The following is a 72,089-nucleotide window of genomic DNA, read 5'->3' as shown; positions in this document are numbered from 1 at the left end:
GAGGGTCCTGGACCCAAGGTAGAAGCGACAGAGGGAGGGGGGCAGGAGGAGTTAACCAGAGCAGCGCACTGCTCTAAATCAGCTCTTCTGTTACAAAGCGAACGTGATGAGGTGTCAGTTTGCAAAGAAAGAAAATGAAAAATTGCTTTCAAAGGCCTCAAATGGTCCCTGCTTTGAGGCATTGGGAAAAATTGATTTCAGTAATTGAAAGAGAGCTTTGCTGTGCATGAACAAGCAGCTTCGCTGGAGATTCTCCAGCATGGCCCACTGACTTCCACGATATCTGAATTAAGATTGTTCTGTGTCCATGAACAAGCCAGGTAGGTTAAAATCTGTGGTTTTTTTTTTTTTTTTTTTTTTTTTTTTCCCAGATGCTCTTAAACATAAGTTTGAAAGTTAGCTATTATAAGTGCCAATTTTGTTGAATGCTAATTAAAGGGGTTGGGGATGTGAGTCAGTGGTAAGTTCTTATACAAAGCCTGGGTTCCATTCCTGGCACCAAAAATAAATGAATTTAAAAAAAAAAAAAAAAAAACAATAAATGCCAATTAAGGTTTTCTGGAAATAATATCAAATTGCTTCCCTGATATTATGGCCAATGTTACCAAATCTTAATTGAATGAAAGATTAGCCCGATCCAAATTGAATTCCTTTTTTGTTGTTGGTTTGGTTTTTTGCTTGGTTTTGCTTTGTACTGATAAAGGAAAGATTATCACAGACATAATTCTCAACCACAACCACAGCATAGGTAGACCAATTTTTTTTGTTGTTTGAAAATCTAGTTTTCAAATTCCAGATAATGGATTAATTTCTCTCTCTCTCTTTGCTTGTTTTTTTGAGACAGGGCTTTGCCCATGTATTCATTTATTCTCTTTCTCTCCCCCCGCCCACTGCCTAACTCAAAACAAACAAAACAAAGCAAAATACTAAGCTTGATTTCAAATTGCTAAAGATAGGAAGTAATTTGGGGGTGTTTTTCTTGTTAAACCCTTGCTTCTAAACAAGACCACCTCAAAAATACTCCAAAACAGCCAGAATAATCCAAACCATTTTTCCAAAGACCTTGAGAGAAGATCACTATACTCTACTGTGTTAAACAGCTTTCCATTATTGTGACAAAATACCCGAGATCAGAAGCTTGTAAGGAGGGATGGTTTATTTTGGCTCCCAGTTTCAGAGGTCTCAGTCTTTGGTTGGTTGGCCTATTGCTTTGGGCCTGCGGTAGGGCAGTATATCGTGGGGGGACTACGGGGAGAAGTTGTACTTCATGGTGACTATGCAGTAAAAAGAAGGAGATGAAAGGCCAGAGTCCCAGTGACCCCTTGGAAAACATGCCCTCAGTGACCTGACTTCTCCCAAGGCCCCACTTCTGATTCCTTCACCCCCCCCCCCCCAATAATGCCAGGGGCTGCAGGTCAAGCCTTTAACACGTGGGCCTTTGGTGGTCATTCAGAATCGAAACCATAATATTTATCTCAGCTGTTCAATCTAGAATTATAGGATCTTTTTGTTTGTTTAATTTAATTTTTTTGTTTATTTTAATGGACAAGTAAAAGTATGTATTTCTGTATGTGCCACTTGTATGTATGTCTGGTGTACAACTTGATGTTTTGATTTATGTATTCGTTCTAGAATTGCTACCTCAAGGTAAATTTCACACATGTGTTACTTTACATCTTTCAAGTGTGTATGTGGTGTGGAAGATTTAGCCCAGGGGCACTCTACCACTGAAATACATCCTCAGTTCTCTTTTTGAGACAGGGCTTTGTGAAGTTGTTGAGGCTGGCCTCAAACTTGTGATCCACCTGCCTCATCTCCCAAGTCACTGGGATCACGAGTGCGTAGCACCAGGCCTAATATATCTTGTGTGTGTGTGTGTGTGTGTGTCTGTGTGCGCGCGCGTGCGCACGCGTAATGTGAAAACACTTCAAAATCTACTCTCGGCAATTTTTACACGTACACTCTATTTCTGTATTATTAACTACAGCCACCATGATGTACAATGAAGTTCTTGAACTTATTCCCCACAATGAAATCCTTTGCCCAACATCTCCACAAATCCACCACCCCTAGCCTCTGTTAATCATCATCTTACTCTCCATTTCTATAAAGTCAACTTTTTTAGATTCCACCTATAAATGAGATTGTGTGATATCTTTCTGTACCTAACTTATTTCACTTAGCTTTATATTATTCACGTTGTCACGAATGACAGAATTTTTTTTTTTTCTTAAAGACTGAATTGCATCCCACTGTGTATTTGCTGCACTCACTTTATCAATGTATCTGGGACAAACATGTACATTGATTGCTTATGTTGGCTATTATGAATGGTGCTGAAACATGGGAGTATGACTATCTCTTGAGCATCCTGATTCCTTACCCTTTGGCTTTATACCCAGTAGTAGGATTGCTGGATCAAATGGTCATTCTATTTTTAACTTTGTAGAAACCTCCCTACTGTTTTTCACAAAGCTTCTGCTAATTTACATTCCCACCCACTGTGCACAACAATTTCTCTTTCTGCAGCCCTTATCTTGTATCTTGTCTATAATAGCCATTCTAACACGTGAGAGGTAATATCTCACAGGGGTTTTAATTTTATGTTTCTTTGATGGTTAATAAGATTGAGTAATTTTTCATATACTTGTTGGCCAGCTGCTGTCTTCTTTTGAGAAATTTCTACACAGATCCTCTGTAATCTAATTGGGTTGTTTTCTTGCTATTGAGTTGAATTCCCTTATGTTTTGAATATTAACCATTTGTTAAGATGTATGATTTGAAAATATTTTCTCCCATTAGGCAAATCATCTCTTCACTCTTGATTGTTTCCTTAACTGTGCAGAGACTTTTTAGTTTGATGTAATCCCACTTGTCTATTTTTGCTTTTATTTCCTGTGCTTTGGGGAGTCATATCCGTAAATCATTGTCCAAATCAATGTCATTGAGCTTTTCCTGTTTTCTTTGGGTAGTTTCAGAGTTTTGGATCTCACATTTAAATCTTTTATCTATTTTTAGTGATTTTTTTAGATGATATGAAATTTACATTTTACTATTTTGAATGTGAATATCCAGTTTTCCCAACACCATTTATGGAAGACTTTCCCTTCCCTATTGGAATTTTCATCATCTTTTTTAAGAATTAATTGATGGTAAGTGTGTAGACTTATTTCTGAACTCTCTGTGCTGTTCCATTGGCCTATGTATCTATGGTTATGCCAATATCATACTGTTTTGATTACTGTAGTTTCATCATGTAATTTGAAGTCAGATACTGTGATATCTCTAGATCCATTCCTTTTGCTCACGATCACCTTGGCTAATTTTTTTCCTGCAGAAAAGTGAATAACATGTACAGATGATGGAAATTGCATGTTCCCCTTTCTCTCTCTCTCTCTCTCTCTCTCCCTCTTTCATTTCCTAGCAAGTGCTTCTCTCTATTTTGTTCAGTTCTCTGACTCAGATAATTAAATCCACTCCTAATATTTGCATGACTAGGTCCCTCCTTTCTCTTCCCACTCATGACTTCACTCTGCACCAGGAGTAGCCTCGCTTCAATTCAAGGTCCAGACAGACAGACACACACACACACACACACACACACACACACACACACACCACAATTGCTAACAGCTGGTCACTGGCCATCACTGGAACCTAAGTCTGCAGAGTTAGTAATTTCATTCCATGGGGAAAGGTATGTAAAAGTGGAGACTGGCCCAAGTTCTGAGAGCAGAGAATGCCAGAGTCCCAGTAATGGGCAGTGTGGTCTACAGGATGTGCTCAAGGGGGAGGGTGGTGCACGCAGAAGAGGGACAGAGCCATCTTGAACAGGAGCCCAGGAAAAGTCCCCATTGCCAGGGTCTGAAGGAAGCACTGCTGCTGATCATCCTCCACTGGTCTGCATAACTGGCACCAATGGGCAGCAGAGCCCAGCTTCACTTAAAAAGGGCGAAGCCTTGATCCCAAAGTCATTAACTCTGTGATGATTTCCATCACATCCTGTCAAACATCCAGTGATGTGCGTAGCCTAAGGAACTAACCATTTTAACCATCTTCAAGTGAGATTCACACAAATCATCTTCATCTTGATATAAGGCATTTCCTCCTGAATCCTCTCTTCCTTTTCTCCTTTCTCAAAAAGAATGTCATTCTTCAATGTGGGAGCAGCACCAGGCCACTGATGATATGAAAAATGGTTTTAGTTGGTACACTGAATGGACTTTTCTGGAAGTTATATAGAGGATTTCAAATATCTTATAAAAATTTAAGTAGCATAGCAAACCTGTGATATTGTTACATAGAGTGATTCTAAGTGGAAACTGAGTTGTGTATGAGTGTGTGTGTGTGTGTGTGTGTGTGTGTGTGTGTGTGTGTGTGTGGTCATGTGGTACTTAATACATATTGAGAGCTGTGTTATTCAGTGACCTCATCTTTGGGCAAACACCCTTTGGGTATACTTACCCAGCCTAGATGGTGTAGAACAATCTCTAGACATGGACTTTGTTTTTTTTTTTTTTTTTGTACTAGAGATTGAGCCCAGGGGTGCTTAACCAGTGAGCCACAACCCCAGACCCCCTTTTTATATTTTATTTAGAGATAGGGTCTCACTGAGTTACTTAGACCCTTGCTAAATTGCTAAGGCTGGCTTTGAACTCATGATCTTCCTGCCTTGGCCTCCCCAGACACTGGGATTACAGGCATGTGCCACCACACCCCGCTTTTCTCCTTTTTCTTCTTTTCTTTTCTTTTCTTTCTTTCTTTCTTTTTTTTTTTTTTTTTTTTTTTTTCGGTGCTGGGGATTGAACCCAGGGCCTTGTGCTTGTGAGGCAAGCACTCTATCAACTGAACTATATCCCTAGCCCCCACTTGACTCTTGATGGAGCCAAGAGACACAGTAAACAAAAGAAGCATGAAGCTTCTGCAGACATAACTTGGCAAATTGACGATGAACTTTTTTTTTTTTTTTTTTTTAGTAAGTAGAAGTAGTACACTTTAAAATAACAAAAAAAAAAGAAGTACAATATTAGAAAATACGGAAACCAGTAACATAGTCATTTATCATCATTACCAATTTTTTGGCACTGTACATCACTGTATACGCTATGCTTCTACATGGCTGGCAGCACAGGTTCGTTTACACCAGGATCACCACAAACATGTGAATAACATATTGCAGGACAGTGTTATGACAACTGTGAGGTTGCTGGGAAATGGGAATTCTTCAGCTCCATTATAATCTTATGGGGCCATTGTTATACCTGTGGCCCACCGTTGAGCAAAACATCATTGCATAGAGCAAGGTTATATATGATCTATGAGCATGATATATATGATGGGTATATAATGGTAAGGACTTGACAACTTAGATATGGCAAAAATGATGGAGATGGCAGAGAAATGATATGTTTGGGAAATGCTATCCATCAAATTGGGGGGAAACCACCATTCCTTGTCCTAGCTCTTCTACTTTCCATCTGTAGACACCTGACCCCTAGAAAATCAATCTTCCTCATCTCCATGTCTCACAGAGGCAGTAAGAAGACTGAGTGGAGAAATGCATGTGTCAACTACACTGTGGTTCTCTCCAAACTGACCTTCCTTCTGTAACCCCAGCCTTGCATTTTTCAAAATCTGCCAACTTCCATGGGGCCTTTCTATTCAGTAATTATTTTCCCTATTCATTGCTATTGGCTCATTCTCTGTCTCTGACTTGCTTAAAATCCAGAGCCCTAAAAATGAGTCCTCCATTTTTATTTTAGTCAGTTCAGGCTACCATAACAAGCTATCGCAGACTAGGTAATGTAAACAAGAGACATGCATTTCTCACAGCTCTGGAGACCAGAAGTCCAAGGTCAAAGTATCAGCAGGGCTGGTCTCTGATGAAGCTTCTCCTTCAGGCTTGTAGACAGCACCTTCTCCCTGTCCCCACATGAACCTTCCTCTGTGCTAGTGCAGAGGAACGTGAGGGACTCCAGTATCTCTTCTTCTTATGAGGAAACCAGCCCTTTTGGATTAGGGACTCATCCTTATGATGTCATTTAACCTTAATTATCCCTGTAAGGGCCTGACTCCCATCAGTCACCTTGGTGGCAAGGGTCTGTACATATAAGCTTTGGGGGTACACTATTACACCCAAACACTTAGTGTACTCTTATTTTCTTCAAATAATGAAATGATGGATATACATCAAGGATTTTCAAACCAAGGTTGAATCACTTGTAATGCTTTTTTAAGTTACGGAATTCCAGGACCCATTCCAGATCTACTGAATTACAAAATTTGGAGGATGGTGCCCCGGGAGCTGTGGCTGTGATACCTGTGCAGGTGCATCCAGTGCCCCACCCTGGCAAGAACCTCTGACCTGCACCTCATGTCTTCACCCCCCACCTCCACTCCTGCCTACCCACCTTCTCCCCATTCTCTGATCTTCCTTCTTACTATTCAACTGCAGCAGTTCTTTTAAAAACCACCTGATGATTTCACAATTGCAAAATTACAGGACATTTCTTCAGTCTGTGTTCCCTTTAATATGTCTGCAATGGTTGTGCCCTAGAATACCCGGATTTCATGAAATTCTCTTTTTGTTCTCCATGGCATTGTGCCCACGTGAATTACATCTCTAACTCAAGGATTTGAGCGTTCTTTATCTGCCACGATTTACCCCAGTCCCAGAAAGCACTCTCCTGGGCATTTGTTTCCTTCTTTCTCCCAGGGCATCTAATTCATTCCAACAACCTCAAACATGGCTTTAGGGAAAATAATCCTGAAATCTTTAGATCACGCTATGAGCACCTTTTTCCACTGATCTCCTCCAGATACATGTCTCCTCAGGGGTATCCCATTTGTTCCTCAAACTCAGCATATTCATTTATTCATCAAATATTAAGAGACAACCATGTGCCAGGCCCTGTACTAGATTCTGGGAATGCAAGGCAAGAGCCAGACATAGTCTCACCCTCCCAGAGTGTGCAGTTTAATAAAGAAATGTAATCCATTTAGATTAAGGGGAGGTACCCAGAGAGGCATGTCTTAAAGGGATCCACAGTGGGAAAGAGGAGCAAGGTGTCAAGGTGGGGTATGTATGGTTAAGATCTTTGGGACAGTACAGTGAAACATACATTATTACCTCATGTACATATGCCACTGCATGACTGATGTGATCCTACAACACGTACAATTAGAAAAAATGAGAAACTATACTCCATTAATGTATGATTTATTAAAATGCATAAATGCATCTACTGCCATGTGTAACTAAATAGAACAAATAATTTTTAAAAATCTTTGGTTCTCGGGTGAGAAACGTGACTCTGAGACTTTGCACTTCTAGTGAACTGCATGACCTTGGGCAATTTTCTTGGTTTCCCAAATTATGAGATAGAATAACCATCACAGCCCTACCTTGGGTTATGTCAAGGATTACTGTCCCAGGTATGCTCAGCACAGTGCCTGGCATAGATGATGATGGACCACACAGCTGGCAGGACGGGGTAATGCAAAAGTCAAAGATGGCAATAATGGAGTGTGTCATCTGGAGTCACATAACAGAGAAGACCCTGGAAGCTGAAGAGTGCAGTTTACAGAAAGAAAGAGGGATGGGAACTATAATTCAATGGGTGGGAAATGATGGCAAAAACAGAGATGATAAGTGGAGATGAGTATTTAAGAACCCTTGACTGGTGGAGGGAAGTAGATTTAATGATCTCTGGTGAGTAACGCAGAGGAACCCATGAAGTACTCCCCATCTCCAAGGTGGGAGACACAGAGCAAGCTTCAAAGCTCATGGAAAGAGACAACATTAAGGGGAAAATTAAGACACAGAAAATGGGATAATCAATTGTATTGTGAATCTGAAAGTGTAGTCTGCACATTCCTAGAGGTCCCTGAGATCAAATCTATTTTCACAATCATAATAAAATATTATTTGCCCTTTTCTGCTGTATGACATTTTTGTTGTCAGTGCAAAAACAGCCATGGGTAAAACCGCTGGCACTTTGGCATGAATCAAGGTGGAGACTATAAACTGACCCCCGCATCATCTCTTGCCATGAAATCAATGCCAGTTCCACTTAAGAATGGCCTTGATGAAGCACATAAAAGTACGAATTCTATTAAATCTCCACCCATAAACCCACATCTTTTTAATACTCTATGTGGTCAAATGGGAAATTCACATAAAGTACTTCTGCAGACCAAATGTGGCGGTTTTGTTCACACCACACTGTGAGCTGAGTCAACCCCTTCTTTCGTGGAATACAATTTTTACTTTAAAGAATAGCTGACGAACTATGGCTAATAAAATTGAATATCTGAAGAACATTTTCTTGGAAATGAACGAACTAAGGCTGTCATTACAAAAAACTGGCAGTATTTATTTCCAATAATCATATTCAAGCTGGGCACAGTGGCACATGCCTGTAATCCCACAATTTAGAAGAAATGCAAACTGGAGAGAACTTGGTAAGACTTAGTGAAATCCTGTCTCAAAATAAAAAATACAATGGGTTGGGGAATGTAGCTGAGTGGTAAAGAGGCCCCGGGTTCAATCCCCAGTACCAATAATAATAATGGTAATAATAACAATAAAAATAGTAATAATAAAACTTTCAAGCAAAAAATATGTCTGGAAACTGTATGTGCTTCCATGAGTTTGACAGCTCTCTTCAATGTTTAAATGCCTTTTTGATGTGATTAGTGCTGATATCAATGAATGTATCTTTTTGATATTGTAAAATAAAATGTACCAAAATTCAGAAGATCTGCACAACTCAGTGAACCAACATTTTCAAATGACTGTGTATAATGTTAAAAATCACATCTTAGTAAAGCATCAAAATGCAAAACAAATTATGAATTTTAAAGTAACAAGGTATGAAATAGTCATCAGTGCATCTTCAGATCCAACATTATAGCTAGCATTTAAGAAACTATTGTTGAGTTTTAGTGTAATATCAAAGGAAATATTTATGATTATCTGAAGAGATTATTAAAATAATCCTCCCTAAAAATGTCAGTGAGGCAGGATTCTCTTCCCATACTTCAACCAAATAACATTTCCCAGTAGATTCTATATACATGTAGATATGAAAATCCAGTTATCTTCTTTTAAACCAGACTTGAAGAGATTTGCAAAATTATAAAACAATGCTTTCTTCTCACTAGTTTTTTTAATTAGGAAAATGTATTTATTTTAATTTTAAATTTCAAGTTAATTACTACATGTTGGATTTATTATTGTCATTTTAATATTGTTATTGAATTCTTCTTATTCTGTTTCAGCTCTTACGATGCTAAGTGTCAACACATGCAGCTCATATTAACAAATGTGCCCATTCATTGGGGTGCCCATTTTCAACTCTGTAGGGTTCCTGAAATCAGAAAGTTTGAGGATAACTGGATTAAAAAATGGTATTTGAGGAGCAGGAAAGGGTAGACCCAGAACAGAAGTGAAGGAATTCCCCTACAGGAAGCAGAAGGAGAAGAGGATTTGGCAAATGCCCAGACATTTTTAGGTTGATGGTAAGAATTTGAGAAATCTCCATTGGAAGTCTTACTTTATTGCAAAGTAGAAGTGAGCAAAATGGAAAGTGAAGAGATGTCAGGAGTTCAAGGAACCCATGGAGCAGCTCTGGAGGACGAGAGAACCACCTGGCCAGAGTCCTATAGAGAGAAGACAGCAGCACCTGGGGCCCCAGGATGGGTGAGTTCAGTAGTCCCCCCTCACCCAACAGGCTAATGCATTTCCTCTTTTGCCATAGGCGACACAGACAGAATGATTGATTAAGCTGGTTTATTTCTAGATGCTATAAAATGCCTAAAATACTGTATTAGTTTCTTGGTTCACTCTTCCTATTCTGATTTTATGCATACGCAATTTTTAAATTCAGCTTCTGATACTGATTTTGAAATCTAACTCTAGAAGTCTGGACAACTGTCAACCTTACCATCTTATATCAGTTTCACAAGGCAAACAACAACTTTCCCAAGGGAAATGGTTAAATGGGTTTCTCAGGTTTTCTTTCTGAAAGGTACACTATGGCTTGTTTTCTCAGTGGATTACACAGTGAGGGCAACCAAAAAATTGAAGTTCAGCTTCCTTGTCTGAAGTGAGAAAATGCAGTGATTAAGGCTAAATCTTCAGCAACCAAACCCTAGGATTGGCTCTTGTCTGCTACTATGTAAGGTTCATAGGTAGCTAAAGGTTAGAACCCTGGCTAGGCGACCACAAGAGCACTTTTCTCACTCACCAAAATGAAAGGCTCCAAGGGTTGCCCATCACTTTGAAGTGTCTAAGGAGCTCTGTTGCCATGTTGGATCGTGTTGGAACTAATGGTCTCAGCTGAGGCTGAGATCTCACCAGTCACTGGGGGCAGCAGTTTCTTGTCCCAAAACATTAGACAAAATGAGAAGGGCAATATGAGGTGTGCAAACTTCTTCTGAGAAATCAGCAATGTAATATGCTGTGTGTGACATTGGTACTATGGAAATACTGTAGAGTTCTCTCCTTCATTTTGCAAAGCAATCCCTCATTAAAAGTAGAGTTATTAGTAATAAAAATAAATAAGAATCACACTGTTGTTTTTTTTCACTAGCCACAAAACCTTATTGTAGGAATCAATACATATATCCTCTGAGAAATATTCTGAGGCATTCTCTCGATGGTCAAAAGCACATCAGAATCCGTTTTACTGATGTAAATTTGGTTTGCATGGCAAGAGAAAATAAAGATTATTGCAAAATCACGAACTGTCACACTGCTCTTAAGAGTTTACGAAGTGGCTTTCATTTACCTCTTCGGATGATGTTAAAGATTTGTGCACAGAAATGTATTTCAACAAAAATAAAAAGTATACTAAGTAAATTTATAAACTGTTTAGATATTGTTACAATGTTATAATGTACTAACAACTCTCAGATATCACCATGAACAAATGATTCTGATGTTGTCAATTGCTGGTGATAAAATTCTTTGATTCTTATAACTCTTTACTGGCATATCACCCATCTTTTTAAGAGGAACATGAAGAGCACTTAATATTTACATGCTCAGAAATTAGGAAGGTAATTAATCTTTAGAAGTGTGCTATGGGAGAAAAGAGAAATGGCACCTAAATAAAATGGAAAAAGAATATTTTATAGAGAAATGAAACATTGAATTTGAAAGGACAAGGGGAGAATGTTCAGGAGCCCCAGAACCACTGTTGGAAAGATCTGTCATGCACTAAATTGTGTCCCCACACCACCCTTCAAAAATTCCATATGTTAAGAAGATAACATTAGGATATATACCAAGAGATATGGGAAATGAGGGCACAGAGAGAAAAGGTCATGCAAGAAGATACACCTACAAGCCAAGGAGAAAGGTATCAAGAAAACCAAACTTACATCTTTATCTTGGACTTCTAACCACCAGAGCTAGGAAAAAATTGTTTTGTTGTTTCTCAGTCTATGGCATTTTGTTATAGAAACTAGAGAAGACCAATGCAATTCCAGGTGAATAAGAGAAAAGTTGGGGTCAGGGAAGGTGGAGGAGAGGAGCGTAGAGAGATGCCTGCAGCCAATCATGAGGGCTCTGTGCAGATCCACAGCTAGAACTCCACCTGGGAAACAAGGATGTAAAGAGGGCCAGTCAGAGGATGGGTTTCAGGTTTATAAGGCAGAAGCTCCCTTCTGCAGCAACATGGGCTGGAGGGAGACACAGCTGTGGGAAGGAGACCCTCTAGGAAGCCACTAATACAGGTGTCAGTCACTGAGGTTCTGAACTGAGAAGGCGGGATGGATACTGGATGTGATTATGAGGTTAGTGATAGAATTGAATGATTGGGAGTGTGAGTTGTCAGGAGAAGTTGGAGATGACTCCCAGTTTCTAACTTGGGTAGCCGGGTGAATGGAGATGGCATTCGATATGAAAGGGAAACTATAAAAAATTCCATGGTGGATATAATCATTTTACAGACCGTGTTTGTAGGTAGAAGGGGAAGCAGTAGTAAGCCTGCCCAAAGGAAGATCTCTTTTTTTCACAGTGGAGGAAGAAGCATTGCCTGGGGGTGGAGCTCTGCGGTGGAAAGCTTCCCTGGTACTGGTACCCGTGAGGCTGGGTTCCATCTCCCGCACAGGAAAGCAAACCCCAGGCTCGGGTAGGAGGCAGAAAGTGGAAGAATGGGATATGAAAGATACAAAGGGACACCTCAGTTGCCTGCATCAGGCCTCTCTCTGAGCAGCCCCCCAGAATCCCTTAAGAAAGGCAGTTTGCATAAGCGATGGAAAGCAAGGACTCTGGAGTCTGACTCCCACTGTTTGACTCCGCTTTTCCCCAGACTTAGTGTGCCCTCAAACAGAGCAAGTCAGCTCTCTCTGCCTCTGCCTCCTGGTCTATAAAAATGCGGTACCATCTCCTTGAGAGGCTTGATTGTCTAAGAGTTAGCTGCCACTCTTGGACCTGCCAGTCTCCCTGCAGTGTGGCCTCAGGAATAATTCCTGTGACTCTCCTCTTCAGTGTAAGCCACCTCTCTCCCTGAATCTCACTCCTGGGATTTTACACCTTGAAGCAGTGAAGCCAGAACAGGAGTGGTGCACCTCAGCGCCAAGGGGCTGCTTCCAGCTTCCGGAGCTGCCTGGGTCGCTTGTTCCCCAGCCTACCCTCCATTCTTTGAGTCTCACTCTTCTTTCCATAAGTTCTCCTTTGCTTTGGGAAGCTAGAATCATTTCTGTTCCAGCTAGGGCCCTCTCTGCTGGAGAAAGAGGGGGACAGATGATTCCGGACCCTTATTGGATTGCTAAGTAACAATGAAGAGCAAGTCCACTTTAGAAATGACAAATCTGTAAAGTGATCAGTCCTCCATGGCGTTATTCTTCCCAGAAGTACTCAGGGGCTTCAGTGAAAATGAGTCATGCAAATGTCATTTATTACCATCCCCAAATCAATCCTGAGCCAGCGAAGAGGTGACATAGTAATCATTTTTTTTTTTCATAAAAAATTTGCAAGACATTTTTCACTAGTCCGCAAAACAAAGGTTTTTTTGTTTTTGGTTTTTTTTTTTTATTTTCTTCAACATTGCTTCTACTTTAAAAGTCTAAAATGACACCTTGGAATTATCAGTATCCACTTGAAGCTTACAAAATGTTATCATTAATGTTAATACTTTGCATCTGCCTAACTCTTTTGTTCAAAGCACTATATATTCATTGACAACTTTTAAGTGTTTACCTGAGCTAGGAAAGATTTATCGTGTCATTCTATAAGTGGGGATAATGAGCTTTTTTTCAAGATTTGACATGGGTACAGTTAACTTATAATTGAAGGCCCTTTTATATCATGAGCATCAGCACCATCATTACTTATATTATTAATTCTGTTTGCTAAGTCCTTCTGCTAATATTGCCTTATTTGAGCCACATTCACTTTTTTTTTTTTTAACTGCACATATTTTCTAGTCTTTGCAATGTGTCTTGGATCTATGATAGAGGCTGGGAATATAGCTATTAATTGCTAAGACTAATTAACTACTAAAATTAGTAAGGGGGCATTCCCTGCTCTCATTGTCCTTATAAGCTAGCAATGGAGTTAGTAAACTAGTGAGTTCAGCACACTGGGAATAATTCTCTGCTGGGGTTTGGGAACCACAGTAATAAGGAAGCACACAGGTGATCCAAAACCAATAGGGTAAGGAGGGAATCACAAATTTTCCATAGGTTTGAAAAAACACAGTACAGAGATCATTACCTGTTTCATTTCACAGAATGAAAACAGGGCTCAGAGAGGACCAGGGTTTCCCAGTCAAAAATAGTTCAGTAATGGATCAAGATGACCATGTCCTACCTTTCTTCCACCGTACAATGATCATGTCACAAGTAGCATTACTGACATTTTAACAATGTTGACATCACCACTGTATAAAATTTAATAGGGTAGAACCATTATGTACAACTATGATGCACCAATCAAAAATATGGAAAAAGAGATTTAATAGAATACATACGCCACATGACTTCACTTCAGACTTGACCCCTCCCAGGCCCTGCGAATTTCTTCAGATATACTTTTCTGATGGTGTGAATGTGAGGAAATGTGGGGGAGAAAAGGAAGCACAGAGGCTAAAGAGAAGGATGGGTAAACATTTAGGAAAGAAGGAAGAGAAAATTCTGTCTGTATTGTTAGGAGTCATCAGATCTGCAACTCAACTGTTGCAGATCAGTTCTATTTGGGGGGGTACATAGATAATGACCACTTCCACTCTTCATAAAATGTTCTGTTTCTAGAATTTTTCCAAAAGTATTTCTTAAGCCATCTGGTTTTTTTTGGTCTAATTTCTTGTGCTCTGTCCTTGAAATCGGGAATACCTTTGTTAGTTCGTTAAGGCATGAGGATTCTGAACCTTTTGGCAGTGATCACTCTGGGTGATAATGAACACCAAGATGATGGTTTAGCTCTTAACATGTCCAAACCTAACTTATATTTGGAACAATTCCTACTACATTTCAATTATTGCCCATTTCAAACATTTTGGTCTAGCTCAAGAATTCCCAAATTTCTTTGCTTCCTAAAGAACTGATTTTCTACTTGGGATGTCTAAGCAGCCTTTAAAACACCCCACCAAACTCCAAATGGTCATATTAGCTGGGTAAAAGATAAGAGTTAAGAAAAGTATCCAGTCATCCAACCAGATTACTGCTGTTTTGTACAAGCTTCAAATGAAATACAGTCCCTCAATAAAGTCCTTCTGTTTCCCGTTCCCTCCCTCCCTTTTCCTCTCCCTATTTGCTGGCGAGGGGAACTCTAAACCCTATGGAACCTTGCCAGCAACACCAAAAGAATCTCTTGACTATTTTCCCAGGGAATTCCTGCCTTAAATGTCAGCAGAGTACAACTCCCCAGCCAAAGCAGAGTCTGCCTGAATCTGAATCAAGGAAAATGTGCCTGTTATGCCAAATGAGAAAACCTAGCTCCATCCACAGGACATGGGGCCACGGAGAGAAACTGATTTTTTGAAAGTTTCAACATCCATTAGAAGGACAGGTTTTCTCAGATTCACCACATTGAGGAAGAAGAGGCTCAATCAAGCATTCTCATCCCTTGCTGTTGTTCAGTTCCTTTTGCATCTTACTCTTTTGGTGGTGAATATATCTGGAAACCACCCCGAATTATAAACATAAGGTAATGCATCTTTGAAAAGGGAACGAAGCTTCATTAAGCCCTTTGTTGTGGAGGTTTGGGCTGCTACTGCTGTTGTTGTTCTGTTTATTTGTTTGTTTTTAATGAACATACTGATATATCATTGCTCTGGGGGGAATTCATGATGCTGAGATTCATGAAAAGCAAAATAAGATTTATGAGTTGGGATTGGATGTGCCCACCAGCCTGGAGACACTTCCCGTCTGGTACCGAGGCACTGTTGGCATTTTTAGTGCTTTTGTTTCGTCTTCAATCTCTGAACACATGAAGAAATATTAAAAGTTCTCAGGGCAAGGGTGGGAAAAGCAGTCCACAAATCTCAAAGATATACATCAGCACCAAAGCAAAACAGTATGGCGTAGAAGATTAAAAATTCACAGGCAGAACACATGGAATAGCTAGTTCTGGCTAGGTATTCTTGGCATTTTTAGTTACTCTTCGCTTAGTTTCCTTGTGGGTTATTGTCCTGCAACTTCATAAGGCTCTTCAACTAAAAATCCATAATGTCGTTTGGCATGGAAGACCAAATTCGAATCAATGTACCACAGAACTGTCACTCACCCGCACCCCCAGAGATCACAGCATTGTAACAGTGAGAAAGTCAAGTTTTAATTATAAATCATTATTTCACTTTTAAATGAATTGGGTCCCTTTTAAAGTTATCAAAGGGGGGAAATAAGTTGATTCTGACTCTCATTTGGGTGGAGACCCAGGTCCAGGCAGTTCCGCTTAGAAGCCGTTACTTACATTCACCAGGGCTCCCACCTCACACGGCCCCACCAGCAACACAAGCACCTTGCACCTGCTTTCTTCCATCATGGTATCTCCATATGCCCTCACACACAATTCTGTTGGAAAGTCCTGCCCCTCATCAGAAGGAAAGCCAGACAAGTAGCAGGTTATTGCACAGAGCAGATGGAATGTGAGCAAGAGCAGTGACTATCTCAAGTGTAAAAAGGTCAATCAGCAATACTGAGGCAAAGCACCTCTGGGAGATGAAGAGTTAATCTCGGGGCGATTGTACGCCACTCTGCTGAGAGTACTAATAAGTGTATGACTTGGTGCCAATTCGGGTGGCCCTTTCCTTGATGGGAACAGTCATCCGTTAGGAACTGGACTGTCAACATATCGGCCAGCCAGAAAAACAATGAAAAAGAGTCTGAGAAACTGTGGTAACCAAGTTTTGCTGGCACTTTGTGGGGGTGGGTGACTGGAACTGCCATGGCCATGTGGAGAATACCAATGAGCCCAGGGCGTCCTGCAAAGAGAGGGACTGAAGAACGTCCCTCCACGCAACAGCCCTGAGGAGCAGCACTCTTCATGGATTCCTGTAGACATGACCACGGGATTCACTCAAAAGAAGCACCTAAGCACTGCAGTGCGGTTCCTTGGGTTCCAAGACCCCACAAGCACTCCTGACTCCTTTTCTTAGGGTTAAGGCAATTACATTTAGTACAAGTGCCTGCAAAGTCAATATTTTAAGATTTGTAAAAAAAAAAAAAAGAAATCAAAATTTAAAAAATCGTGCACCTTTTTAAAATCTTGTTCTTAAATCAAAATGGTAAACAGTTTTAAGAATCAACGAGAACTGTTTCAAGCATTCTTTGTGGATTCACATAAATCCTTCCCACCCCTCTCTTCAGAATTTATTCTGACTTTCGGGGAGCACATTTTTTAAAGGCTGCAACAACTGATGAACAATAATCAGAGAATAATCAGAGAATAATCAGAACAATAATCCTTAAAAATGTAAACTCAGCCAGGTGCACGCCTATAATTCCACGCTGAAGTAGGAGGATCAAAAGTTCGAGGCCAGCCTCAACAATTTAGCAAGATCTTCTCTCAAAATAAATAAAAGGACTGGGTGTATGTCTCAATGGTAAAGCACTGCTGGATTTAAGATTCAATCCCCAGTACCAAAAAAAAAAAAAAAAAAAAAAGAGAGAGAGAGAGAGAGGGTAAACTCAATCTTTGTTATCTGAGAATGCTTGAAATAGGAATAAAGCAATCCTCTGAAATTCACACTCAAAATTTTAATTCCTCATTCTAATGAGAACTTTGTACCCATTGTCCTCGTCTCAAGTACACAAATGAGACAACAAATGGTTTTAAAGCATAATAGTCTTCCTTCTTCTGTCTTCTGTATTTCTTTCTTTTCACACTTCATTCTGAAAAAAAAAATCCAATTTGAAACAAGGTAGTAAGTGGAGAGACAGAAGAACGCATAGGTAGACTATTATTTCCATAGGTGTGTTATTAACACAGTTTTGGGTAAGACAGCCATATGTGCATTGGTGATGACAGCATATCATAAACTGGGCATTATGGTTAACCCAGTCTAATGCACCTGAGGTCAATTTAAAGACTAAAATAAGGGGCTGGGGCTATAGTTCAGTTGGTAGAGTGCTTGCTTGCCTTGCCAAGCACAAGGCCCTGGGTTCAATCCCCAGCATCACACACACACAAAAAAATAATAATAATAATTAAAAAATAAAATAAGAAGGTGATGCAGACTGCTAACTGTTGGACTTTCTGGAATTCAAACTCCTTAGGCAGGACCATCTTCAGGAGCATGTGACCCATGCACAGGGCCCACATTTAAAAGGGCCCCACACCTTGGTTAATGATCAGCTGTCATAATTTTGAAATCCTTAATAATTTTTGAGCAAAGAGTCCTGCAATTCATTTTGTACCAGGACCAGCAAACTATATAGACAGTCCTGTCCCTAGGTTTCCAGATACTGTTTACCTACAATTCCCCCATAATTTTGTCCCCACCAGTCTCTATATTTTTAAAATTTGCTACTTCTTACCCCAAAATTATTAAAATAGCATTCAGATGAGCCCCCTGAAGCAGTCTCATTATTTCTTAACGTGTCTTATTTTTTATTCTCCAAATCAGTGTTGCCTATGATATAAATGGAGTTACAATTATATAGTGTGCTTCTCAGATTAAAAACTTCAAATAGAACTCATTGGCTATTTGGCTCAAAATTAAATGCACAGAGACCTAGATCGCAATTTATCCCAACTGCAGGATAATTCAAACCCATTTTCTAATAGTTATTCAAATTCAACTGCAACATAACAACAAACAAAACAAACTTTCAGCATTTCTTTGTAGTAGGAAGATTTCAAATAAAGGTTTGGGGAAATTTTTGTTTGCAAAGATCACTGGCTCAAGAAACATGATGTAAGTAAATGTTTTGCATTCCTGAAACGTTCCTGTGTCTATAGTGATCAGGTACTGAGAAGTTATTTCAAGTTCAAATATAACTTAGCGATTGCCACATGGTGCAGAATCTTTCCACCCCTACACTCCAAAAACCCAATCAGACAAGTGGCCGTAATCTGACTCCTAGCACACTGGGAGCTGCGGGGCAGGCAATGAGAGCTGCACTCTGGCCAGGGAAGGCATGAGTGACAGACCCGCAGCAAGGCGGTGGGGGTAAGTCCTTTTTTGCCTTAAGCTACAATGCGCAGGGCCAGGAGATGAAACTCTTGTTGCAGATATTTGTGCCTTCTTAAGCAGAATCTAGAAGGCAACTGTAAGATAGATGTAGATAGATGGGTGGTTCTTTAAAGTCTGAGCACTGAGCAAAATCAGAAGAGAAGGATAAAGAAGGCAGGAGAAAAGGGATGCTTTTGAGCCATATTCTCCACATAAAGATTTGTGACAGCAAGGAGAAATTACCCTATGGAGGTAAATCTGTCTGTACTTTTTCATTAGAAAAATCACTTACCCAGAGACTCAGTTGTTCAGGAGCAGATGAGGCTGGGCATTCGACTAGAGAGTAATGTGTCCGGTTCACTACAACCCGGTCACATCAACAAGTCCCCTTTGTTCTGGGGCAAAAGGAGCAAAGCAAATTGTGTTGATCCATTTCCAGTGAGCGCCAACACGTAAGAGAAGATTAACAACAGTAAAGGGGATTTGAGTGACACTGGAGAGAGCACTCGCAAGACCACAGGTGCATACATGCCAGTGAACCTTGGGGTTCACAGCCAACTAGGCTGCTCACTCTGCCTGGAAGGCGATCAGATTTGGGGTGGGGGTATGTTTTTGTTTTTGTTTGTTGGTTGTTTTTAGCAAAAAGCTAAAAGCACTCTTAAAGAGTATATATTTTTGTTCTTTTGGTGGTTTGCTTTTTAATTTCTCCGGCTGATGAAAATTGGAACCTGGAAAAGCAATTGAGTTTTTAAAATTAAGTCTCTGGAGAGGTAGGCAGGTGTGTGAATGAGCAGGGACAGAACTCCCAGAGGGGCTGACAGAGGCAGGGGCGAAGGGGTGTTGCCAGAGGCTGGCCTTTTCCAGGACCGCCTCTCCTGGGTGCTGGCCTGAACTGTTGAAAAGGGACCGTTTCCTGCCCACCTGGCTCCCTTCACTTCCTGCTTTGTCCCCTTCTTTTCTCCCACTCAGTCGGGCCACACACGACAGACAGCACTGTGGTAGCACCTCTGCCCCTTTGCCATCCAGCTACTGGTGAGTTCCAAAGTGACTCTCATAACTGCCTTTTCAATTTGTGAGTTCTCTGAGCTTCTCCCCCTTGGGGACAGCTTTCATGCCTCTCCTAGAGTGCCCTCACTGGCCAGTCCCAAGTGCTGTTTTCGTCTCTTTATTCTCTTCCTCTAGGGAGTGTAATGTCAATGTCATCCCAGCTGGGTTTTTCATAATTACACGATTCACTTAAAGGAGTTCACTTGGGCAAGGGACGCTTGGGGTATGGCTGGCTCTTCCCCTTCTGAAGCCAGCCCTTCCTTTATCCTACCACCCCGAATTGGACAGAAAATGGGTGTCTTTTTCCAAGTTGGAAGCAAAGCCCAGTATCAAACTGGAGGCTGAGCAGAGGTGCTGAAGGTGAAGGGAAAGTCCCCCCGACCCCATCTGCTGCAGCATTGCCTCACCGTCCATGCAGAACACAGGCTCCTGGGGACAGTAAGGGATGTGGGGGGAATAAGGGTCCCACAATATGTCAGGGGAGAAGCTGCAACAGTTGTAATCTCTTCAAGTACTGGGCTTTTTCGCCTAACCCTCTGCTGTCCTCTGTGGTGGATTCTTTGCTAAATGCCTCCTACACTTCTTTGCTGTCATGATTATCACAGGTATGGATGGATAAGAGTAAAAGTGTCAGCTAATGGGGTAACTGGGGTGACTGCCCTCCCTCAAGGGAATCCTGGGCCTTTCTTGCCAGAAGGAGCAGTTGACCTTAAAATCCTCACACCCCATCCCTTCTCATCTCCAAAGACCCAAAGGCATTAAGAGGAACCCAGACTGAAGGAAGAAAGGGTCTTCCTTGGCAGTAGCTGCCTGCTGCCATTTCCCCCATCCCACACTCCTCCTCCCCGACCTCTGTCCTCCAGGGCCAAGCCCAAGTAAGGAAGAGAGGGCTCAACGTCACGAAGACCCCCGCAAAAATATCCTTTCCTTAGAGCCTTCGGCTCTGAGGACCAGCGTCCCCTGCCACGCCCCCTTTTCCTAGGCCCGCTGTGAGCGCTCCCCCCTGCGGGCGGGAAGGTGACCAGAGCGCTGTTACATCCCCAGCCACCAGGGGCGCCTTTGGATTATCTGAGGGGGACCTCAAGGGTTAAGAGAGGGGGGACCCCAGGAGGGGCTCCCATGCCTCCCCTAACTTTTAAAGCGTCCTCATCCCCCACATCCCCTCGCCCCCGGCGCCCCAGCTGACCCGAGGCTCGCGTGGGTTCGCTTGGCCGCGGCCCCGCCCGGCGAGAGGCGCTCCAGGCTCCCCTGGGGCCGAGGTTGTCACGTCCCGCGTGCGGTGTCCCTCGGCCGGCGGCTCGGCTCCGGGCTCCTCCCGCTGGCAGCCGGCTCCCTCCTGGCGCAGGGTAGAGGAGGGAGGGACTGTCCCTCTCCCAGCCAGGCCCTGCCTGTTCCCGTCACCTATGCCAGTCACCTCACCGAGAGCTTCCCCTGCCACTAACTTCCCTCTCAGGCAGTCCGGGCTTCCTAGCCGGCCTCTCCACCTGCTCGCAGGAAGCGGGATCGCTCTACAAACCCATTTCAAAAGGCCATTCTGAAGCTACAGAGTACAAAATTGAAAAAGACTTGCCCGTTTTCCTGCTTTATGTTCAAAATATAAATGACATAAGTTGCACAAATTTTAAAATTTGCCTAAGGGAGTTAACTATTTTAGTCTTAATATTTTAAGGAACTTGAGTTGAGCCAAGCAACTTGGGGAGGCTGAAGCAGGAGGATGGCAAGTCTAAGGCCAGTCTGGACAATTTAGTGAAACCCTGTTTCAAAATTAAAAACAAAAAACAAATTTTTAAGGCTGAGGGTGTAGCTCAGTGGTACATAGCCCCACTGGGTTCAATTTCCAGTACCAAAAACAAAAACAAATAAAAAACCTTTAAAGGGACTTAAGGAACTTTGAATTTAGACATTTTTCTTTTCTAGGAATAATGGGAATAATTGTTCAGAAAAAAAAAAAAAAACAGAATAGTATTTGAACATTAAATCAAAGGAGATTAAGGATCTCTTGACCAGGAGATTTTCTAGAAGCATTCTTTCTTGGTTTGCAAATAAAGCTTGTCTAAATAAAGCCCCTCCCCACGTCCTCAGCAAGACTACAGGCCCTGCCTCTTACCCCTAAATTTATAAACTCTTCCATGGGAAGGGCTGGTTTGGTGACTTCTGATGCCCATTTGCTTTTCTTTTCAGTAAGTGTGGACCTTTGTGTAGAAGAGAGAACATCATGGTGGCTTTCAAAGGGGTGTGGACTCAAGCTTTCTGGAAAGCAGTCACAGCGGAATTTCTGGCCATGCTTATTTTTGTCCTGCTCAGCCTGGGATCCACCATCAACTGGGGCGGAGCCGAAAAGCCCTTACCTGTGGACATGGTTCTCATCTCCCTTTGCTTTGGACTCAGCATTGCCACCATGGTGCAGTGCTTTGGCCACATCAGCGGTGGCCACATCAACCCTGCTGTGACTGTGGCCATGGTGTGCACCAGGAAGATCACTATCGCCAAGTCTGTCTTCTACATCGCAGCCCAGTGCCTGGGGGCCATCATTGGAGCAGGGATTCTCTACCTGGTCACACCTCCTAGTGTGGTAGGAGGCCTGGGAGTCACCACGGTAGTCTCTTAAGCTCTTATTTGCAGACTAGGACTACAAGTTGCTTGCAGATTCTGATGAATGACACCCTCGTGGCCAAGAGACATTCATAAAATTGATACTTTAGTCCCTGGGAATTTTTAAGTGATTCTTGATAGAGAGAAACCTGATTCTGGCAACAATATCCATAGGAAACTGCTTGTTCTTGAATGACTTGAAAATAGCTGAGTCTAGGTAGCACAATGATGTTGGTTTTTTCCTCTCTCTCTCCATCCCAGTAACTGTACTGACTATATATTTAAGGCATTTTCATTACAATTATTTGTTCACTAGCAGAAGAAACAATTTTCTTTCACATTCATGAGATTTAAAATGATCTCCTTGAAAGGTCATTCTTAAACAAATTGACATGTGATCCTAGTTCTGTTCTTCACTGATTAGAAATATCATTTGTTAGCTCAGAACAAAAGTTGATTTTAAACACACGCCCCCCCCAAATTTTAACTGAGATATATATTAATTCATCTAAACTTAATAAATGGATTTAATCTTTGCTAATAAAATTGTCTCTCAAGAAAGTCTTTAATAAGTGCAGCAGTGGCACATTTAGCTTCCTTTGTAGAAAACAACATTCAGCACAAACTCCTGCTTGACCATTGTAAAAGTAATTATCTTCAACAGCCAAAAATGAGTGTAAATTTATTCCTTCTTTTTGGAAGAGAGAAAGGTCAGAGGTCTCAACTGGGGATGGGGTAGAAGATTCAAATTAACCATTATTTTCTATACAGATAAAATATGCCTTTCCTAATGATTTGCTGTCACAGAAATGTACTCTTCAATTCCAATGAAATGTTTTTTTCTCTTCAGGTTCATGGAAATCTTACTGCTGGTCACGGTCTCCTGGTGGAGTTGATAATCACATTTCAGCTGGTGTTTACTATTTTTGCCAGCTGTGATTCCAAACGGACTGATGTCACTGGTTCAATAGCTCTAGCAATTGGATTTTCTGTTGCAATTGGACATTTATTTGCAGTAAGTTTCCAAGTCCATTTAAATAATTGATTCATCTCATTTATCCTCACCCTAGAGCTGGCCCGAAGAGGTTGTGTTGTACAGCTGTAGCTCTTTAGCATCCCGCCTTATCAGTTCATTTTAGGTGGTCATTTTTGCTGACTATGTGATGAGAATGTTGATATAGAAACTAACATCTTGAGGTTCTTCTGACTTGACAGATCATACAGCAGATTGCGGGGCACCGGCTCTTTCAGCAATGTCTGAAGTTGCTTTCTTTTTTTCCTATAGATCAATTACACTGGTGCCAGCATGAATCCAGCCCGATCCTTTGGACCTGCGGTTATCATGGGAAATTGGGAAAACCACTGGGTAACTATCATGTTGATAATTCCTGTCTTCTTAGAGTTGAGGATAATTATCGATGAGGCTTTCTTTTTTCATTATCTTACTTACTAGTTTTTGTTGCATTTCCCCCAACTTGGACTCTCACTTTATTGCATCTTTCATAAAGACTAAGGAAAGTCTAGCACGGATCGGCTGCAAAACATCTCATCCTATATCTGTTCTGGCCTGCAGTAATAATCTTTTTTCTAAATGCTAGTCTGAGCACTGTGTCTGACAGACTGTAGCAGAATACACTGCACAGGGAGGTCGCCTATGTGGAACAAATCAGAATGAGAATGGTGTGGTGAACATAGTGTTTAAATGATTGAAAGAAAAGCCTTCCCAGAAATTACAGAAAATAAATTTGTTAAAAAAAATTAAAATGAAAGAAATATGAAAAGCAGTCCTTATCAAAAATATTTACCTTTTTATTTGTTTACAAAAGCATAACCCAATTAATAGTATGTGAGTTGGAAGCATCTGAAGTACAGATGGTGCAGAATAAATGGTACAAATGTTTATGCTATTATCACCATAACCATAGCTGGAAAAATAAATGACTCTCAGAAAAGGCATGTTTTTCAATCTCAAGTCTAACCTACTTATTAATGAGGTGGCAATGGTTCCAGAGAATTGTGATCTCCATATTTAGATTCCATGATCAAGTTTGTTTCCATTGGTACTTACAGCAAAGGAATTCAAATCCTTTGAGTCATGAGGCAGTCATGAAGGTCATTCATACATTGACTTACAATGACCAATATAAATAGACATTTGTAAGCCAGTCTCAAGTGAGACTAACATTTATATGCTGCCAGTATAACTCTGCATTTTTTTAAATCCATGAATATGTTATCTGAGTTTTGACCTTATGCATATGGTGGTTACTGACCTAGTCATACCCACTCCACTATGGTGTAATATTGCAAAGGAGAAGATATTGCACTGTTGCTACGTGTATTCACTCTATAAAAAGCATACTGAGTCTTTAAAAGTAATTTGTAATATTAAATAACAGAGTTAGTGTTCACAAGCAGAATTTTGGACACAGCCATGCAAAGATTCAGTCAACAATGTCATTTATAAGATTGGTCATTTTGCCACTGATATTTCTATTTCTATCTCAAAAGATCTGCCATGATAGGACAGGTGCAATGGCACATGCCTGTAATCCCTGCTACTCAGGAGGCTGAGGTAGGAAGATTGCAAGTTCAAGGCCAACCTGGACAACTTAGACCCTGTCTCAAAATAAAAAAATTTAAAAGGCTTAGGATGTAACTCAGTGGTAAAGGGTTTCTGGGTTCAAACCCCAGTACAACAACAACAACAAAAAAAAAAAACTTTTCATTCCACTTATTAAATTCAAACTATTTTGTAAGAACTTTTAATTTAACTTACACAAATAAAAGTGTTTTTTAACTACTTGCTGATGTTGTAAACTGACAAGATTCAGAGAATAGGAAAATTCTTAGCCTGCTGCTTAAATCAAAGATTTCCCCCCTTGTTATTTTATGCCATTAATATTACTAAAAATGAATGTCCACTTATAGCAATGGTTGTGTGGAATTTAAAATCAATTTAAGCTATCTTTGTAGACTAGAAATAACATCAGATTACAAAACTGTGATTTTTATATGGTATAACAATTTTAGTTTTCTTTATACTTTACATATTTTCTTTATTTTTTGCTATAAAAACTGCAAGATTTAAAAAGTCACTGTAGAGTACATATTCCTTCATTTTGGAATAGTGACCTGGCACTGAGATTTGTTTACTTTTGAAAACATGCAGCTAGTAGCTAGCTGATGTCCTTCATAAGTGTTGTGGGGAACTGCAGCAATTATTCAGCAGTGCCTGTTCTCCAGTGGGATTCGGAGCCTGTGAAACTGTACTGATCTAATGAGATCTTGCCGAAGGAACAAAGAGCAAAGACATTTAGAGGCGGTCTCTCATTTCTCCTTCAGAGGGTATATAGACGATAAAGTCACCTATGGGCTTTTTCATGTTCAGGATAAGGAGCTTGGTTCTTCCAGTCAACCTACCCAACAGTTTCCCTATTAAGACCATGTGTTCAGTCTCAGCTTAAAGCTTGAATTTTCTTTAGCTTTACAATAAGTCTGCTAAGTGTGATTAATTTCCAGAGGTTGTTTTAAGCAAGAAGCATCACATTTTTGTTCAAGTGGAAGAAGTATTGTATAGTAGAAAACTTTATAATGGTTCAAAAGAGAGGTTTGAAGCTAGACCCGAAATCCTAGCTCAACCACTTGCTAAGCATGAAATCTTAAGCAAGTTTCTTACCCTCTCAGACTGTCTTTTGTCTGATCTATAAAATGCAGATATTAATAATAAAATCTATCTCAAAGTTTATTGTTAGAATTAAGTGAGATGATACAAGAAAAGTGCCCAATACAACAGCTCAGGAAAAGTATTCAACCAACAGGATTTGTTTTCTAAGTGAACCTGTTGGAAGTGTGTCTAACATCCTGCAACATATATGTGCTCTAAAACAATTGTGGTTCATTCAAACTCAAAACTCAGTTTATTCTAGGCAAATAATATGCTAAAAGCTTCATTTATTGCATTTCTGTGAAATTGGTACACCTCGACTAGCTAGCATCCATAAATACAGGCTCTGCATTCATGTGTCAACAATACAGACTGTTCACCAAGTCACTATGGAGAGGAGAACTCCCTGCGATAACAGAAATGAATAAATCATGGAGTCTTCAATTAAATCAAATCACTGGATTTTAAAGAGAAAAAATAAGCAATATGAGGAATAATAACATAGCCAGTGGAGTCACCTACATCTTTAAATTGTCTAAGAAGCATGGGATGGAGCTGGTTATTATGAGCTGGGAACTATTAAGTACTTTATTGGGATTATTCCATTTAATCTTCACATTATGTGCACATTATTATAATCCCAGCTTTGCAGATGAGGAAATTAAGGCATAAGAAATTAAGTCACAGATGTAAGCACTTATGAAATTACAAAGTGATAGAACTGGGATTCCATTTGCCACGCTGTACTGAATAACTAAAGCCCCAAATGATTAAACTGTACTATGATCTTGATTATGCAGAAAACCAAAGCAAGATGACAATACTGAGTAAATAAGAGAAGTATTCTCCAGAAATTCTCTTTTTTTTTCTAATTTAGTTGAATGACTACTAGTGTCTTTATATTAACGATTATCAAAAAATGGGGGGCTGGGGACATAGCTCAGTTGGTAAAGTGTTTGCCTCATGTGCACTAAGGCCCTGGGTTCAATCCCCAGCACCACAAAAAAAAAAAAAAAAAAAAAAAAGGAAAATACATTTAGTGAAAGGAGGAAAATAGAAAGCATTTTTTGTTTTCTGTTTAAATGTTATTTAATAATTTATCCTCTGATGTGGCTTAGTTCCTTGTCAATTCCCCTCTTTTTTATGCATGACACAGTTGCTCTCTTTAATTTAACCGAGCTGAATTTTATACTGGTGAGTTGTTCAACAGAAAACCTTTCTTTCCTCACACTCTGTCCTCTTCCATCTTTCCCACAGATATATTGGGTCGGACCAATAATAGGAGCTGTCCTCGCTGGTGGCCTTTATGAATATGTCTTCTGTCCGGATGTTGAACTCAAACGTCGTTTTAAGGAAGCCTTCAGCAAAGCTGCCCAGCAAACAAAAGGAAGCTATATGGAGGTGGAGGACAACAGGAGTCAGGTGGAAACTGAGGACTTGATTCTGAAGCCCGGAGTGGTGCACGTGATTGACATTGACCGGGGAGAGGAGAAGAAAGCGAAAGACCCATCAGGAGAGGTATTGTCTTCGGTATGACTAGAAGATAGCACTGAAGGCAGAAGAGACCCCTTAGAACAGTCCTCAGATTTCCTTCCACCCATTAAGGAGACAGATTTGTTGTAAATTAGACATGTGCAGATTTGTCATTTCATGTCATATTACTCAGTCTAAATCATAAATATTTCATTATTTACCAAGGAGGAAAGGAAGAAACCTATTGTAAATTTCACAAAAAGAAGTATTTTGAACTCTATATCTAGTTTACCTTTTATGGACTGTGTATCTAGTTATCTTTCATTAATAATCAATTTAAAATGTATGTCAAGATTGGGCTAAGTCTTGCCTGACAAAATATATAGACACATCCATCAAATTATTCCTCCTCTACCAGAAACTTGGTATTGTCAATTCTCAGTGAATATTTTATTTCATGAAATTGAGTTGAATAATGACAAAATGCAGAATGTCACAGGGTTATGCACACTTGAGATAAATTTCATTAAGTTCTTTTATGGGCAATCCCTTATTTATAAACTACCTCTGCAAAAGAATATTATCAAGGATCATCGTTAATTGTTTCCATTTAGATTGTAAATACCAACTTTCAAACCCAATTCCAAATCATTACAATCCTTCCTCTTCCTCACCATCCAAGATAATGTGAAACTAAAGTCCAGAAATTGGAAAAGAAAATTCTGAAATCCTACGTATTTATTAGTTTCACCTAATAAAACATCCCAACCGTAAGAGACACCTATTTGGATTCAGGACAAGCAGATTCGTGAACTCTTAATGGGGGTGGGGAAAAGTTGTCATCATGCAAAAATCACAAGGCAAAAGGAAATCTGGTATCAAATGGTCGCTCTGTTTTCAGTGCACGTCCTCAAATGCACCACACAAGGTTAACAAACTAAACTTTAAAACGCTTAACCACTTTGCTTATTGTTTTTAGTTTATTGGTAAAAATGGGGATTTTGCTTGTAACTTTGGTTATCTATATGTAAACATTAGCCAAGACAGAGTTTTCACAACAAGAACTTAACTAGTTGAAGCCTGCTATTTTACTGGTTATGAGTCCTGCTCATTCTAGAAGGTGTAAATTGGTTCTGCCCAGATCCAACTCTGCTGCTCTCTCACTTCTTGTGACATTTGTTGATGATTTTTACTGCACGCGTAATGATATTTGAGTGAATTAAAATGTATGACAGACAAGGCAGGGTATGGTGGCCGAACAGGAAGGTGAGGGCATCTAAACACTCAGTTTTCAAAGCTATTTGACAAACCCTTCATTTGTTGAGATTTTGTAAGATGTCTTTAAAGTATTTTTGTTACTGACCACTTTACTTGTTAAAATAATTTGTTTTTCCTGCACTGCTTTGCCTTTGTCCATAGAATGTTCTCTGAAAACCCCAGTTCCTATCACATTAACCATCTAGTCTTGACTCTATCTTAGGCAAAGAGCTACAAATGTCAATTTCACTGAACAAAAGCTAGTAGTAGAAAAGCAAAGACCCATCACAGCGAGGAGTGTCTTATAAATAGCTCCTAATCAAGGGCTTTCTTCTCCCAAGCACAGTTCCAACCTTGTGTCTCCTTTTAGTGTTGATGGCAGTTGTGTGTCTGTGGCTGTGAGATAATGGACCACTATTAAACCTGATTCTCTTTGGTGCTAAGAAAGAATGACGTGTGAGCTTCCCCCAGCATCCCAAAGCCAGTGTGATGCTTGCATGTGCCCCTGGCATGTTTGACTTGTATTTTACAGCAGTTGCCCACAGCACAGGTCCCTGCCTCAGGGGTTCATATGGGTGCCACCCTGTCCCACGCCACACAGTACACCAGAGACAGCATGGCACCCATATAAACCAGGGTGCAAATCTGCCTAGCATGGCTTATGCCCATTATGTCAAATGTTTGCACAATTTGCCACTAAAGGCTTGAGATCAGGGTGGTTCAGTTCAGAAGGCAATATCAACCATCAGCAAACATGTCAGTTCCAAAATAAATTTAGTTAACAAGGAACAAACAGATTTCTGAATATGCTCACAAAATGCTTGCTTATTATCATTTTTATTCTGCCGTATGCTTTTTACTACATGTACACTTATTTTTACACTCACTTGCAATTATAGCGTTCAATAAGTTGGGGTTTCAAAAAAAGAGTGAATGATGTTTTTGTATTTGTTCTCTAGCAGCTAGCAGAGCACATAGTAGGTACTTAAAACAAGTGTGTTAGTGTAAAAGGGTATAAATTTCATATGGGGTTTAAGAATGCGAATAATTTCCTTTTCATCTTCATTTTGCTCAATATTTAAAAAAGCATGATTTCCTGTATTATTGAAGTAAGGCAATATAAACACGGAAACTATAAAATATATTTTTACCTTCTACTACATTTAGGGTATGAAGTGAATGAAAGCTTTAGCGCTCTTTTTTCCCTGCATGTGAGACAACATATTTTGTATTTCACTCAAGGCTCTGCCAGTAAAAAGTAATGAAATTGTACCTTTCTAATGACATCTATGCAGCAGGGGTCTGCTGCCTTGTGGATGGCACCAAATTATCCAAGTGTATTAGCAGACTAGAGCTTTTTCCTTTAATCCCTTCTTATTAATGAAGTGCATAGTGCTGTTCCCAAGAGACTGCTGCTGACAGATACACAGAGAAGAGATCAGAGAGGAAAAACCAGGAAGACATAAATGAATTATACCCAGACATGGGACAATGCCAACTGCCTCTTCCCTGAGGAAGCGCATACAAACACCCCCAAGTTAGAAGGGGGTCTCTATACTGATAATGCAGAGTTGGTCAAAACGGTATGAAACAGGTCTGGCTTTGTTGTTGTTGTTGTTGTTTTAAGTGTTTGAGTCTTTCTTTAAAACTTAGAGCCCCAATTGTGAATGTATGTTTCTGCCGTTGAAGTTGACGTTTTCTTCCCAAAGTCCTCAGCTTTTACACTTGGAAGAAAGTATTTTCAGGAATCTAAATAGTTGTTCCTGTCATTTGACACTTTCCTTAAGTTCTCCTGAGCATTGTCCCGCTAGAGCTCAGAGGCACGAGTTAGAGCTGCAGCCCAGTGTTAAGATTTTACAAGATTAGAAATATTTGGAAAATATATAAGATGGAAATGAGCTGTCTGTTTTATTGGAGGTCTGATTCCAAAAAGCATAGAATATTCTTCTAGACCATGAACCTAGGCAACACGTATATTGGTTTAAACTTGACACCCATAGGGAAATTCCAAACTGGAACAGCAAATTCAAATGCTAAAATTCATCCTGGCAAGGCCCTTTTCGGCAGCATGTTGACACCATACACACAGATGAACATGAGACAGAGAAATTGCCTTTGTGACAACTGAAGATGACAGTCTGAGCTGAGCAGACAACCTTATCAAAAGATGCAAAAGTCAATAAAAATTCTTAGCATATGCACTGTACAATATGTGAATTCAGAACATTTTGTACCTGAAGGTAATTGGGTCTTCCCCAATATGTTTATGGCATGAAAATTTTTTGGAAAATGTGGCTATGCTCTGGAAAGTGTAATGTAACAAGAATCACTTTCTTTACCTCAAATTTTGTGAGTTTGCATTTATGTTTTAATACTTTTCAAATCACTCTGAAACAGCACTAACTTTTGAACCCCATGATTCTGTGAAATAAATGGAAGACATTTAATTCAAGAATTAAAATCTGTGGCTACTCACTTTCCCAAATGACTATCAATAGCATGTGAAAATAATACCAGGTAAATGTTATACTGCATGTGTAGTGAACATTTAATTGAAAAGCAGTTACAGTGTTACCTGTTTATGTTGAGAATCAAAGCGCTAAAAGCTACACCTAATTTATATAACCATTAGAATGCATCTCTAGATTATTTTCAGGATTAATTAAATAAACATGCAATTTATGAATATATATACATAATTATTTATCACTTTTATGACCCAAATCATAATAAAATTGTAATTCATGATAAACTAAGGAGAATAGACTGAACATATGGTTATATTCACAGTTATTTATTAACTGAAATGTTATTCCAACATTAGAGCTAATGTTAAAAAGATTTCAACTGTAATGTCTAATATTTGGAATAAACTATTAAAATGTTAGCATTGTGGTTGACTTCCACAAATCATGTTGCATCTTATAGTATTCAGCTTGTGCAAATAAACTTTTAAATGTTTCAAAGGTAAACATTGTGTCTAAAGGTGTTCAAACTCCATTCACAGCTTTTGCAAGTTAGAGCTGATGAGATTCCTTTAAACTAAATAGGAGGTTTAGGTATCTGAGTGTAATTAGCACCAAATGAAATGGTGGCAGAATCCACGAGATCAAATGTAGTTTTTGAAAGCCTGCAGAGTACACACTGTGGTAGGTCCTGATAGAGTCAGTGAAAATTATGTTTTCACAGGCTTAATTCAGAATGTCTGCACCAATGCAAAATGGACCATGGGATATCAGCTCTCATTACAGTGAGACTAAAAGTGAAAACTCCACTGCTGCTAGTATTGCTAAATAGATGATCCATCCTCGGGGCATTTGGCAGAGTCTGCCTACCCAGATGGATAATGTAGGCTCAGTGAGTACTGGTTTACCCACTTGGGTTCTTGGTTTGAGGGCCCTCTCAATTTTGAGAGGTTATAGACGCTCAGTGGAAGACTGGGAATAATCATATACGTAGTGTGCAACCTATCAGATACAGCGACAATGACGCCTAGGAGCCAGGTACCTCTCAGCAATTGTGATATTGAAATGAAGTTGTTTGTCTAGGTATCCATCTCTTTCACCAGAGTCTAAACTCCTAAAGGGCTAACACTTTGTTTTATTATCTTTCCCCATTCTCATGCTCAGCCTTAGCCTTTGAGGCTTGACATTCCACTCAGTAAGTTCTTGTTGCTGGATGTGGTGACATACTTCTATAATCCCAATGACTTGGGAGGCTGAGGCAGGAGGATTGCAAGTCAAGGCCAGCCTCTGTAACTTAGTGAGAATCACAGCAACTTAACAAGATCCTGTCTAAAAAATACAAAATGAAAAAAGGGCTGGGGTTGTAGCTCAGTGGTAAAATGCCCCTGGGTTCAATTCCAAGTACCCAAAAACCAAAAATAAAAACAAGTAAGTTTTGTTGTATGATAAAGAAATTAATTACTATCTTACAATCATTAGGAAATGCCACAAAACACTTCAATATTTTTTTTTTGCTACATAGTCATATGCTAAATATTTGAATTCTTATAGTTGCAGGTAAAAGCCCAAAATTAGCTCAAACACTAAAGAAAAAGAAAAATTCACACAAAGAATGAAACACTAATTGGATTTCTAAAATTTATACCTAATGTGTAAGCAACAAGACATGTTTTCATTGCCATATTTATACAATGCCCAGATGTTCGATGGAATTTAACTCACTGAGTATTTCAGCAAGAGAAGTGTTTTAACAAGCATGGAAAGCTGGAGATATAACATCAGCCTGCTTTTAGATAATTACCCTGCTTGGAAACTGTCCAAAACAATATGTCACCTGAATTAATTCTTAATATTTTTCAGTTTTTCTATTTCTTCATTATTTGGGTTTAGGGAAACATTGAGTACCCTAAAAAGCTGAGTTGAGTTCTACCTCCACATGTTCAGAAGTCTCTGAGAAAACAAGACATTGATGTTTACAACCTTTTTGCATACCACAAAGAGAGCACATAGGTAGTGCCCAGTAAATGGAAGGTTCATGAACATGGATGGATAGAAGAAACACTCTGACCTGGAGGTATTAAGTTAATCTGTGAGCAAAAGGAAATCATAGCCTGTATTCCCTTTTCCCCTTCCAGGGCCATTTTTCACAGAAAAGCTATAGATTATAAAAATATTAGCCAAGGGGAAGAAAATGAATGAATTATAATAATTATAAGTTATTAGTCCTTATATATGGCGCCTTAGCACTGATCAATATTATTCTAAATCATTTAATCTTCAAGACTCATTATGAGGCAGGCATTCTTGTCATTCCCACGTCCGAAGATGAAGAAACCAAGTGTCAGGGGCAATAAGTAGATTACCCCAAATCATAACTCACAGTAAAGCAGAAACTGAAACCCCATTAATCCCAATCCCCCACATAATTCCCCTAAATCACACAAACTTCTCCCATTTGTCTGTCAGCCTAATTTCCCATCAGGCCACATTTCCCATCAATGGAAAATCCCTATTGGGAAGAATCCTCATTGACCCACATCACCACAGGACAAAAAATTAATAAACGAAATACTTCAGACCTGGAATAGGAGTTACAGACTTTAAAACAGAGGTCTCAAATAAGAGGCTGGGGTTAATACTGCAATGGATTTACCCAGGACTTCAGATAATTTAGGAAATTTGGGATTTATTTTTTTCATAGGAAATATCATCCAGACCACTAAGATTTTTTCACTTGATCCAGAAAGGACTGGAGTTGAGGATTACTCGCAAACTTGCTGTCAAGTCTTTTGCATTTTAATAATAACAATGTAGCTTTCCGTTGTCCAGCGCATGCTCTGCACTTGTTCCTCATAGGAACTTTAGGAGGTAAGCACTGCTCATGTTCCCTGTTTTAAAAATGAGAAGCCGTCTAAGGAAAGCAGGTAACTTTTTCAAAGTCACAGGGTGGCTGTGTGATAGAAGTGGCACATGAAACCAGGCAGCCTGTCCGCAGCTCTCTGCTCCCAGCCACCACCCTGCATGGTCTCTGCGCTGGGCTGGTTTCAGTTCCAGTAGTGCCGACTTTCATTATCTGCTTTTTCCAAGCCTTTGATTTTTCATATCCAATAGAGATTGCAATACATTGGAACCTCTCAGTCATTGCCAACCTAATCTCTGATTATCATTTGGACCACCTCCGAAGCAAGATTTAAACACTCAAGTGCAAATGCCACAAAAATAAATCAGCTAAACTTACAATGTTAAGTTTATTTTTGAAAAGGACTTTGAATGGCTAAGAAAACTCTTCAGTGAGCAGGGTTGGGACAGATCACTCTTCCACAATATACCTTCCACATTGTGCTCAAAATTAGTTCTTTGATTTGCCTAATTTGACAATTTCTCTTTGCCCTTCATTGAGGCTTCTAATAAATTAAATATATTTATTACACATCATTTATTTTAGTAAAACATTAATAAAGAAATCAGCAAATGTTTGGCAATAATCTGAGCTATGGTATGATCCCTGACCTGGACCAGCCTATAGAGTTAAAAGGCTACTTTCACAAAAATAAAACAAAGCAAAGGTATTTTTGAATGGGTCAAATTGTAACCTTGTCACACTGGCAACAAGTTTGGGAAGTAACTGGATGAAATGTCTGTTACCAGTACTTTCTACTTCCATAAGAGAAAGATTTGTCTATCTAACATAAGACCGAATATACCTATTACCACCTTGTTTCCAGAAGGTAGGACTGTGGCCTCAGTCCCTAAATAAGTCAACTCCAGACTGGCAGAAGTAAATAAGTAAAATCTTTAAAAATGTATTTCCAATGACTCTGGAAAATTATTTGCTTAAATTTTAGGCTCCCAGAGGAAAAAGAAAGGAAGAGGAGAAAAAGAAAGGAGGTAGTCAGTAATCATTCAGTAGCAGTGAAGTAGACAGAGAGGGGTTCTCAGCTCTCCTGCCCCCACCCCAAAGTAGGAATTACTAAAACAGCAGTTGCCCCTGTACAGAGAAAAGTCCCTGTGCTTACTCAGCATGCTCTTGTCATTCTATATTTTAACTAGCACCCCAAAGGGAATTGGGCTATGCATTATCTTTGACAAACATAAACCCTTATCTCAATTTTAATTGTTAAAATGTCAGGACAAGGGAAATAGAGTCTTCCTGTAAGATGAAGGACTCACTAAATCTTGATTTTCATCCAGTAATGCAAAATAAAAGCAAAGCCCCCCCCCCACTTCCTTTCAAGATGTCTAATCTCTAAAATTTGTTTCTTTTTAAAAAAAATGGTTATGAGGCTAAATCTCAGGGCTCCTGGAAATACTTCACCATATTAAGCTACTCCAAGGTTTCAATGTCAAAACTTATCACAAAGGACTTGAGTTTTATCTCATTGTTCCAAAAGCTGATATTATGGAAACAGTTGAACTGAAGAATGAGAGCAGCTGAGATTTCTCTAGTGACCTGCAATAAAGAAGAGTTGAGAAATACCAATATAGATTATTCAGCCCTGTGGTGTTGGTACATTGTGGTTAAATCATTCATATTCTTTGAACTCAAATAAAAAATCCTCATCAAACAATGATGACATTTTCATCTCATCAAAGTTTAATCACAAGAGTATTGTAATTCTGATTTTCTTCACCTCAGTTCAAATTGAAAGTAATTGTCAGACGTCATTTTAATTCTAACCATTACATCCATTCTTCCATGTTCTCCCTCATATTATTATGGTCCATTTTCTTTTCTAAAAGGCATGTCATTTTTTTCTATTATTCGAGCAGATTTAAAAGAATTTTGTCACCTACTTACAAATAGTACACTTAAGGCTCATTTTAAAACACATTTGAGATAACAAATTAACATGAATGGAAAAAATTTTCCTTGAAACACTGAGAGACATGAGTGGTAATAAGTTCTCACCATTGAATTGTTTGATGTTGGGAAACCACTTAATTGCCTGAACTCTTGATTATTTCCAAAAAAAATTGAAGCAAACCCCATTATGGGCTTGAAATGCACAAAAGCACAGAGGGAAATACACATTTGTTAATATTCTTCCATCAGGGCTTGGAAAAAGATGTTTTATTCCTGAGTATCCTGGAATCTGAGCTGAGAAAGAGAGCAAGTTTACCCTATTGAGAGAGAGTGGATAGACTCCTTCCTACAGACAAGTGAGTCCTAATCACACTTTCAGGGATATATGGAAAGCCAGTGTGTTAGTCAGCTTTTCATTACTGTGACAAAGTAACCTGAAAAAAACAACTTAAAGGAAGGAAAGATTTATTTGGGCCCATCATTTCAGAAGTTTCAGTCCAAGACCGACAGCTCCATTGCATTGGTCCTGAAGTAAGGCAGAAAATCATGGCATCAGGATAGAGCCTCATGGTAGCAAGAAAACAGAAAGAAAGAGAGAATATAGAAGGGACCAGGATCGAGATGTACCATTCCTGGGCATGTCCCACTGACCTCCTTCCTCCAACTAGGCCCCATTTCCTACAGCTTCCACCACTTCCTAATAGTCCATCCAATGAATCAATGGATTAATTGATTATGTCAGAGCCCTCATGATCAATCACTTCTCAAAAGTCCCACCTCTGAACATTGTTGCACTGGGGACCCAGCCTTCAACAACTGAGCCTTTGATGGACATTCCAGATCCAAACCATAATAGCCCACAACAAAATCTAAAAGGGCTACAGGGATTGAGGATACATATGTTGTATTTTCTGTATTTTCCATAAGAGACATGTATTGCTTCCAGGATCAGAGGGAACAAAAATGAACGATATATTTAAAGAGCCCGAAGAGGTCTGATTTAAATATACGGGCCAGAGAAGGACAAAGAGCCCATAATGTGGGGTCTGCAATCAGAATGCAGTGGTCCCTCAGTACTGTCCTGGGTTTGGTTCCAGGGCACTTGCAGACACCAAAATCTGCAGGTGCTCAGTCTTCTTATAAAATGACATAGTGTTTGCATGTGACTTACACACATCTTCCCATGTACTTTAAATTGTCTGTAGATTATTTATGATGCCTAATACAATGTAAATTCTCAGTAAATAGTTGTTATTCTGTATTTTTAGGTAATAACAGCAGGGGGAAAGTTTGTACATGTTCAATATAAAAGTAATATTTTTAAAGTATTTTCAGTCCTCGGTTGAGTCTGAGGATATGGACTGCATGGTTTGGGAAGCCAACTGTAATTCCATTGCCCTCCTCAGTTGGCTGGTTGAAGAAATGACCTAAGAATAATTCTTTGGGCTGGGGAGATAGCTCAGTTGGTAGAATGCTCACCTCGCAAGCACAAGGGCCTGGGTTTAATCCCCAGCACCGCAAAAAAAAAAAAAAAAAAAAAAAAAAAAAAAAAAGAATTGCTCACCTCGCAAGCACAAGGGCCTGGGTTCAATCCCCAGCACCGCAAAAAAAAAAAAAAAAAAAATAATTCTTTCACTGCCATTTGAAAAAAATATTCCCTATTCTTAAAAGGGGGTCATGAGAGATTTATTGTAAAGGTGGTGATCACAGTTAATACCTCTCTTGTTTGTGTGGACCTTTTAAATATAACATTACTGTTCTTTCCCATTATGAGTTGAAATCTATTCCTAACCCTTTGAATTTGGGCTGAGCAACTTGGTTTGATGAAGGTGATGCCTCTAGGCCTCAGGAGTTCTTGAAGCTTCAGATTCTACCTCCTTGGGAAACTTCCTTGAAACTGCCACATGGGGAAGCCAAGTCTAGTTAAATCGGGGGATGAGACCTCATGGATCAGAGAAGCCAGCTGCCCAGGCATCCAGCTGAGCCCTCAGGGAAGTAGGGCTATCTGAGACCATCCAGCCCCATATGGCCACCAACCATCTGACTGCAGGTGAATAAGTCCAGGACAGAGCAGCAGCAGAATTGTCCAGCTGACCCAAACCCAAAATGCCAGCTTAGAGAATCATGAGCAGGTAAAACAGCAGAGGTTTTAGAATGTTAAGTCTAGATGTGGTAAGTTTTGATGCAGTAATGAATAGCTGGTAGAGGCAGAAGGATGTTTCCACCCTTTGGAGGTGGTCATGGAGTTTGCAGCTATTCTGTCTCATACCTGTCACCTGAAAGGAGCAGAGCAGAAAGAAGAAAGGCACTTGACCTTTCACATTGTCACTGAGCTGCTGAATTAACTACCCTACCTCTAGACATCTTGTTGTGTGGAAAAACAGCAAAATTCCCAATGGTTTACATTTCTTTTTTTTTTTTTTTTTTTAATTGTAAACAAATGGGATACATGTCGTTTCTCTGTTTGTACATGGAGTAAAGGCATACCATTTGTGTAATCATAAATTTACAGAGGGCAATGTTGTTTGATTCATTCTGTTATTTTTTCCCTTCCCCCCACCCCTCCCACCTCTCTTTTCCCTCTATACAGTCCTTCCTTCCTCCATTCTTGCCCCCCTCCCTAACCCTAACCCTAACCCTAACCGGTTTACATTTCTTTTGGGGGTAAGAGTTGTTTAAAAAGAAAAGTATCCTTCATTGGATTTTCATCGATCTTAGGATAAAATTGAAGCCTGTTCATGATCTCGTCCCTACTCATCCCTCATCCTCTACCTTCATATTTAAACATTGCCCCCTTTCTCCTCCTACTCCCCTGCTGATCATACTTGAACTTGGTTCAGTTCCTCAAATGAGCCATGCTCTGCCCCTCCCTGTCTCTCTCTCTTTCCCTCAGTCTTTACATATCCTATATTTTCTTCTTTCTGGAACTCTCTATTAAGCCACTCACAATGCCTTCACCTTGATATTCACTGTTAAAAAATGCATGCCATTTGTAAAACACTTTTTAAATAGTTCTGCAACGTTTGCCTAACTGTCTCCACCCACTTGCCCCTCCTCCCATAAAGTCACCCATGTTCACCTATTGTAACTAAACATTTTGGTGATTATCTCTATGCTTCTAAATAATAGATTTGTGCTGCCATTTGCTGATTTTGTTAGCTCTCGGTTTAGACACTTACCTATTGACCTGACACTATTAAAGAAAGATTTACTATCTTTCCTTGCTTGTTTCCAACACACGAATATATACATACATGCTGAACAATGAACTTCATCTTGATTTCTTGCTTTCCTTGCATAAGTTTGTTTTCCCTGATGCTATAAATAATCTTGGGTCTTTTTCCTTAATTTTTATGTATTTACAAAAAACAATTCCCAAATTATTCATCAATTATCTAAAGTCCCTCTGTGCAGATATAGCTAATTTCACTTACCTAAAGAAACCTCTTCAACCACCACAGTGGTTGTACACTGTAATTCCAGCTACTTAGGAAGCTCAGACAGGAGGCTCATCTGTTCAAGGCCAGACTGGGCAACTTAATGAACCCCTGTCTTAAAACAGAATTTAAAAGACCAGGGGGTGAAACTTGGTGTGGAGGGCTTGCCTTGCATGCACAAGGCCCTGGGTTTGATCCCAATACAGAAAGAAAGAAAGAGGAAGAGAAGAAGAAAAAGGAAGTCCCCCATGAGGTTTCCCGCATCAGCCTAGACTAACAATAGATAAGTGTCTAAAACCAAGAGCTAACAAAATCAGCTCCTCACCTGGTAGATCTCTGTCATCCTAGACTCTCTCTTCCCATCATCTTGGGGGTCCCTTTCCCTCTCTCCTGTGTTTCTTGTATTCTTTCTCTTTGTTTTTATTTTTTGTTTATTTTTGTTTATTCTGACAGTTGATTTTTAGTTTTACTGAGCATACAAATTTTAAAGGCTTTTGGTTCATAGTTAAGAAGAAACCTGATGCCCCACTTCTAGAAGAACCACATGCTACCCACTTCTGAGCTATAGATTCTAGAAGTTGAGTCAGATTTCACCTTTCCCCACTTCAGCTGAGGCTTCAGTTCTCTCTCACTCTTCCCAACCATCTTTCTGGGTTACAAAACTTGATAGCTATTGCCTCCTTTTCTTTTTTCTCATTAATTTCTAAAAAATTAATGTTTTTTAAAAAAAAATCACTGTACAATCAGAAAAATGAGAATACTTCTTTTATGTATGATTTATCAAAATACATAAATGCATTCTACTGTCATGTATAACTAATTAGAACAAATAAAAAACTTTTAAATCTCTTTATAGTAGTTTGATGGGAAGAAGGGAAGTGAAAGTATTTAATTTGGCAACTCATCACAGAAATCATCTCATCTCTTCTACTCTTCAAATACTGTTACTTCCTCTGTGAATTCTCTGGAACCAAGAGTAAGCACCTCTGCTATGTGCTTCCTGTTAACACTCTGTATTCTTCCTACCAGATATGTGGTAGTGGCTGTGAGTGGGACCAAAGCACAAATTTATTTTGCCTGTTTCTGCCCCTTTCAACTTTCTTAGTGAAGGCCATCTTCCTCTGAACCTTTAAGGAAGGTTAGCAGATCACCAAGAGTTTCTGCGTTCTCCCTTGAAAAATTCATTCACAATACCAGAGTCACTAACTAGAAAGTATCTGCCCCAAATATGAAGCAACTCCTTAATTTTTCTTCAAAGTTAGGCATTCTGCCCCTTCTCCTTGCTGTGACCTATAGTTGGAGCTGTCTGACTTCAAGGAAGAGGCTGTGACCAGCTTCTGCTCTCTTTTCTATTCTCCTTCTGTCACTCTTGACAGTGGTCCATTCAACTGCAGGCAAGGAGAAAAGAAATCAAACAAAGTTGCCAGATGCAACAAATAAAAGTCATAATCAGATGACTAATTATTTGGATCTGCCCAATAATTAAATTGACCCTTTCCCTCAAAGGTTGGAGTCTGTGTGTGTGTGTGTGTGTGATTCCCATTCTCAAGGATTCTCCTTACTTGGAATTCCCAAGATAACCTGAAGGAGGTGCACTTATTCTCAATACCCACCATCAACCCTCACAGTAAGCTTTAACATAGTTTCAGCTTGGACCTTTCTCCCCATGAGAAACATTCACACATCCTGCTTGCTGACAAACGGTAGGTATATAACTGATCCCTATACAATATGGAAGCAGCTCATCACCCTTTATGCTACCTTCTAGTAAGAGGTAGATGCTAGTACATGGTGATCCATAACCTTCAAACACAGAAAGCTCTCCAAATGACCATATCAAAGGTTTGAGGTGACCCTTAATGTCATATCTCTTCCTACTCTACTCCTTGGGATAAAAATTGGGAACTTATCATGCCATTTCCTACTAAAGAAGTTCTCCTTTCTACTCTATAGATTTGTACAGTCTTCACATAGGTGAAGGGCTAAAAGGTAAGAAACCAGTTCTAGTATATAAAATCTATGCCAGGCAGAACTTGCATCGCATTGACTTTGAATTCCCATGTCTATTATATCACCATCTTAATCCAAACAAAGGCAGAAAGAGGTTCAGTTTCTAAATTCTTGTTCACTTAGTCACTTGTCAGTCTCCACCACTACTTGGTAAAGCTTGCTGAGGATAAGGAGTCATTGGGGTAGCTCCAGAATGTGTCACAAGCATATTACATGGCTAGCCAATCTACACATATTGACTGGTGACCAAATGAACATGAGTGGTTTTCCGCAATGGGTCATGACACAACAAATGGTCACTTATTTCTCCTCGCCACTATTTCTCCTCTCCTTACCCAACAGAAGTATGAGTTTCACTTCAATTTGCAGGTGTAAATTAAATAGAATAGAAGTGTTAAGTCTTGAGACAAATTACCAGTGAATCTCTTTTTCCAAAAAAAAAAAAAATTAATGTGGGGTCCCTATTCTCCTCTTTCAAATGGTTCAGGTGTTGATCTACACAAGAAGTCTAATGAAATATTCAACTGGGAAGATCTCCCAACATCATAATTCTGTGAAAATACTATAGCTTTGTCTCATTTCTAAGAAAAAAATGGAACTACATTAACATGAAATTAAGTTGGTTAAGGCCTCTTTTTATTGTTCAAGCCAAGTGCAACATGAAAAGTAAACAAATTATATTCCTATTCTAAAATTCTATGATTCTATGATATGAATAATGGAAAATAATTTGGACTTCTCAAATACTTCCAGCAATAATTTTGCAACTTCTAGTTATAAGCATTTGGAACATATTATATCAGAATTCCATTACTGAATCACTACCACAATAATACTGAATTTGCTTTTAGTTATTCAAAAGAGAGTGAAGCAATCCATAAAGGGTTTTTAATAAGATTTGGGATAACATGAAATTTACCTGAAGTAAATATCATCTCAAATGTGTTTTCTTTCTAACCTATTATTATGGATTAATAGATTTACCCTATATACCTCAACCTGCTTCCCAAAAGGGTTTGTGGTAGATTTCAATTTATAAAAAGGTATCCAGGTACACAGGACAAAAATAAGAAATAACAAAGGATATGGACAGAAGGATGACTGCCTATATGGAGTCAAAAATGAGGTATTTGCTGCACTTAAATTTTAGCTCTGAAATTTCTGACTTCTAGACAAAAGAGCAAAAGTAATGGTCTGTGTTGAAATTGCTATAAAGTTAAAAAAAACAGATTTTCAAGAATTACTATTTTAGTTTTTGTATGAAATTCCAGGAATAATTTATTCTGAGTCCTTATAAATAAAAATTAATGTATATTGAACATCTATCATGTGCCAGGTACTCTCCTAAGCCCTTTATATGTATCAATAATTTAATCCTCAAGAAAACATGGCTAGCCAGGCACAGTGGTGCATGCCTATGATCCCAGCAGATTAGGAGATGGAAGCAAGAGGCTCTTGAGTTCAAATTCAGCCACAGCAAAGGCAAGGTGATAAGCAACTCAGTGAGACCCATCTCCAAACAAAATACAGAATAGGGCTGGAGATGTGGCTCAGTACCAAGTGCTCCTAACTTCAATCCCTGGCATCAAAAAAAAAAAAAAATCATGGTTAGATGGATTATTATCCCTACTTCATAGGTTAGAAAATAGAGGCACAAGGGGGTAAACTATCCAAGCTCACAGCCAAAAAGAAGCAATTGTCACCTAACCCAGGTAGTCCACTTCCAAAACCCCTGCCTCTGAGAGCCACATTGACCTAAAATCTTCACCAGAGGCTCCACAGGTCACCAAGAAGGTGTCCATCTCTCAAATCAACACTCAATCAAAGCCAGAGGATGGTGCTTGCTTTTGATTTACGCTCAAACCTTGGTGCTACTGAGTTAGAATCATCAAGCTGACTGGTCCTCAAACCCCACAAGCCACTGAAGTTTCTCTAGATTCCCTTGACTCATATATTCCCGCTCCCTTGATCCTGGATGCATTTGTGTTTCTATTTTTGTGTCTGGGAGGCAGTGAGGCAGGACTTTGGGTAGTGAGTGGAAGCAAGGTCTTGTGCCACCAAAGAAAAAGAAGAAGGGAAGAAGAAGTTGACACTGGGTTTTGTCTTTGTCTTCTTTGAGAGACGGTTTGCCTGCTTGGCTTGCAGGTGCTAGAAATACAACTAAGTACATTAAAACCAAGTGGAGAGGCTGAATCCTGCCCAGGGATTGCTGACCTAAATGAGACAAGAAAAATATTTAAATATGCAAAGAGAAGTGATGAGAAGAGAGGAAGAAAGGGAGTGAGAATGTGGAACTAGCAGAAAATTGGTGGAAAGCTTTTCCCTATGATACCACTCTCCCTATGACTCAACAAATCCCCAAAGTCTCCAGCAAACTGAGAGGAAGGTGAAATCAAGAGGGAGGGCAGGAGGGAGGAGGGAAGAAGAAAAAGGAACAGAGAGGGGAGAGAGTGAGGGAATGTGAAAGGATGGGATAACTTGATATAGAGTTCCTTTCATAATAGGACAAGAGATCCAATTCTGTATTTCAGGTTTGACTAAACCCAATAGGATCAGCCAACTTCAATGTAGGAGCCCAAAGACCAAAAAAAAAAAAAAACAAACAAACAAAAAAAAAAAAAAAAAAAAAACCAAAAAGACAAGTGTGAGGGCTTGCAGAGATTAAGCTGAGGGTCTGGACTCTCCTGACCTGACCTGAGAGGTAGTTTCCTGCCACCTTTAAGCAAACCTCAAAGGCACATGGCATTTCTGTTGACACTGGGGTTACCCTAGCTTCCATGACCCCCAAAGCTAACCTACTCCCCACTCAGCCTTAAGGAGGCTCCCTGGGTTGGCAGCAGGTAGGATAAACATAGTAGGTCAAATTCTATTAAAACTCAATCTCTAAACAACTATTTCCAACATTTCATGAAAAGTTTCCTTAGTAATATTAGAAAGACTTGTAAGTATAATTCCCCCTGGCCTTCACCAACATACACACACACACACACACACACACACACACACACACAAAACCCTCCTGCAAAAACAAAACAACGACAGTAGCAACAACTACAAATACCTTCATATCATACAAAAAGATCCATGTGTATTTTGGAAGGATTACAATGACTTTGAAGGAATTTTTTTTTTTTTTAAGGAAGGGGGTAAAAAATAAACCCAGTGTAGGATAATTGCACCACTGGCAATCTCTTAGGAATTAGAATTTAATCTTTTTTTTTTTTTCAAGTTTTCAATTGTTTTGAGAAGACACTCCCCAGAGGCCAGGTGCTTAGGATCAGGATGCGACTAACCGACACTCCAAATGATGTTGATGACAATAAGCAACAATAGTCATCAGAAGAAATAACTGTGATGATAGTAATAATCCTGGAGGTGCCATGAGAGCCCAGGGTTGCCATGGCAACTGCAAAACTGAAAGGGGGTGAAAGACGTAGAAAATCTTTTACAAAGGAATGCTGCCTTCCTGGAACTCCTGAGAGCCAGCTTATGCATTGTATCCTAAAGACGATTCGGATAAATAGCAATCTTTTTGTGTTGTGATTACACACAACCCAGTTAAGGACAAAGTGGCTTGCCAAGGTTGGAAATGATATTCTGGGGTGACTGGGGGGGCATGTGCTTGCCTTTAGGTTCTGCCTCAGAGAAACAGCTGCACAACATCTTTTCAGAGAAAATTCAGGCCAGCTGCACTGTAAGAAATATATACAACAAAATGAAAATGTTCCAGACTTTCCATCTTCGCAGCTGTCCAGGGTAGTTCAAGTTTAATAGTGGCACACTTCGTTCTTTAAGGCACAATATAGAAACTTCTGAGTCCTTGGTTTGAAATGTGAATGGATATAAAAAGTCTCTCCAGTGATTTCCCAAGAACATAAAGGAAATGTTGGTGCAAGAAGAGGTCAGAAAATCCATCTGGATTGCTTTTAAGCTCAGCAATGCTATCTTTGGGGTATTTTTTTGTTTTGTTTTGTTTAAAAACATTTATCACAATGTTATACAATTATATGTGAAATCATTCTTCGTGTGAGTCCACACCCTGGCAAACACTGGGGAAGAAAATTGGTCTTGTTCCTTGGGCCAGCCAGCCTGTCTGAAAGAGGGCTGGGAGACTATGTAAGAAGCAAGCTCTGGAGAAGCCAAGCCATGAAAGGTGGACCAGTGCCTGCCAGCCATGGTGCCCACCTCGGAGGGGACTAGAGAAGATCCTTGCCAACATGGTCGCCTCATCAAGCAGGGCTCACCATAAGCACCCAGAGCTTGGTATCTGGGATGACCAGCGAGCTGGGGCTGATGTTTCATATCCATTCTCCTTCCCACACGTGGAACAATAACTACTAATTTTTCTTCCTTTTCCTGAATAAAAATATGCAAACTCACCTGTTAATGGTGCAATCATTTAATGTAAAAGAGATTAATTTAAATTAATTAAATTAATTTAAATTTAAATTAAAATTGTCATGTCTCTTTCCTTCCCGGAAGTTAAGAAGTCAGGAGTAATATTGTGTGCTTGCAGTTCTCTAACTGAAAGTGAGTAATACTGAATAATTCTTCACACAGTACTCTGACAGAGCCATAAAATTTCCTAGTTAAAACCAGTTTGGGGAGTCAGATAGAACCGTATTTAAATCCCATCTTCACCACTTACCAGCTGTGGGAACTTTATCTTTCTAAATCTCATTTTTCTCCTTCGTAGAACAAGGATAATGAAATTATTAAAGCTGTTGGAGATTAAAGAAAAAGCATATTAGGTGTCAGGTTCTGTCCACCAAGCACTTCATTTTAGGTGACAAGTGGACACCTGGTAACTTTTGCCATTGTCAGTCATTATAAGGCATTTATTCACCCTAAAGGAAAGAAGAGCATAGGAAAACCATGCCGTAATTTTGTACTGAAAATTCCTTTTTTTTTTTTTTCTCCATCCAGGAGAAATTGTTTCCACCGGAGTCAGAACACTAGCTCTGGAAGGTTTGCAGATGGTAGGAACAGGATGCATCCCAACGTGTAGAGAAGGGGTCTTCTACCTTCCTACTGTAAGTCCTAGAAATCTCTATAAAGATCCTGCTACTTCAAGGGTTTTCCCAAAAGAAGTTTAAAAACCCTGAAAGGACAAGAAGTCATTCTCATTTGATACTGCCTGGGCCTCTGACCCCAACTATAAGGAATAACCATCACCCCCATTTGGAAGCATTCTTGAATCACAGACCTGGCTCCAGGTTCTTCTGAGGTCTCCCAAAGTGGCCACTTTCAAAGAACCCCTTCCTGGTGCTGACTGAGAATTCTAGAAGCAGTTGAGAACAAAGGTCTTGGTCCTCACCATTTCTAATGATTTGCTTTTCCCTTCTTCCAGTCAAGTTGCAAGAGGAATCTCTAAAGTAGTATAAAACACATATTCGGTTATCAAAGTTTTCAGTCCTCAAGTCACTTTGATTTCACTAAAAGCAATCATTCAAAAGGACTTCTTGTAAACGGGTACCCCAAACAAACTAGCAGGAAGCAGAAGTAAGTGATTTGAATTCTAAGAGGTTTTCCTCTTGAAATAGGCTTTGTAGTAAAGGTTGTGTTGCCGAGAAAAGATAAAAGGAAGCAGAGTTGCAGATGGAGTTCAGAATGACTTAAAAATCAGATATAATCATGAAATCTTAGGAGTTTAGCCAGATGAGCACACAGTGAAATCTCAGTCCTCCATTCTTTCATTAAGATTTCTATTTCATATACTCTGAAGGCTGATGTCAAGGGGTGGGCAAGCACAGAGGGGCCCCTGGGGAAGGTTCAGAGGGCTCCCGGTCAAGGTTGGCCCTATCATTAGGCAGAACAGGCAGTAGCCCAGAGCTGCAAAATATTAGAAGCAATGAAAACACATGGTGACTGGAGATTCTGTGACTGACTGTAGGCTCGCAGGCACCAACATTTTTCAGTCCACCTGGAGCAATAAAAGTCTTCATCTCCACCTTGCAATTCAATCAGGGGCATACAATATTGATTTCCAACATTAAATTACACAGAGGGCTTTTTTACTATTGTTGTTGAATACAGATATTTCCCATTGTTTATAATGCCTATCACTTTGAAGAAAAAAAGAAAAAGAAAACTTGAAGGAGCTACATCATTTGAGATACTGTGAATTTGAAAGTGGTTTAATAAGCAGATCTCATTGATTTATACATTTCTATGGCCTGAACTGAATCCCTAAGACAAGACCAGATTTTAAAGGACTTTAAACTGTGTTATTTAAAGACAAGAAGCATTTTTAAAGGGCTGACTTTCTGAATGCTGATATAGTGTGTGTGTGTGTGTGTGTGTGTGTGTGTGTGTGTGTGTGTGTGTGCTGCTCATTGACCTACAAGGACCTATATACTTTATGATAAATGATTCCAAAACTCTCTTAACCAGCCTCAACACAGCTAGGAGGGATTAACCAGGGCTCTCATTTCCCTCCATAAAACATACCATTCGGTGCCACAGAATGCTGGATTCACACAATTAGGAGACCACTCACTAGTCCATCCACACAACCGTGCCCTAGCCCCTGCCCTGTGTGCCTAGCAACAAGCAGGCAGACCTCTTTCCAAATCCAGTGATGCCAGTTTTATTTGTTGCTGTCATTAAGTAATTTAACTAAATATTATTAAAAGCAATTAATGTGGATATAAAGGGAAAAAAAAAAAACATCTGCTATCTCTATAAAAACCACATCAAATGTATTTCCTATAAGGAAAGGACACTTTTTAAAATGCTGTCATATTCAGATAAGACAACTGTACAAAGACTGAGGAGGGAAATAGAAAAAAAGTTAGAAGGATGGTGATCTCAGATTGCTTCGTAAGTTTCTGGACTTCTCCCCTCCCTTAAGAAACTGACGCTGAACACTGTAAAGGATGCTGTGTGGATGTCACTTGGGTGTGAGGGCCAGTGAAGAGCTTTAATCACAGGTTCCAGCTCAAGGACAAGGTCTTGATCTCCTTCACAAGACTGATGAACTAGTGTATAATTATGGGCTTTGCATTTAAATAAAATCTATAATATTTGTATAAACTCCATTATTAGTCCCTACCTTAACTGATCTTTGTTTCCCATTGGGAGAAGGTGGGGATGGGAGGGGGCATTAAAGGTTTTATTTTGATCAAAGAAGAGGAATTTCATTTTATTACATAAGAAGATAGCATGTGGGGTTTATATCAAGATGATTTCTTCTTTCTCTTTTCATCATTCTCACTTTGAAAGATACAGAAATATTTTGTATATTCTTCCTTGTGATCTCCCCACCAGTTGATATTAGCACTCATTTCTAAGTCAGATGGCACACAGTTCTCTTCCCTGCTAAAAGTCACTCCCCCAAAAGACACAATAAAAATATGATGGAATATGGTCTTTTAATCTTGGGGTCATAAAAGAAATGTTGAGAGACGGGGGTCAAACTATTCCCAGATGATGCATCACAACTTGAGGGGTGTGGGGCACATGGAGAACAATCAAGGCAGGATCAGGAACACTGAGTATCCCTCTGGTGTGACCTATTCTATTACATTCTGGAAAATAAAACATGGCACTATGTTTCACACTCTATCTTCATTAAGAGAAGCTGTTTCCATGTAGGAGATCAGGGATTATAAACGTGATGGTTCTGAGGCTGTCTAGGCTGTCAGAATGAAAAATGCCCCAGTCACAAATTGGTTTCCAAGTGGCTGGTCCTACTGGGTCAACTTTCATAATTAAGCAACAAAGCCAAATCTGGTTATTGTATAGCATAAGTGACTGAAGCGAGTTAACCACACACAATCTCATTAGTTGACTTATAAAAGGAGAGGTCGGTTTTTTTGCTCTAACTTATGCATGCAATGGTCTGGATATGGTTTGAGTGTGTCTTTCAAGGGTCCAGGTGTTGACAGCTTGGTCCTCAGTGTGGCAGTGTTGGCAAGCGGTAGATCTTTAAGAGCTGGAGCCTACTACAAGGTCACTGGGGGTGCCGCATTCCCATGAGACCCTGGTTACTTCTCATGAGAGAGTTGTTATAAAAGAGTGAGCTGACCCCTGAATCTCTCTCTGGTTATTTACAGTTAGCTAGGAGGAATAAGTGCAAAGGGCCCATTGCATAACATGATAATTACAGTTATAATATATTCTCTTTTCTGTTTAATTTTAATTGATGTTTAAATATTAATGTTTATAGGTGTGTTATAATTATCCTTAATAGTAGGATTCATTTGTCTTATTTGTACATATTTGAAATTAAGAGCAAATTTTAATTGTCCTCACCATGAAAAATGATGTGAGATAACATATAGATTAATAAACTTGATTTAGCCATTCCACAATGTATATACATATTTCAACTCATGTTGTACATAATAAATATATTCATATATAACTTGCATTTGTCAATTAAAAATAAATAAATGCTTATCCAGATGGGATGGTACACACTAGTAATCCCAGCAACTCAGGAGGCTGAGGCAGGAGGATCACGAGTTCAAGGTCAACCTTAGCAACTGAGCAAGAACCTTCAAAATAAGAAATAAAAAGAACTAGAGATGTGGCTCAGTGGTAGAGCACCCCTGGGTTTAATTTTCAGTACTGAAATAAATAAATACCTAAAAAAGAAAAGTAGTATGAGTAGCAATATGTAATAGAGAAAAAAATTCTTCAATCTTCAATGAAGTCATCATTTGCAAATGGTTCAAGAACGTATCTTTTGTGTGTGTGTGTGTGTGTGCTGGGGATTGAACCCAGGGCCTTATGCATGCTAGGCAAGTACTCTACCAACTGAGCAATATCCCCAACAAGAACATATTCTTAATAAAAACTTCTTATTGTTGTTTTACAGTTTTCTGCAAATAAGGCAAAATCTACAGTACTCCTGAAACAGCATGAGTAGAGTAAGTAGGATTATGTATCGCATTTATCAATAGCCACGTTATCTCAGTGACCTTTTTCCTATAAACTAACTTCAGTGTAAGTCCTACATTATCAACCATTGATACAGAATTACTTAATTTTTTCCACATGCAGAACAAATGAAATACTTTATCAAAAAAAAATTTTTTGAGGGCTTATCTACCTACTCTATTCCAGAATTCTGACACGTGAAAATATTTTGCAAAGTAGAAAGTGCTCTTCAAATATGAATAGCTTGTTTTTCAGTCTGAGCAGCCATTTCTCAGTCTGCTGCTTCCTTACGGTGGTTATTGGCTACTCTTGATAAAGAAAGAGAATCTAATAAGTTTCAGAGGTTACAGAAAATCCTCAGCCACTTCTACCTTTTGTAAGAGAATCATATAATATTCTCATTGTACCTGCTCTAAAGGCAGCAGATCCTTCTTGGTGGCCTAACAGGACAGAATGCTGGTTAGGCAGCACCACCTAATGGCTGCTGGACAGAACCTGTGTCCTCCACCTTGAGAATGTGGGCTGCTATATCACTCTCTCATAGGCGGATTTCAGATACAGGCAGGATTCATGCTACCATGTCTACCAAGGTCAGAAGAGGCACATTACCCAGACCACCTCCTTAGATGCTGGTAGAAACGTGACTGGACAGGTCAGGCTCATTAGAATTAATGACAACAAATTAGCCTACCCAAAGCTAATAGATTCAGGGCGCCACAACTATACAATGACATCCTGTGATCTGTCGAAGACAACTCTTTTAATTCTTGCTACCGTTAAGGAAAAAGAAAATGAAAACTCCTCATAAACCCTGCTGTAACTTAGCATCTGTCTGAAAAAGAATTTCAGGGGAAATTCAGGCTAAGATTTGCTTTCTAAAGATTAACTTCAAAAATGTAATAATAAATGACTGAGATGAAGGATGGTGTCCATTCTCATTTTTAGATCTAGATCTAGAATAAATAGGCTTTTCAACTCTATCACTCTAACCATGAGTTATCACTCAGAAACAATAACATCCTCATGTGAAAAAACAACAAATAAAAGGTGTTGGATATTAGATTAATCCATAAACATTTCTGATTTTGTTACTTCCATGTTGTTTTTCTGGAAGGAAAAAAAGAAAAGAACGACTAAATCAGATCAAGACCTAACTCTCCTCCTCTCAGGCCCTCTCACTGCTGCTGAATCTGGCCTTTGTCTTCAAGGCTTTCAGTTGCTTGACCTTTATTTCCCTGCTGAATCCCTTACTGCTTTTGCCTGTTTTCTCAGTCACACTTTCATCAGGATCCTAGTTTTTTGGAATCTATTACCCACCTCCACACCCTCCTCTCCAATTTTTTGTCTCACCTCATTCCAGTCAGCCATTTTGCTTTTGATCACCATCTTGAACACCACGCGTTACCAGGTGACTGGATGGGAGTGTGTTTGGGGTGGGGGGGCAACAAATTGAATAGATTGGAGCTGCAACATGCCCATGCTATCTCATTTCACCTCACCTCCGCCCACTGGGCAATCCTGTTCATTGCCTCTACTGGCTTCTATCAAGTTTCCCTTTTTAGCTCTTCAGGTTCTTTCCCTGCTTCTCAAATCCTCACCACCATAGCCATGTGACTTCAATTTGAACTCTCTAAATTATCTTCCCTGAAGTTCCAACTTTCTCTGCTTCTCATTCTTTTCCCCTTTAGCCCGCTTTCAACCAGAAGTGTACTTCACCCCGCCCCTCTTCAGGAACTTAATCTAAGGATCGTTACCTCTCCTCAAATCTTCCATCTCTTTCTCTCCCTGGCATCTGACTTCTTTGGTTGAAAATACAGCTCTTCCTTTGAACCTCTTTTGTCATCAAGACAAAGTTTCATTCTGCTGTTTCTTCTTTGCCAAACTTCCAGAAAAAGTAGCTGGAACTCACTGTCACCGCGTCCTTCAATCTTTTCAACCCTCTAATCACTGACTATTGGGTTTTTCTATCATCAATCAATGGCACTGGGCCATTGAGCCCCAGTATCCTCCCAACTACCAAATCCAGAGGCATATCTTTGGGTTTTGCGTTCTTCTCTCTCTTCTCAGTATCCAGTCCTGGTGTCATCTTCTTCATGAAACCCCTTCCTATACTGGCTTTCAGGAACATTTGTTCACCTTACTTTTGTCTCTGAGTCCCAATCATTGCCCAAGTCCCCACTCCTCTGCCTTGGTCAGATCTCCAAGATAATTGTGTCCAACATGTAGAAAACAGAACAAGAAAAACAAAAATCTCTACTGGGATGAAGCTAACTTCTAAGCAGAGAGAGAGTATAACATAATAATCAGGAAAGTTATTTTGTACATTAGAAGATGAAGCAAATATGATTATTGTCTCTCTTAAAGATGAAGAAATAGAACCTAGATGCCCTTCAAGAGATGAATGGATAAAGAAACTGTGGTACATATATGCAATGGAATATTATTCAGCCATAAAGAAGAATAAAACTATGGCATACACCGGTAAATGGATGGAGTTGGAGAATATTATGCTAAGTGAAATAAGCCAATCCCCAAAAAAACCAAAGGCCAAATGACTTCTCTGATAAGTGGATAATGATACATAATGGGGGGGAGAAGGGGATTAGGTAAGAATGGAGGAAGGATGGACTGTGCAGAGGAAAATGAGGGGTGGGGTGGAGGTGGGGGGAAGGAAAGACAATAGAATGAGACAAACATCATTACCCTATGTATATGTATGGTTACACAAAACAGTGTGACTCTACTTTGTGTACAACCAGAGAAATGGAAGTTGTACCCCATTTGTGTACAATGAATCTAAATAAATAAATAAATAAAGATGAGGAAATGGAGCCTAGTGTGAATAAATAATTTTCACATGCTGGGATTCCTCCAATCCAGCATTCTGAATGGAGTCCACACTCCTACCCACTGTGCTCATATCACCAACATCACCAATGCCCAAGCAAACACCTCTTTTCTTGGGTAGAAAAGGAGTCTGTCGAGCAGACCTGACTCTTCCCCTGAGTTCTGCCTTTCCTTAATGCCCACTGGCTCTTCAGGACCCTGACACCACCATGCTTATTCCCCATGGCAAGTTACTCTTACTAAAATCCCAGCCCAAGAAAGAAAAGAACCACCTAGAGTTGATTTTGTTTTCCTTCACCCACCTAAGACAACTGTCAACATCTAAGGAAGATTTTAACTTCAAAGTACAAAGAAAACATATAAATTATACAAAAACAGAGGCATAAATGCAGCCAAACTTATGGGGTACAGGTTAATGATTTGGACATAAATACCTAAGTGACTTGCTCGTTCCATCCCTCCCCTGCTTTTGAAAAGTGTATAGGTAAGATCTCCAAGGCAGGTGTGTGCAATGTCATCTTCCAGGCTGAGGGGCATAGTAGAAGGTCAGGTGAATGCCCACTGTACCCCCATGACCTAGTCCTTACACGCTATGAGCTCCCCCTTTCCATGGGGCACTTACCATGTCTCCATCCCTTCCCTCCATTCCCATTAAACTAATGGTTTTATGAAAACCTTTAAAAGTTCTCAACATAAAGACAATTAACCAGGTAGGAATCCATAACTTAGTTTAGTTCAGTTAAACAAATAATTATTGAGTTCCTACTGTATGCTGGGCCCTGTACCTGACACTGAGTGAATAATTAATATTGGCTGAATGAATAAACAATAACTAAATAAATTCTTTGCTGTATTCTGTGGCCACGCAGGTAAATGAGACATATCTCAGCCCTCAGGGATCAAGTTTAGCTCACTTGCTGAATCAGTGTACACATAAAATGTAACATATTTACAAATGAGCTCTTGGCCAGGCACATTAGGGCAAGCTTCAGGAAGCCAAGGCAAGAGGATCACAAGTGCACGTTCAGCCTGGGCACCTCAGCCAGACCCTGTCTCAAAAAAAATAAATAAAAAGGACTGAGGATACAGCTCTGTGAAAGAGCCCCCCTGGGTTCAATCCCAGCGCCCACTACCTCACCGCCTTTGGATTCCCGCTCTCCTTTCACCTCAGAGTCATTTGCAACTCCCTTCCCAGGGGCTCTCTCACCTACCAAGTCCATGGTCTCCTGTCCCTTTCCACTGCCATTGTTAGGACAATGGTTAGGACCTAGGGGTCAGGATCATGTCAGCTCCCGTCTGAACAGGTGCAGAAACTTCCTTGACCAGAAATTCCAATTCCAGTCTATCCTACCCCTAATCTTTAGCCCATGCCTACCATCCTCCACCTTGCCCCCCAAATTATCTTTTCTATTTCTGAGATTATTATCACATCAACTCCTCTTTCAAAAATGTTGATGAGTGTTCCACCTTCCTCTACTCTGGCAGCCTCCATCGTCAATCTTACCTAAACTGCACTCCTCCATCTTACCTGGCCTCCATACACACTCACCCCAGCCTCAGCAGGTCAGTCTCTGGAGCAGGCCCCGCACCCCGCAGCCTCTGCATATGCTGAGGTCATTCCCCCCTCTTTAAACGCCCTTCCTTTGATCTCTGCCTGTTACTGGTCTACACCTCCTCCAGGGCCTGATTCAAGTCCCTCCCTCCCTTAGGCATCTTCCTAGTTGGAAATATCTTTTACCTCCTTTGTTTCTCTTAATGAAATCCAATTGCACTTTTACTATAGAATATTTCACAGTGTTTCTCATGTTAGAATCATTCCAATCTGTCTCCCCTGTGGGATTTTGAGCCCGGGGAAATCTTTGACTCAATCGAACTCATCCATGTAATCCCCATGGTACTCAGCCCAGTCATAGCTGAATTGGTTTGGTAATTAAATATTTTGTCTATAACTAAAATGAACATAGAATGCCGCTAATGAGGAATGACTGAGGTTTAAATATGATTTTAAAAGAGGAGAAAGAAAAAAGAACCATTCGTTTTCCATGAACAGGAGTACCCTAATCATGGACTGTCTCATACGTAGTCTTCCAAGAAACCCCCTATAATTTTTCCACAAATGCAAAGTCATAGTCACAGGGGACAATGGTGAAAGAGTGTCACTAACTCAAGCTTAATTCATCATCACAACAATAAATACAGCTCAAAGTACATGCCCTGCAGACAGTAGGTCAATAACATCAACACTCACATGAAGGATGATCCCAGCACAGGACAAAGTAGGCTGGAACAAATATGAAAAAAAAAAAAAAAAAAAAAAACAACTTTTAGCTTGTCCAATGCCACTTTCTGAACCATCTCAGAGTATGGTCTTCTAAAGATTAGCAAACATGAGAAGGAGGACAGTTGAAATTTCAGGGGTATTGTTCTTCTGATAATCACCCATATTACATTCCATGTTCTACAACCTGTTATTTCCTTCCTGGACACTGATGGGCTCCCTGAATGTCCTCTGGACTTGAACAAAGCAATTCTCCCATCCTTAGTCACATACTAATGATTGGCCTGCCCCTTTCTTGGATGACTCCATGAGATGTGGTATCCCCCTCTGATCCGAGTCTGATAATTAATCATGACACTGATGGGAATACAGGAACAAATGGCCCTGACCCCAAATACCTGACTCTCCTACAACTTAGCATAAATGACTGAAAAAAATGAACCTGAAAAAAATAAAATAGTTTTTAAAAAAAGATGAACTCCAAAAAAAAAGGCTTGCCAAGAACAGCGTGTATCTTTCTGGCATTTTTAACCTCTACATAGCACACCAAGGGTAGTCACAGCCGCAGGATATGGAAAGTTCTGAAAAGGCCAAGCCATCTCTCTACAAAAGAAACATGACAGAAATGGACCCTAATTCCAACTTGCTGTTACTAGGCATGAAATTCACCTTGTTCCTTGAACTTGGAGTCAACGGTTAGCTTGAAGAAACCTAACCCCAATGTAGCATCCTTACCAATACTCCTAATGCCAATGTCAGGTCCCTTTTATTCCATTTTCCCCTAATGTCCATCTCTAGTCTTGCCCCATACTATTGTCTAAATGTTTGTGTCTCTCCAAAATTCATGTTGAAATCTAATCCCCATTATGTTGTTATTAAGAGGTGGAACTTGCAGGTGACTAGGTCATGAGAGGGAAGCCCTCATGAACTGGACTGGTGCCCAAATAAAGGAGGTTCTTGGGACCCTCTGTGCCCCTTTCATCATGTGAAGATGTAGCAAGACATGCCATTTTTTAAGGAAAGAGCAAGACCTCATCAATCACTGAATCTGCTAGCACCTTAATCTTGGGCTTCCCAGTCTCCAGAACAATATGTAATAAATTTTTGTTGTTTATAAATTACCTACACTAAGGTCATTTTGTCATAGCAGCTCAAGCAAGTTAAGTCACACCACATAAATAATTTTACTATGCAATTAAAGGTGCTAGTGTTAAAATACTCTATGGAAAAGAATAGCCAAATTTTCTTTAACCAGAATCTAGTTATTCAAAATTTTGATTAACTTCATGCACACACACACATACACGAAGAAGAAGAAGAAGAAGAAGAAGAAGGAGGAGGAGGAGGAGGAGGAGGAGGAGGAGGAGGAGGAGGAGGAGGAGGAGGAGGAGGGGGGGGGGGGAAGAAAAAGTTAAAGGACAATGAAAAATAATAGATGTTAGCGTTTTTAGAAAATAAATTTCTTGGAGACGTCCTATGATCAATTTCTCATAACTTTTCCATGTAAAATATTGTACAATGACAATTTATAGTCTGACTGATAACCCTCAGGCACTGTAAAATTCTTAATCATCAAAAATGCAATTATGCTCACTATACTGTAATTACTAAGGAAAGAAAAGTGCACTCATACATTTTACAAAGATTTTCTAAAGAGAGGAAATGATGGGGGGGATTTCTAATTAACTTTCAATTAATCAGAAATTCAAGTATAACCAGAAAACTCCATTTCTTAAACATTCCATGAGCACTTGCTATGTGCCAAGCAATGAATTACTTTGGCGAAGAGCAGAAAGCTCATTTCCTAATTGATAGATGGAACACCTTTCTGGAAATCCAATTTAACAAATGACTCCACTCTGCATTTGCATATCAAAGGAAGTCATATGTAAGTATACAAAGCTCTGAAAGGTTTAGATATTTTAGACATCCAAATCCAAATGAGATAGTAATATGAGTTTTAAAATGTTATCTCATGAAACCATGAAGTGTTTCTCCCTGCCACAGAAATGTTCTAACTGTAATGCAGAGTTTCAGAAGTAGGGACATATCCTTTATGTTAGCAATTGACCCCCCCCCCCCCCAAAAAAAAAAAAAAAAAACTCTCAACTCAGTCTGAATTAATAAAGAATATTTGTTAGTTATAACTGAAAAGACTAGAGAAAGCTGCAGCAAAGTTGAATACAGCAGCTGGAAAGATATTGCCAGCAGCAGTTTTCTGTGTTTTGGTGCAAAATTTGTCCTGAAAGTTATTATATTCTAGAACTTACATCCTCATGCATCCTTACCCAGAGGAAGTAAGAGGGGGTACTCTTCCTACAGCATTGAGAAGTGATGAATTTTACTTCCCAGAAACCCTAGCACATGTCTCCTCATTCTCTTTGACCCTGATTGGTTTGGAGATCACCACTGAACCAATTACAGGGCCAGAGGAGATGGACGGGAGTTAAGTGGCATAGGCCAATCAGGGGCCACTTTGGAACCAATGGTAGGTCTACCCAATCACACACTGACTGAGAATGAGAGAAAGTCGTTTTCCCAAAGGAAATCCAGGGTCCTCACAAGAAGAAGAAAGGGAGACTGGGACAAAAACATAAATAAGTAAATGTTCAACTAAACCCATAAATACAAAGCAAATTCTGAGGGGTTTGCTCTTATTTCTAATCTTGGCACCAGATCAACAGTAATTTTTCTATCAGTAGTTTTTTAACATGTTTATTTCAACAAATTTTCATGAGTGAGTTCTGCGAGGGTGGCAACTTAAGGTTGTACACATTCCTCTAGAAATCTGGTGCACTGGGACAAAATGTCAGAGGTCCTTTGGGGAAAAAAAGTCAGAATTAGTGGTCAGTCCCTGGGATACCAGAAACTGCCAGGAGGAGGGAAGCAAATTCAGGGACTTGGGCTCTAAGATTCTGCTGGGTAGAGAACCTGGAGCCAGAGACTATTATTGCTACCCTTATCATTGTTAACTATACTTCACAATTTGTCCCTCTAGCCAGTGTGACCCAGAAAAGTCAAGGTTACACATTATGGGACATGATTAAAGGAAAAGTATTCCATTAGCAGATAGATGGGTAGAATACTAGTAATTACCATGATTTCATCTTTTAACTAATCTTTTCTACTTTTTTGCCCAAACGTTGGAAGTCAGGGATGGAATTCTAGAATGGCATTTGTTACAAAACACGCCATCCCATTAGATGAATTCTCTTGACCCGCTGAAAATGTAGTCAATACAAAAGAATAGAGACTTCAGGCCAAAGGGAGTACAGCTTTCGATGGGAACACTGTGGCTGCTGAGGAAAATACTGCAGCTGAGAGGAAATGCTAAAACCGCAGGAAGCAGCCAGCTCAGAACCCGCCAGGAGGGCAAACGGGATCTGAATTAGCTTTGGGTGCAGCCAAAGACCAAATGTTAAGACAAGGGGTTTCGGGGGCACATAAACAGGCCTGCTGCTGATTTCTGCACCCACTGTCATCTGCAATCCTGAACGTTTAAAAGAAGGTTCAAGGAAAGGGACCCGGAATTTCTACCTGGGTGGAGCAGCTTATTTCCAGCCAACCTGCATGTTAGCTGGCTGCAGTATGCCACCTAACGGTGACACCGTTGTTCTGGTTTAAATAGCTGATGGCACTTTTAAAAATCAAAGTTTCTCTGCTGTAAGTGCAATGATAGGAGTATAAATTGCTTTAACAGTTACAAACAGTAGCCTTGCTTGAATTTTTTATAGCTCTAATGAAGATCTTGAGTATGCTTTTAAATATTAAAATTCAGATTAACTTTCAACTAGATGTAGTGACAGTTAAAAAAAATTGTCTAAGCGTATTGCTATGCTTAATGAAGGTAAAAACCGAAAAAGACGCAGATAAATTTCCTACTTTGCTTTAAATCCAAGAATTGCAGGCTAGATTTCCTGACAACTTTATGTCCCCCATCAATGTTTTATCTTAACTGTTAAGTGACAGTCCTGCACAGCATTTTAAAACCAACCCTGTTAAAGTTAACAACCCTACTCTAAGAAGCACATTTTCTGCATCATTGTTTTCTCTGGCCACTTATTTCTTCTCTACATGTGATACACACGACTTATCAAGATGTGTTCTCTGGGGGCTGTGCCCTTGAGCACACCCCATTGCAGAGGAATTACCGTCACATTTAGAATCAGGGTAAAATTACCTGAAGAGACAAAAGGCTAAGCATCCAATACTGAGTAAGGAAAAGTGAGAGAAGGTAGTTCTGCCCAAATCACAGTCAAATGCTGTGTTGGTGAGTCAGGAAACTGGTGCCCACACCTGCGGTCTCTGGTTCTGCAGCTCCACCCTTTGGCAGGCGTTGAAAGCAGATGATCCTCCCTTCCCCCTTCCTTCCCTGCCTCTCCTTTCCCTCCCTCCCTCCTTCCTTCCTTCCTCTTCCTTCCTTCTTTCCCTCCCTTCCTTCCTTCCTTCCTTCCTTCCTTCCTTCCTTCCTTCCTTCCTTCCTTCCTTCCTTCCTTCCTTCCTTCCTTCCTTCCTTCCTTCCCTCTTCTTTCCCTCCCTCCCTCCTTCCTTCCTTCCTTCCTTCCTTCCTTCCTTCCTTCCTTCCTTCCTTCCTTCCTTCCTTCCTTCCCTCTTCTTTCCCTCCCTCCCTCCTTCCTTCCTTCCCTCTTCCTTCCTTGCTTCCTTCCTTCCTTCCTTTCCTCCTTCTTTTCCCCTTTCTGGTTTTTTTCTCTTTTTGGTACTAAGGATTTAACACAGAGTTTCACAAGTGCTAAGCATGCATGCTACCACTGGGCTACATCCCCAGCCCTGAAAGTAAATAATATCTGCGTAAGCTGCCCTGGTTTGGTGGGTTGTTGTTGTTTTGTTGTTGCTGTTTGTTTGTTTTTGTATTCATTTTACATTAGAGCTGTGTGTGTTAAAAATTTAGATTTGGGGGATGTGTTGATTTGCTTCACTGTAAGCAATTATATATATACCAAAACATCATATAGTACACCTTTATTGTACACAATAAAAATTTAAATTTTTTAAAAAATTTTTATTTAATGTTGGGAGATGGGAAATGAACAAGAAGTTTTAAGCAAGGAGCTCATTATTGCAAAACTGAAAAAAAAAAGACAATTTTTTTCCCTTTCATGATATGATTTTCTGTACAATTGCTCTAAAAGCAACTGTAATGGCATTAAATTTGGTGCCTCAGTGTGATGAACCCATGAGCTCAACTAGAATCAAGCAATTTAACCCTAAGTTTCCTTTTTATCCTGGCAGTTTCAGCTTTGGCTTGCCACAACAGTGAAGGCTAAATGCTCAGATCACTGTTGGTCATATGTTAGATTCCAAATGTACTATAAACTAAGCAAATCACCCAACATATACAAGATCACACACCAGTGTCATTAATAAGTCTTTATGCAATACCCTTAGAGGCAGGAGAAATGATATTGGTTGAAAATAATGATTGGTGTTTTCAATAAATCAGGCAAGTAGGAAGAGAGGGCAGAAGGGGCTGGGGAACGGCTTCTGTCTGCAGCTGTGAGCAGACCCAGGCAATGTGGTATCTTCCAGAATCAGCATTAGGCTTTCAGGGTCTGCCCTGAACTGTGGAGGCTGGGGCAAGGACATGTTAAGAATGGCCAGCACCCCATGGTGTGCTTCTGCAAGTCAGTTCTTATTTTCTTGCCTCTCTAGATAAGAAGAGTAGGCTGTTGGAGCTCAAGGTGTGTTTTCCATAAATTCCAGAAAACTCTGGCTGTGGCTCTGGGAACTGCTTCATGGATGTTCTTGGGGATCTAACTTGCAATTACGTCTTTCTTGATCCCTCAATTGCTATTAGCCTAGACTTCAGGACTTTTTGGTCATTGATAAACTCATTTTTATATTACAATTTTAGGGTTTTTTTTTTTTTTTTTTTCAAAAAGTTGTTCGTGATGGAGAATAGGTAATGGTGACCCCAAGGGGATCATCTCTCAGAATATGCAAATCCATATGTAAAGAGGTGAAAGTTTGGGGACCTGTGTAACTGTCTCAGTGAATTCCATGGATATTCAAGGGGGAGAACCCACATCTTCCTAGTGATATAAAAGATGGCCATGTGATACTGATGCTTGACCTACCCAAGAGATGCTGATTCCAGTTGTCAAACATGGGACCCAGGTATCAGTACATTTTAAAAAATGTCCCCAAATATACATTTTGTACAGCCAGGGTTGAGACTCCTAATTTTAAATGATTGAGTCTAATTTACATACTCCCTTGGCATTCCTTAAGCCTATTGTGAGGCTTCAATGAGGTGTGATTAATCTTGGATTCCAAAGGAACCTGAGAAACTCCCTCAAGAGATCCCCTCCCTGAGTGATTGCAGATCTCCCCTGAGGTTTACAGAGGCTGGCAGAGGAAGGATAACGTTCTTAAAACACTAGAGACCTGGTCGCACTAACCCACCTCCTTGATGGTTTTGTGAAATTTGTTCTATTTTCTATTAAGACAAAGCATTGGATGGGCATTTTTGGGAACCATGTGCTACATCTCTGTTCCTCTCATCTTGGAAGCAAGGGAAAAGCTAGCCAGTGACAACCCTTCCCCAAAGGGATTTTAGGATGAAAGCAACAGCTCCTACTGACACAAGAAAAACCTTACTGTGTTAAAAATAATACTAATGCCGAGTCCCTTAAAGTCTTTCATGCTACACATTTTTTTTTTTTTTTTTTTTTTTTTTTTTTAAGAATGTCTTGAGAACCCATCCACAAGGTTCTCAGGGCCTTTTGTTTGTTCTTGAGACAAACTGGTCAGATGAGTTTTTGATCCTTAGACTGAACTTCAACATAGCAAACTGAGTCCTTTCCTCTTTTATCAGACAAGAAAAGTAAGATTGGCCTACTGAACCTAGAGTTGTTGTTTGAAGCAAACTGATTCCATGGGGGTAAGAGGGTGTCAACTATGAAGCTCCTTACAGATGAAATGCTTACTGTGGGGCAGTAAGAAAAGACACCACTAACACCAGCAGATGCCATTGACTTAGCAGAGGTTATGTTATTCTGTTTTCTAGCACTGTGACAAAATACCTGAGATGATAATCAACTTAAAGGAGGTGAGGTTGACTTTGGCTCAGAGGTTTCAGAACATTGTCGCCTGGCTCCCCATTGGGCCAGGGGTAGCACAGTATATCATAGAGAAGAGCACATGACAGAGAAGGCCTGTTCTCTTCAAGGGAGCCATAATGCAGAGAGAGAGAGAGAGGAGGAGGGACCAGGATCCCAATATCCCCCTCAGGGACACACCCCTGATGACCTAAATTCCTTCCACTAGGCCCCACATTTTAAGGGTTCTAACACCTCCAATAACACTATCGACTGGCAAACAAATCTTTCACACATGGACTTTTGGGGGACACTCCATATTCAAACTATACCAGAGGTTAAACAAAGAATTGTTCCAGGTCCCTCACAAAGGTTTTCCAAACTACTATTCCTCATATAAAATAGGTACTATACATCAAGTTCATTCCAAATACTCAGAACAATGCTTAATAAATCTTCCAAATAGCTTTTTAAAATTGAATACATAGAAACAAAGAGTATAAGGCGGTTACCAGAAGTAGGAGAGATGTGGAGAGGTAGGTGAAAGGGTATATAGTATTGTGAGCATGTAGGATGAATGAATCCAGAGCTCTATCTAATGTACAGCATGAGCACTACAGTTAATAATATTGTATTATATACTTGAAAATTGCCAAGAAAGTAGATCTTACATACTCTTATCAGAAAAGAAAGGGAGAAAGAGAGAGAGAAGGAAGGAAGGAAACTACGTGAGATAATGAATATGTTAATTTGTTTGATTGTAATTATCACCTCAATCTCTGTGTGTGTGTGTGTGTGTGTGTGTGTGTGTGTGTATCCAAAAGTTCACATCGTACACCTTAAATCTATACAATAGCTAATATATAAAGAGCTAATCTATGTGTGGCAAAATAAAAATGCACCATGTTGTGGGACAAACAAAAATAAATAAATAAATTTTTCAGGTAATACAGAACAACTCATGTTTTAGAAACCTAGCAGCAATGACCAGAGAGTATAAAAATATTTTTATCATTTAGATTATTGATCAGAAACTTACTGAGCCACTATTATGCGACAAGCACTCTTCATTCCACAGTGGTGGTTATATAATTATGATACCAAAAATATGAAAACAATCAAAATGTCAAACATTATATAATAATTAGATTAATTTATAAACATATCTTTATTATAGAATTTTAGGTAGTAACTAGAAATGATGCTTTGAAGACTATTAGAGATATTTATAAATGCTGATAAGATGATGTAACAACCAACACACTAAATGAAATATACATAAGGAGTCTTAGTTTTGTTTACATACATATGGGTGAAATACAGATGCTTCTTGACTTACTATGGGATTACCTCCTGATAAACTCATCATGAGTTGAAAAGCTAAGTAGGAAATTTATTTAGTTCACCTAACCTGCCAAACCCCAAAGCTTAGCAATACAATCCAATGTACAGTATCAGTTGTTTCCCTTCACGGTCTCAAGGCTGACTGGGAGCTGTGGCCTGCTGCCACTGCCCATCATCACAAGAAATACCATACTTCATATCAATAGCCCAAGACAAGAGCAAAATTCAGGAACTGAGGTACAGTTTCTACTGAATGCATTTCATTTTGCACCATTGTAACACTGAAAAATCTTAAGTCAAACTACCTTAAGTCAGTCTCTCGCTTTGTGTGTATACTAAAATATTTTTAACTTCTTTATTCTGGTGGAAGGATTATTTTTAATTTCTTCTCATATTTTCTGCATTTTCCAATTTTTTTACACTAATCCCCAAACAAACAATAGCTTATATTTTTCCAAAATAAAAAAGGATAATGTTTAACAATGAACATAAAATACTGCCATTGTTAAACATATGGGAAAGCTTCCCTAAGGTTCTCAGTTGGTATATTCCCACATTATACCATTTCCAAATTGGATTCACTTAGAAAAGTTTGTAAAGATTCTCTTTTATTTAAGTGGCATCTTTATAAAATTATCCATTTCTTTGTGTGTATTTAAGCTCTTAGAACCACCTTTTAAGTTGGAGTATAGTTACTTCAATTGAGGCCTCTGGTTGCTATGACAATTTATTTCTTATCTCTGCTACCCTATGATCCCATCATTTTAGCATTTGGCAGCATCTTACTTGAGTTGTTTGTATAGTGATGCAGGGAAGCTTTGAACGGTATTGCTTTTATATAATATTCTTTAGTAAAGAACTAGTCCTTTGCAATGTGCCATTTGAAGAAAGTTCAGAGCAGGGAAGATAAATAATTCATAAGAAATAACAAGAGAACCCTCATGCCCAGGTAGTTCTGAGCCTAGATTCATATGCTGAAGCTGAGTTATAAATAGAATTTGTGTAGCTGAGTTGTTGTATATTCTACTTAAGAAAGCAAGCCTAGGTTTGTCTTTTGAATTATATAGAAAAATAATGCTAGCATCCCATCATTCATGTACTCGTTCATTCATAAAATATTTAAGGGCATCCATTCTGCACAAGGCCTGTGCTATTTGTAGAACAGAGGATACAAAGAAGGGTCAGATAGTCCCCTCTCAGAAAAAGCCAACATTTGGTGCAAGGTGGAAGTAGCAAAATGTTGCCAGAGACTAAATTTTCCATTCACCTCGTGAATCCAGAGGCATTCATAACTGGAATGAGAATAGATGTGATGTGTATCATTATCATGGAAGCATTTTGGAGAAAATGGTACACCTTCACAATTTCATCTGCTATGGACCAGAAGCTAAAGGATCCAGATCAGAGGAGATGGCAGAACCTCACAATGAAGGCATCCATGGAAGGTCCCATCATGTGGTGGTCTTAAAACAGGCCCATAAATTACTTGATAGTCTTCACCTTAAAAGATGGAGCTTAACTCCCATCCCCCTGAGTGTGAGATGACCTCAGTTACCAATGTTTACACATAGAATGCAGAAATAACAACGAGCTTTGACTCCTGGGAGTAGGTCATGAAGGACAGGAACTGTCCAGCTCTCCGGGTCTCCCACTTTAAGGAGACGTCAGCTGCTAGGCCCTGAGGACACTCACAAGAAGCCCATGTGGTGGGAGACTGTGAGTGTCACCTTGGAAGTGGATCCACTGCCCCAGTCAAGCCTGCAGGTGACACAGCCCCAGCTGAGAGCTTGATTGCAGACTCATGAGAAACCCCAGAGTCAGAACCAGCAGTGAAACCTCTCCCAAGTCCCTGGGAGAATTGTGAAATACTAAGTGTTTGTTTGTTTAACCCAGTTAGTTTTGGAGTTATGCAGCTATAGACAACTAATAGATAAAATAGGGAGATAAAAATTTGAACAAATAAACTAATGAAGTTTTTAGATTAATCTCTGGAGAACTCCTCCTAACCAGCAACCCACACTGTATTATTATGTGGAATCACTACAAGCTGGGGGTGTGCTAGAAAAGCTAGCATAACCTTGATACACATGAGGAGCTTACATATGTTCAAGTTCAACCTCCCACATACCACACTGTTCATCATTTTTAGGTGCTCAATAAATATTTATTGAAAGAATAAGTGGTCATAGATATGTAAAAATACCACACATGCCCTAAGAGATGTAAAAACCAAGTGTAGTCATGCATGTTTCAGTCAATGATGGCCACATATACAACGGCAGCCCCATAAAATCATAATAGAGCTAACACGTTCCTGTCACTTGGTGACCTCATAGCTGTCACAACATTGTAGGACAACACATTATGTATAAGTCAACTTTCAATTACAAATACCTGAAATAATAACAAATACAGGAAATAATTGCCTTCTACAGTTTTATTTGGACTCAGTTTGGGAGATTTCCATCTGTGATTGGTTGATTCTGTTGCTTTGGGCCTGTGGCAAGGCAACACATCATGGTAGGGAGCACATGGAAGAGCAAAGCTGCTCACCTCATGACCAGGATGCAAAAGAAGAAGAAGAGGAAGGTGCTGGGTGTACCACAGTCTCCTTCAAGGGCATATCCCCAGGAACCAGAAGATCTCCCACTCTTAAAGTGACCCTACCTCTCTAAAAGTGTCTACCTCTTTCCTAATGCCACAGGCTGGACGCCAAGCCTTTAACATTTGGGGACTTGGGGAACCCTCCAGATCAAAACTACAGCATGTCACCCATCTGATTGTGGTTATGCTAGTGGAAGCAAACATACTGTGCTTCCAATCATGTTAAAGTATAGCACATGACATTGTGTATCATACATAGTATTGACAGAGAGTAAGCAATGATCTAACTGGCTTACTATACTGTGCTTTTTATCATTATTTTAGGATATAGTCCTACTTATTTTTAAAAGTCAACTAAAAAACAGAAGCTCTGTTATACCAGCAGCAGCCTTGCATTGAATGACCAGCCTATACTATCTAGGTTTGAATTAGTATACCCTAAGACACTCACACAGTGACAAAATCACCCAATGACGCATCTCTCAGAACATGCCCCTGTCAGTAAGTGACATATGGCTGTGCCAGAGACATTTGGAGTATAGAGACTTTGTCTTCATTCGTGAGAACAGAAGTTTTCATGGAACAGGTAGCATCTGAACAGTGCCTTGGACTCGAAGAACTCCAAGAGACAATCAGTGAGAGACTGCTCTAGCCAGAAACTAATCAGAAGAAAAACAAGAGATTTAAGGCAAAAGGAGAAAGAAAATCTTAGAGCTAATGGTTTTTTCAGTTGATTGCAATACTGAGTGATAAGGAGGATGAGGAAATTGAAATCAGAAGTAAAATCAGGGACCAAACAGAAGACATAAAATACGAAGGAACTGGGTGTTAACGTTAATGTTAATAAAAGTGGCATGAGTAGCGCTACCCCTGGCCTTCATGTGTAAGATTATCAGGATGGGAGAGACTAAAAACATGGAGACCATTTGCAGACTGCTGAAGTAAGCTGTGACCGACTACAAGGGCCCCTCCTCCCGGCATAGAAAGAAGGGACAGGTGGTGGAAACACGAGAACATCTTAGGCCCTGTCTTGTGGTCCCCCAGTGGTAATGGACGGTGTCACCTTGGGAAGATCACACTCTTTCTGCTTGTAAGTAAATTCTGTGAGTATGAAGGAGAATTTTTCTACACAAAGTTAAACCAGAAGATAATGAGGCCAAGGTAATGGCCTCATTAGCACCATGTTCTAATTAACTGAGCTGCCTAGTCTTTTAGAAAGACCACACCTGTATCTTGGGCTAGTCTAATAAAAGGAAGGCAAATATCAACTGCCAGTCTTGCCCACTGCTGAACCCCGAAGTATCAGCTGTTCTTTTGAAGCAGAGCAGTGGACCTCAGGGAGACCCAGTCGGCAGGCAGAATACATCATAGCGTCCCTAGAAGTTCAACCTTACATCTGGCCCGGCTAACAGTGGTGGTCTATGCTCATATAAATAAGTTCCATAGGAAAATGGAAGAGCAACAGGCAAGACGGACAGAGCCATCTCCGGGTTAAAGGAACCCCAACATCTCTTCCAAGATCCTTCCTCCAACATCTTGTCCACCTCTGCCTTTCTCTCACCTGTGTACACTTCTGTGTACTCCTTTACCGACCCTTGTGGTCAGTTCCTACTCTGAAATTCTTCCCCTGGCTTTGGTCTTCCTGAGGTGGATTCATTTCATCCAAAGACATTTTCTTTCCTCTCTGTTTCTGCTGTAAAGAATTACTAACCATGCCTCTTTGATCTCTTTTGGGGGCAGAAGTCACCCCAACCCACACTTATGGATCATCTGCGGCACTCAGAAGAAGATGAGAAAGTTGCTGGTATATTTCAGCTTGCTTCATTAAAAACAACTCTAGGCACTACAAAGTGTGTGTTATTAATATGCATATGTGATATCTTTGAGGCAGAGCTGCCTTTAAGGTGTATTTGCAGCAGGACAACATTTTCCCACGTGAGGCGGGGAACAACAGTGAATCATATGTGTGGGAGGGAAAAGCCTGTGGGCTATGTACAATACTTATTCCCTTTGTGCTGCGCTTCCCTCTCCCCTGCACCCCCTCCCACCCACTTTATTAATGGTTTCTGCAATTACTAGTAACAGTGCATTGCCAGCAAAGAAAAATCAGGGACTGGCTGACAGATTGTCAGAAGGAGGGGCAAGAGAGGTTGCCTGTGAAGAGAAACGAGGGCACTGCAGGTACAAAATGGAGTTTCTGAAGCGGGGGCAGTCTAAGATAGGTGGAGGTCAGAAATCCAATTGAATATAGAATTCTGTGTGTTACAGCACCTGACGTTTGATAAATATAAAGGGAGCTCTCAAGACAGGAAAGGTCACCCTGAGAGCACATCCCACGTTAGCTAAGATGATGCTTTTCAAAGGATTCCAAGAAGGACGGACACAGGAGGCCCTGAGAAACTTCACAGAGCATATTTTATGTGGGGTTCAGTGGTTAAAATAGCCAAGGCATAGATTTGATTTTCTTTTTTATTTATTACTCTATATACAAAAGAATGATTTCAAATTGGGGCCGGAAATAGAAAGGGTACCTCCATAAAAACTGTTGCATTAAATAAATAAATAAGTGTATAGTCTCTAAGAAGAATACTTAGACATGCACTCGAGGCTTTGCTCTTGGTTGCTGGGTTTGACAGCGGGAATGTTAGTCTAATGAATACAATTAGGTTCTTTTGAACAGGGTACAGCAGAATACTGAACCTGCACAATGGTTGGAATGGTTTTGAATGACTTTGCACAGCTGAATACCTATATTGTACCTGAAACCTAAAGCGAATATTGAAGTTTAATAGGAGGAGACTATTTCTGCTCATTTGTTTTTTATTAGTTTACAAACCTCACATATGCAGTGGATATTTTGTTTTTATATGTTTAAAAATAGTTTGAAAGAGAACTATTGGGCTTAAAGATACCTGGATTTGAAATGGAAGAATCTCTATTGAATTTGGTGCATGCAGCATTTATACCTTCTCCTTTATTATATTTAAGCAAAATAACTAAAAAGGATCATCTTCTCATTTGATATTTTTTCAAACTACTGTGCTAAGAATTTTTAGGATATGTATGAACATACTAAAGTTTTATGTACTAAATTTGCTTCCATCATAAAGTTTTGCAAAGTTAAAGAAAACATGGCTTAGCCTCCAACAGGACTTTAATGGTAATACAAATACCTAATTTTATTTCTTTGTGAAATTTAAAAGAGGAATTGAATGAGAATATTAACTGAAAGTTAATTTCTTTCACTTTACAAGACTTTGTACTGGCAGTAAATTTCATCCATAAAATTTTAGTACGTATAGTCATATATATCCTAAAAACTCTAAGCACAGCCTGCCCACTCCTCTCCTTCACGGGACTGTGTTAATATCGACATGTCAGTTGTTCATTCTCCATAACACAATCACATGCACAATTATTAAATGTATAGTTTTGTGTTAGTCAGCTTTTCATCATTGTGACCAAAAGATCCAATAAGAACAACTTAGAAGAGGAAAAGTTTATTTGGGCTCATAGTTTCAGAGGTCAGTCCATGGTCAACCAACTTCATTGCTCTGGGCCTGAGGTGAGGCAGAACCTCGTGGCAGAAGGGCATGGTGAAGGAAAGCTGCTTAGTATACAACAGCCAGGAAGCACAGAGCATGAGCACAAGGAGACAGGGACAACATAATCCCCAAGAGTATGCCCCCAGTGACCTATTTTCTCCAGCCAGGTCCTACCTACCTATAGTTACCACCCACTAATCCATTCAAATTATTAATCCATCAAATGGATTAATCCATTGATTCGATTAGAGCTCTCATCACTTAAGCAGTTCACTTCTGAACATTCCTGCATCCTCTCACACATGAGCTTTTGGGGGGCACCTCCTACCCAAGTCATGACAATGTACATGTTCAAACACCCAGAGATGGAGAGGAAAAGAGAGAGAGAGAGAGAGAAAGAGAGAGAGAGAGAGAGAGAGAGAGAGAGAGAGAGAGAGAAAGAGAGAGAGATGGATGATGAAGCACAGGCTTCTATTCCCTGGACCTTGGCTTTCTCAGATGATCCATTCTATAAACCCCACCTAGATCTAAGATTCTGTGATCCAAGATCTGTAGAATCTCTGGTAAATTTGGATCAATTGTTCCCATGTCAGGCACTGAGCAGAGCCCAGGGTGGACTGAGATGAAGCGTGTCTGCTGAAGGACTACAGATCAGCATGATTGACACAGTTTACGAAGTCTACGATGTCACCTTCTAGATCTGGATCTTCACCTAGAGAAGAGTGTCACTCACAGTCCTTAAGCAAATAAGCACACTCAGACTCTGGTGTGCTTTCCTGGTATCCCAGGCAGGCCTCACCCCCACCCCCCCACCCAGGCCTCCTTTCTCCCTGCCCTTGGACCTGGAGCTTAAATGTCTGCTAACACCCAACAGTCATCCTCTTCCTCAGAGCCTAGCTGTTGCTCACAGCAATGAGGGCCCTGTGAAGGCATCCACTTCAAAATGCCCTGGCAAAGGTTCACAGCCATGCCCTACCCAATTTGCCCTGTCATGATATGGGCAGTCCTTCCTCGGGGTGAACTCTCAGGTGGAATTCTGCTCTTGAATGTGCAAGAACCTGGGCTTTCAAAAGCTGCCTGTTTTCTTCCTTCGCCTTTCAAGTTCCAGTCCTTCCAACTCAACCAAAGCCTTTGGGGAGACAGAGGGAGACACAAAGAGGGGGTGTGTTCAGCACCCCAGCCTCAGGGACTGTTTTGTTCAGGAAGGGATAAGAAAAGTCACAAAGAGCAACAGCCATGGCAAAATGAGGCGCTACCTGCTCTTGGAGATCCAAGGAGGTGTCGGGGACGGGGAGATCATCTTTAAGGGATTTTAAGAATGCTCTGTAGAAAAATAATGCTGGAAATAGGCTTTGAAACAAGACCTTGGGCTCTCCCAAATCCATTTCACTCTACATGGTAATATTACAGAACATTTAGATTCTGTAACATGTCATAAAAGACAATCAGTTGCCACCACAAAATTTGACAAAGAAAAAGAACTTTTGTTAATTTACCTCAAAACCTCAAGACTCTGCTTTCCAAACCCACCAATCTCTCCCATCTTGTGCATAGGTACATCTTCTGTTTATTCTCCCCTTCTATCTTCTCTCCTTTGGCTAATCCCTCCAAATGCCCTGGCACTTAGATACCTACCATCTACTGATCTACTGGTAGGAAAATTAGTTACTTCAATGAAAGGGTTAAGGGGCTGGGGCACAGGGACACTCTGCTTTGGTTCCCAGAACTGGCCTTCCAATAAAATTAACAGCCCTCCAATTACAAAGGAAACACTAGAATATCCACTAAATGCCAACCCAACATTTGAAAAACATGTCAGATTTTATTTGTACATAAAACTTGTATCATTAATGTACATAACTGCCTCACCAAAAAGGCCAAAAGGAGTAATCATGAAGTAGATTGACAGTCTGGCTGCAGAGAAGGGACAGGGAGGGAGTTGCAAATGCATCTGGTCCATTGGGACCAAGTGCCACCCATGGAAGTCACACCAGTGATATCCTCACAAGCTGCCCGTCACAGTGAAAGTAATGAAGCTACCAATGGTAAGGGCATTTGTCAAAATGGAGAGAACAGTGTCTATGATTTAATCTCACCTCAAATCACACTATTTTGAAACTTATGTAAGAGAAATAGGGAAAAAAATATC

The 72,089-nt window shown here is 39.9% G+C and overlaps 1 protein-coding gene and 1 long non-coding RNA gene across 2 annotated transcripts; one reads left to right on the top strand and one right to left on the bottom strand.

Moving 5' to 3' along the window:
- Positions 1-17,188: 17,188 nt before the first annotated feature.
- Positions 17,189-19,435, bottom strand: LOC306642851. Its single transcript, XR_013758704.1, has 2 exons — positions 18,919-19,435; positions 17,189-17,343 (listed from the first exon to the last, which is right to left on the bottom strand). It is a non-coding gene; the product is annotated as an uncharacterized lncRNA (long non-coding RNA).
- On the top strand, positions 18,478-31,628 carry AQP4 (aquaporin 4). Its single transcript, XM_079108655.1, has 5 exons — positions 18,478-18,623; positions 21,855-22,269; positions 23,116-23,280; positions 23,551-23,631; positions 27,190-31,628. The coding sequence occupies exons 1-5, from the start codon at positions 18,592-18,594 to the stop codon at positions 27,466-27,468; spliced, it is 972 nt and encodes a 323-aa protein (XP_078964781.1). The 5' UTR covers positions 18,478-18,591; the 3' UTR covers positions 27,469-31,628.
- The last annotated feature ends 40,461 nt before the right edge of the window (positions 31,629-72,089 follow it).

Source organism: Sciurus vulgaris (assembly GCF_902686455.1).
Source record: "Sciurus vulgaris genome assembly, chromosome: 13".
Classification (NCBI taxonomy): Eukaryota; Metazoa; Chordata; class Mammalia; order Rodentia; family Sciuridae; genus Sciurus; species Sciurus vulgaris.
The sequence above is the reverse complement of the archived record's forward strand: the minus strand, read 5'-3'. Positions and strand labels throughout refer to the sequence as shown.

Excerpts from the sequence above, each read along its gene's own strand:
- AQP4 (XM_079108655.1), top strand. The coding sequence starts at position 18,592 with ATGAGTGACAGACCCGCAGCAAGGCGGTGGGG. Across the intron at positions 22,270-23,115 it reads GAGGCCTGGGAGTCACCACG|GTTCATGGAAATCTTACTGC; the intron begins GTAGTCTCTTAA and ends TTTTCTCTTCAG. Across the intron at positions 23,632-27,189 it reads GAAATTGGGAAAACCACTGG|ATATATTGGGTCGGACCAAT; the intron begins GTAACTATCATG and ends TCTTTCCCACAG.